Here is a 72,089-nt window from a genome sequence, read left to right on the forward strand (position 1 = left end):
TCTTTTTTGTTTTGTTCATATTATAAGCAGAATTTTAATCAACTTCCAGGGCCCATAGAAATATGGCAGGGTTGAAGGAGAAGCACACATATTTAGGACTACAAACTATAAAGTTCTGTGAACATGAACACATTAAGAGAGTGATAAAACAGAGAGGTAGACCTCCAATATAATACAATCTCTTATTGTTATTTTCATCTACACAAAGGATTATTACAATGAAAAGCTGCTCACTAAACATACAATATTTCCTGAGCTGGTGATGATTTTTGCCAACTACCCATGCAGCCACCTACGTATATTAAATCACTTTTAATGCATGCCCATGAAGCTGCTAGCTAGGATTCTTTCTCACAGACATGTGTATAAACACCAGACATACCAGCTCTTCCCCAGATCAGAAAGGGTTATAAAATACAGGGAGAATTCACAGAGAGATAAGAGCAGATGGTTATGTGGAATAAATCTTCAAAGAAGAATCTATTTTCACCTCTCAGAAAGAAAACATTGAACTTCACCTCACTCTGCTTGTAACAGATTTTCATAACATGTTTTCTGTATGGGCTAGCATGGGATGCAAAATGCAGGAACCCTTTGTTAAGGTTGTTGTAGCAGAAAAAAAAAAGTAGATATAATTTTGTAAGACATACATGCTGAAGTTACCATCTTATAGAAAAGGTAGTTTCATTTTTGTGACAAATGAAGATGCTCACTTATAATAACATACATCACAGACTCATGCTATCAAAACCAAAGCCCTTTGTTTTATACCCTCACAAATTCAAATGCTACCAACAGACACAAAAACGGCAGAACAACACCTAACACAAAGAACAGTTTCCATATCCTTCAACGCAGGTGACTTTCACCTTTTCTTCATTCACAAAGCAACCAGAATCTCTCACACACATCATTTGAAGACCTTGCTTCAGTTCATCCTGTTTATCTTGATGTTTACCAAGCACATGACTCTGTCACATCTGCCAGTCTCTAAGCAAGTTTAGCTGTTAATTTTCTAGGCTAAATTTTTAGTTTGGCTGGGAGGCAGCTAGACAAGCATAATTTGGAGGTTGGTAACTAGACTAGAACAGGACAGCAGTGTTTCCTGCTCTTCTGTAACTGGGAAGAAGCAGATTTGTAGTACTTTTGAAACTACATAAGTGATTTAGAACCATACAACCAATCTATTTATTTGTTTATGAAAATTGATGCTTAGAAACATCTGGAGATAATTCTTTCAAAGCTATCCAGTCAGGAATTAAGTTCTGTTTGGCACCGTTAAATGCTGTTAAAAATTATAGTAGAACCTTTCTGTTTTAGTTTTCTGTAAGCACACTTTGATGCTCTGTGAATGAATGATGCTATATAAAGTGGGCCATTTGACAGATCCTTCCTTCAGGTGAGCCTGGCTGCCTTAAATGGGAAAGTTTCCAGAGAAACACCCTATTTGAGCCTGATTTGACACCTGCCTCAGGAGGATTTGTTCTAGTCCAAGCTGGGACCAGTAACAGAAACTTTTACTACAAAAAAGGCAAGGGTCTGTGACCTTCAGGCAGACCTATCTGCAGCTAAGCTACAGAAAGCATGGCCTCTGGCACTTTGAACTTCACAGTAGCTGTCCTCAGTCATGTCTGGAGGAAGAAGAGCTTATGATTTTTGATAAGAAAGTTATACCTATGCTTTGCTAAGATTTATCTCAATAAAACTGAAAGTCATGAGCTGGTTAGCACAAGATATAATCACCTCATTTACATTCTGCATACAACCTCTTGTATATGTATGTGTCTTAGATTTTAGTCCACTTTCCAGGTTAACCAGATCCCTGTGTGATACATGGGTGTCGCATCACTATTCTCCAAAGAAGCCTAGCTTCCAAGCCTTGTTTTACCTACCAACTTATGATCCTTTTCATAACAAAGCATCCTGAGCTTGTGACAGGAGCATCAGTGGACCCACAGGAGCAGGAGAAGCAGTAGAAACAGTATCAGTAGTGGGAGGAAGGCAGCTTAAAAGCTAACAACATCATCAGGAAACAAACCATGGAGAGAAGAGGTGATTGGCATGACAGAACATGGTAGGTTAGGGAAGGTAAAAAAACTGGAGAACAGAGAGAAGTCAGTAAGAGCTAAAGGGTAGACACTGTGTACTGTGGGGAGTTTCCAAGGGTCTTTATACTCAGTGCACAGATTTTTTTTTAGTACTAGCCACCACCAAGCCAAGGGGCCATGACAAAATGGTGCCTCAACACAGGCCATCACCTGCTACAGCTACATCTATGAATAGTCACGGGAGTATGTGGCCAAAAACCACTGAGACCTAGAGAAGGGAGCCTTAAATCTGAACATATAGAGCTGCAAGGTTCTGGCCTCTGGAGCTCAGAGCTTTTAGTTATCAGCACTCAGAACCATAAGACTGAGAATGTGTGTAGTCCATGCATCCAATCCGCCTGTTGGCACTCAGGGCCTACAAATATTACAAATGAGGGAGCTGGGAAAGTCACATTTTGTCTCTTCTTGATTTACATCCAAATTTTACCAATACTCCTTTAAGAGAAAGGTTGAATAGTAAAGGATACTAATAGTACTTGGAGGTTAAAAGAAAAAATTTGGAGCAAGAAACAATCCACAGACGAGCCAGGCGGTGGTGGCACACACCTTTAATCCTGGCTTTTGGGAAGCAGAAGCAGGTAGATCTCTGAGTTTGAGGTCAGCTTGATCTACAAAGTGAGTTCCAGGAGAGCCAGGGATGTTACATGGAGAACCACTGTCTTGAAAAAATAAGAAACAAAAACCGAACAACCAAACAAAAACAACAAGAAGAAATTGATCTGCATAATTAATGACCAGTGACTAATTTGAAGGATTAACAATAGACATTCCAGTGACACAAAAATAAAGCAACAAAAACATCTGTTTCTTTAACTCTAATAGGTAGACTATAACCCTGTGGAACAACATGTAGCTTACAGAATGAATATACTTTTAAACCAGCAAAACCTATGTGAAATTTGAAATGAAGCCACATATGTCATAAGACTAAACATGCTGTGACATTTTATTTATGTGAACAAAATAGTGATAATATATTTCTAGTATTAAAAGTTTAATTTTATATTCTCCCCTTTTAACCTAAAAACTAACATAATTACATAAAAAACTTAGAGATCATTCATAAAGTATCTGACACTTTCATTTTTCTCCTGCCAAGTGATATTTTAATTTTGAAATAACTGACAGTAAGACAGTGATCATATAAGAATTTCATACATGGTATTCTCTGAACAGTCTCTTGATCAAACAACGCTACATTGTCCTAAGAGACTGATGAGATCTAGCCCTCTAAGATGATGTATCAAGATGAGCAAGATGTCTCAAACAATGACTGGCTATTCATAATAGATGAATCCTGGTAGGGTCTACCAGTCCCCAAATATCCATAGGGAATTTCTAATAAAATTCCAGTGTTTTTCACTTCTCTGAAATCTGCAATCCATGAATATCTATTACCAGATTCCAGATCCAGCGGGATTCAGGTCCCAAAAGGAAGGTATGGAGTTAGCGAAGGGAGGAGACTGATACAGTCTGAGGGTGAATCAGGATGACTGCCTGTTTATTGAATATAGGCTGTACCTTATGTACTCTAAAATTGCATCATAGTTAGACCATAAGCAATATTGAAAACAGACTTAATGATTCCAGGGTGAAAGTGGTCATCAATATCATAGCATTTTTCTTGAATCAAAAAAGCAGTAAGTTTAGCAAAAATCTAAATGCCTATTGTCCTCTAAATTTCAGTAACTATATCGGGTGCCCTCTTACACTTCCTCCTGCATGGTCTCAGCTTCTGCGGTCAGGAAATGACAGACATTGAGTCCTGAGAAACAAACCCATAAGAGTGATTTTTCATTTTTCAAGGGATATGACATAGTGTTTGTATCATCTAGCACAACAAGCATTGAGCTGTTTTCTAATTGCATTCCTTTGTGCCTAGTCTTATCATATGGGCCTGTTCCTCTCATGAGCTTCCAAAAGGGAATACCCTGATATCTTACTATTTTTTCCATGATACAATATCATTCTGATTCCTTCCAAGTATACACCTGTATATGGAAGAGGGGGATCAAGCCAGTCTAACTTTATAACAGAATCTGCTCCCCATGGGACAAACCAGATCTTGTCATTCATCCAGTAAGCCATGAGTGATGGGCACTATTCTATACTTATTTATTGAACTCTTGCCTTTAATGGTCTCAGGTTCTGGATCTGGGTCCACTGTTTCCCTCAATTTTGTGTTTTCATCTCTGGAACTAGGTATGCCCAACTGCAAATCTTTAACTTTTCTATACTTGGTGTCATCAAGGTGGGGGCGGGGTGCAATGGGGAGTCCTGTGTGTAGAGTGGGCAGAGTTATCATGCTCTGTAGTTCCATGGTAGCAGGGATTTTTTTCCCAAAAAATTACTTGGTTTAAAGAGACTGCCATTGTATATGTTCTTGTCCCTCACCAAAGCTCAGGAAAAGTTCCCAAAGGAAAAGGTATGTGGAAACTCCCATAACACATAGTGAAATATCATTGAAAATGAAGGTTTAAAAGGTGGTGGAGAGTTGTGATCCACAGTGTAGAAGTGCTGGAAGTTTGTCAAGTCGCAGTGGTCATCATGCAGTCCACACCTATCTGTGAATTTTAAAATACCTAGGATTTGGAATCATCTAAAGTCCAAGCATAGATACTGCTATAATTTTTAAGATTTTTTTATAACTATGTGACTGTGTTGGCATGTGTTTGATCTGGGTCTGTATGAAAGACAGAAGAGGACCTTAGATCCCCTAGAACCAGTTTCCAGTGTTTGTGAGCTGCCAGAAGTGCCTGGAACAAACTCATGTCCCCTGGAAGAGCAGTAAACGCTCTTATCAGTTAAGCCACTTCTCTATCCCTGAAATGACTAGTATTTATATGATTTCATGAGCTCTGAAATGTAATCCCCTTTAAAAGTTTACTCCAATCTCAACTCTTTTTAAAGATTTCTATCTTCAATAGTCACCTAGTGCTGGAGCAATAGTAAGAGCTCAAAAAAAATCAATTTTAATAAAATATATTGCATTTCCTTTGAAGAAAAAAATCTACATTTTTCCTCCTCTAGCCTCTGCTTCATTCTCGGTGTCTCAATCTACTTACTTAGAAATACTCTATGCTTCTTATCCTTTGAATCTATCACTGTAACAAATATTAGTCACACAAGACAGGGCTTCTGGTGCCATGAAATATCAAAGAAAGCACATTATAGGAAATTAGAGGGACTGGCATGTTTGTAAAGAGAAAAAGGTTTTAAAAGACAGATATCCAGAGTGATATAGCTAGTTAAGTGTTTTTGCAATGGAAAGTGTTGACCTCTCTATTTTCCTACATTGGACTTCTTAAGGCAGAGGAAAGCTACCTGTCTCCAAACATACCCTCTCCACACACAAGTGAGAAATCACTGAGCTCTGCTACAGCCTTTGGTTTTTATGCAGCTCATTTTATGGGAGCACCTGTTCATGTAGATAAATGATGCCAAATTTGGATGCCAGCCCAAAAGACAGTGACTTCAGCATGGGAGCCAAGCGGGAGTTGGACCCACACACAGTTGACAAGTCCATCCAGCCTCTGTAATCAGGCCCTGAGAGTCTACATTTGCAGCAGCTGGTTAGACCTCTCACATGTCTGCCCACTCTGCTTACTGAGGAAGAAATGGGCATTTATAAAAACAACCCTGAGTTAGCATCCATGAATTATAATGACTTCTCTAGTCTATATTCCTTGCTTGGCAATTAAGGCGACTGTTTGAATGAACAAGGTCCTATGTAAATAAATTGAAGTGTGGCAGTTATCACAAGTATACACATCCAAAAGGCATTTTTGCTGTCTTCCATTGTTGCCAATTTTATAATGAAAGGAATAATTCTGAGTCAAAAACAGCCAACTCAGAGAAAGCTGGTCAAAACCAGATCAGGTGTTTCCTGTTATAATGTAAAAAAAAAAAATGGAGCACATTTCCATCAGTCCAAAGTAAAAGGAATCTATCTTAGTGTCAACCTGGGAGAGTAAATAGTATCTATAGAAACAATCTTTTTTTTTAAATTAGCTTCATTTCCATATATAAAATAGTGTTCAAAAATGATTGTGTATATTGACTCAAGCAAAGTAACAATTAGTATTTTAAAAGAGAGGAGCTGAAAATATGTGTATCTAATTCTAGTACCCTTGTTCTGAAATACTATTACTTCATTCAATTCCCCAAATAAGTGAATTAAATAACCTGTTGATTCTTGACTACCATCATAACAAAAGAGCAGACAAATTGGGCTTAGACTTAGAAAAAAAAATGTCCTATTCATTTAAGGGATCAGAAATCCAAAATCGGCCTCAGCATGCTGAGCTCAAAATGCCACCAGGCTGATCTCCATCTGGAAACTCCAGAGGGGACTGTGTTTTCTTGCCACCTCTTTCAATACCCCAAACCAGAAAGGATGTGTCAAATGTTTCTCACACTGCATCTGTCTTCAGTATTCGGGGATTTGTGTGAGTCCCTGAGTCCCATATGCATAATAAAGTATGCCCTCTTTACATCAAGCCAACTGATCAGCATCCTCACCTCTACCTTAACTTATCCTTAGTATGACAATTTTGGGGATTAGCAATTGATACTCCTAAGCATCAATTTGCTGGTTGAGGAAAACAGGGGTGTTTTCCTTCATTAGAGCATGAAAGAATTGAGGCTTCAATAGGCCAAGATGTTTGCCCAACTGTCCATAAGTGTAAATAGTAAGAATGTCTCTGTTTATGCTGATCATGTTCTGTGTGGTCCAGCTCCTTGGCAGGGAAGTAATAGGCTATTTAAGTAGAAATATTTAAGGTAATTTTAATCAGAGATTTATATAAGACATGAAGCATCTATAGAGAAGTTCTAAACAAAACCTAAGACTCCTAACAGGCTTGACTCCTTAAAATGGTAGAGATAGAGAAGTCAAACCTGTCCTAGAGGCAAGGAGAAAAACAATGGACCCATCTAAATGGGACAGCAAAAGCAAAGATCTAAAATTGAAAACAGCCAGCCTGGGGCAACCCTGCAGAGAAGAGGATAGTGAATCATGATCCTGTCCCCACTGTCCTCCTCCCTGAACTCTTCTGAACTCCCACATTCAACAGATTTGCAGAAACCAAGCTGGCTGCTTAATGAATCCACACAGGATAACAGTAGACAGCAGAAGCAAGCAGCCAAAGAGGGGATCTGAAAAACATCCCAGGACACCTGGAATCCCCCACATTGATTTACCAGCTTATCAATTTAATGCTTTTCATTAATGGTCATTTATTTCTAGTTTTTTTTTTTCTACAAAGCTTGGTTTAGGTATTAAATTTTATAAGCAATTAGTACTGAGGAGTTCAGAACATGCACCTACCTATTTCTACAGATTGACTTTATGCTTCAGGGTCTTATACTCACTGGTAATGAATTCTAATTAAACTTCAAATGTGCATTTTGAATAAATAGAGCAAAGCAGGTAGTTGGAGTGACAATAAATTATTAAACTTTAATAGGTAAAAATAACTTGTTAATATAGATATAAAACATATTTTATTATAACGGTACTTTTTTAATCATTCATGGACATGTTTTGAGAAGACAGTCTAGAAGACACTGGGTTTATTGGCTTTTGCCATAAATCGAGAAAGAGTGTCTCTCAGTGTCCTCCTCTCCATACTATAACTCTTCTGTAGCCTTTACTTTCAGTTGGTCTGTAGATTATATTATAAATAAAAGTCAACTGTTTTTAATGCTCAATTTTTTTTTATCTTTTCCCAGGACATCACCGTTATAGTCTTCAAGATTCACAGATTCATATTTACTTGTATCTTTTTGTTATTATTCTTTAACCTGTTTCTAATTTGTTATTACATGCCAGATTGTGAGGGAGCTTTGACTTGAATTGTTAATTTCAAAAGTAAATCTTAAAACATAAAGAGACTTTCAAAAGGCAAATCCATGTTTTCAGTTCTTCTAATGGCCATCATGGATACATGGGGAAAAAAAGAGATATCAGAGTTAGAGTGAGCATAGTAAGGAAAGGAATTATAAGTGAATGAGGTAGAGTATGTCCTTTGTTTTGTGTCATGTTTATAATAGAAATAAAAAGGGAAAGAAGGATACCAATTTGAGCCTGGATATAGGTAAGAACAACTGTGTTTTTAGAGTGAATCTATAGGCAAGGTAAAGCCTCAGGAAAAAACAGAAAATTTATTCTAAAGTTCAGGAGATATTCCATTAAGGCACTGAGGATGAAATGCAAATAATTTACAATCTGGAGACATTACTTGTTGTGGAATACTCCTTTACATTGTGTGAATATATGCCACTATGATTGATATAATAAACTAGCTGACTGGCCCATAGCTGAACAGGGTAAAGTTAGTCAGGAAAGCCAAACAGAATGGTGAGAAGAAAAAGGGCAGAGTCAGGAGTCAATAGCAAAGACACAGAGAGAAAGATGGGCATGCCTCACTGAGAAAAGATACCAAGGCACATGGCAGAGTGTATGTAAGAAATATAGGTTAATTTAAATGTAAGAGTTAGCTAGTAAGAAGCCTGAGCTATTGGCTGAGCATTTATAATTAGTATTACACCTCCATGTCAGTTATTTGGGAACTGACTGGCAGGAAAGTAATTTCCCCTTATAAAAGGCACCCAAACATTTGGCAATGACATCCACATAAAACCTGAAAGAGGCAGGCTTTGCTGACTGTCCATGGGAGAACTTGCCTTGGAAGAGGTAGGAATGGGGGGGTTGGGGGAAAAGGCTCAGGGGTGGGAAGAGGGAGGGCAGGGGATTCTGTGGTTGGTATGCAAAATGAATAGAAAATCTCTTAGTAAAAATAAATAAATAAAAATAAAACCTGAAAGAGTTTAAGAAAGGATTCTAATCACACAAAAGAACGGAGTCAAGCCTTGGTAACCACATTTTCCAGTAGGCTCTGTTTGCTGGTGGCAAGCAGAGGCATGGCCCCTTTAAGAGACGACTTCTTGGCTAGATGTTAGTGGCAAAATCACAGGACTTTTTTCAGAGGCCCTGCTGCTGAACACTTAAATGGGGTTTATGAGCAGTAGGTAGCACAGTACTTGCTAGCAGCATGGACCCAGAAACTTCCCAAAGTTAGGGTGGTAAACATGGCTCCCAGAGCTGGCAGTAAATGTACCTCCTCCATAAGACTAGCCTCTCAGAGAACCAAGTGGGAGAAGCCAGCACAGACACATATGGTCTAAGTTACACAGCAATTTAAATTTTGGTCATGCAGACAGAATAAGTTACAGATGCTCAGTAAAGGATAGATTCAAACAGAAAACCTCTAAATGATTACAGTGTATTTAGAATATACATGGGCTTTGGAGAGAAAAGTAAAGGTATAGCGAGTATATGTGTATGTGTGTGTGTGTGTGTGTGTGTGTGTGTGTGTGTGTGTGTGTAGTTTTACAAGAATAAAGTAAAGTCCTTTCAAAGGGAGTAAAGTAATAAAAAATACACCTCATAAATATGGAAAATACACAGTGAGTCTGGATACTGTGTGTTGTTGTTTTATCTTTGAATTTGGAGGCTGCTAAGAGACATTGTATTATGAAAACTGCTAGATTCAACCAACCGATATATTTTTTAAAATATCTTGACCTTGACTTCAAAATTTAAGGCAAATGATGTGTTACTTTAAAGAACTACCAGATATGTGATGTGTATTTTACCTGTTCAAACATAACCAAAAAAAAATCATCTTTGGCTGCCTTATGTTCAAAGCACAGTCTACACTTGTATTAAAGTAGATATGTATGTTACCTCTAAAAGTTTATGTATTTTCAGAAGAAAAGGACCAGACACCAAAGAAAACAGATGGTCCAGATGAACCAGCATCCAATACAGCTTCAAGGATGCTGGCTGAGATGGTCCAGCCTCACAGGCTACTCCAGCTGGGACTTCATGATTATCCTAACTTTCTCAAGGTTCCCACCCAAAGACAACAGTGCCCACAAACAACAGGAAGCAGTCTAGATGTTGACATCCACATTCCCAAAAGATTGGTTATGGATGTTTGTCATCATTTAAGGGCGGTTGGTTACAAATTGTTATTTGTCATAGTCAGGAAAAAAAAAAAAAGCTAAACACAGGAGTTAAATTCAAAGATCTCTTTCTAAAGGAGAAAACGGAGATGGGATATAGGAATGATAAGATAAAAGGGTAAATTATTGAATCTACTTTAATGAAGCAGGAATCCTAATTGGTCTTAACAAAAACCGAGAGCCAGATATAAGGTTAAAGCTGAAAAATCAGAGAGACAAAGGAATAAACCGCAGCCACCACTCACTTCACTGACTCCTCAGCAGAAAAAGACTGAGCTCCTCTCTCCTACTGGCTTATATTCCTTTCTCTGCCCAGCCATATTACTTCTTGTCTCAACCTCCCTAGTGCTGGGATTAAAGACATGAGATCCAAAATGCTGGGATCAAAGGCTCTGTTTCTCTTCTAGACAGCATCAATCTTGCATAGACCAGGGTGGCCTTGACCTTACAGAAATCCATCTGCCTCTGCCTCCCGAGTGCTGGTATTAAAGGTGTGTGCCACCACTCCCTGACCACTATGGCTAACTAGGGGTTGGCTTTGCCTTCTGATCTTCAGGCAAGCTTTATCTGTTAGATAATAAACAAATTGTCACCACATTTTAATGCTGTGGGATGTTCTGTATGTCCTGTGGGGGCCCGTTCTTGGGTTCCTCATGGCTTTGCCCAGCAGGTCCACATAGAAGATGATTAAGACCACAAGCTTGAGTGCAGGTGTCTGAGATGGTCTGCACTTGGCTGTGCTGGGGGATGGTCTGTATGTCAAGTTGCTCTGATTGATCAATAAATAAAACCTGATTGGCCATGGCTAGGCAAGTAGTATAGGCAGGACTAACAGGAGAAATAAAAGAACAGGAAGGCAGAAGGAGTTACTGCCAGCTGCCCGCCAGGACAAGCAGCATGTGAAAATGCCAGTAAGCCACGACCGGCATGGCAGGGACTAATTTAAGCTATAAGAACTGTTAGCAAGAAGCCTGACATGGCCATACAGTTTGAAGCAATATAAGTCTCTGTGTTTACTTGGTTGGGTCTGAGTGGCTGTGGGACTGGCAGGTAACAAAGATTTGTCCTGACTGTGGGCAAGACAGGAAAACTCTAGCTACACTCTAATCCAAAAAACAACTATTAATCTCAGGATATTTTGCATTGGTATGGATTTTGATTTATTGATGCAAATTTAAAGATAATTTTGTTGTACTCTATGCATGTTTCTGTTCTTGTTAAGGGTACTATGTTTATGTAGCTCATTTAAAAATGTAATAAATAATTGAGAAATACAGATTAATAGTCATCTATAATAGTCAAACTTAAAGTCAGGTATGTTTTCAAGGTCACAAACAGATATATTTAGATAGATAGATGGTCTTCGAATACTCCAAAGACCTACAGAATATGGCATGTAATATGTATAATAACCTAAGGCTTTCATGACAATAAGACATATCTGCTCCTGGAAGAACCAGTCTACTCCAGAAAAGATGATGGTCATTGAAGAAATTCCATATTGGAGTTTGCTTTCTTTGTAGCAAAAGCTAAGCATGTGGGCAAAGAAACTGCCCTTGCCTCAATTGATGACAGGGCACTGGACCAGCAGGATGCAAAAGAAAGTGAATGGACCAGCAGGATGCAAAAGAAAGTGAATGACAAACATTGCCAAGACAAGGTAGGACAGTCTTTTAAAGTTCCCTGCTTCTCAAAAATGTCTGTCAGTTATACCAGGCCTGTAGGCCGAAGTTGGATGCTCCAACATTACAAAGGAACTTTGGATGACTGTCCAGGAAGCCAGATGTCTCTGTCATTTTGGAAGTGGCTTCCACTGCATTTCCTGCATACCCAGGTACCATTTTACCCTCTGGGGTTGTAGTCAGAAGGTTTCTCCAGTCCTGCCCGGCCCTGCAGTTGGGACAAATCTCTCCTTCCTGCATCCTGCAGCTGCTTGATCCCAAGTAAACACACAGAGGCTTATATTATTTACAAACTGTATGACCTATGGGTGGGTCAGGCCTCTTGCTAGCTAGCTCTTATATCTTAAATTAACCCATTTCTATTAAGCTATGCATTGCCACATGGTGTCACGGCTTACCAGTACTTTTACATCTTGCTTCCCCTGGCATCAGCTCCCAGCTTTGCCCAGATGAGGTCTTTGATGAAGTTGATGACTAGGTAGTCATAGTTAAAGTTTTCCTTAGTTATCATAAAAGATAAATTAGGTATAAAACTTTAGAGTCACAAAGATAAAATAGATAATTCAATATTTTCTCTAATTTTGCCAAATACAAATGGACTAGAAATTGTAACTGTAATTCTTACTTGATAACTCTTTTTATTATATATAATTTTACTATGTTAAAGTTAAAACATTCCTTTTTAATTAGACAAAAAGGGGGAAATGTGGAATATTCCTTTACACTGTATAAATATATGTCATTATTACTAGTTTAATAAATAAGCTGACTAGCCAATGGTTGAATAGGATAAAATTAGGTGGGAAAGCCAAACTGTGAATGATGAGATGAAGAAGGGTGGAATCAGAGGAGTCACCAGGAAACAGAAGAAGCAAGACATGCTGGAGGACAGTTAAAGCCACCAGCCACATCACAATACATAGATTAACAGAAATTTGTTAATTTAAGTTATAAGAGCTAGTTAGTAATAATTCTAAGCTATAGGCTGAGAATTTATAATTTATATTAAATCTCTTGTGGTCATATAGGAGTGACTGCCAGGGCACAAAAAACTGCAAATATAAGTTGTAGTTACCTTTTGGTATTATAATTGAAAATGAGATAAAAGAATAGCCATCCATTCTTATTTCAAAGCTAGCACCAATATAAAATACACAGGTGGAAAGACTACCATGGAGCATCCGCCATGCTATAACCATGGAATCAGTCACTCTAAGCTCTTGCTAAAGGTGTAATCTGAACAAAGACTGATCCTGTCTGCTGATCTTATGTCTTTATTGACTGATCTATTATCAAAACTCAACCTGAAACTTACCACTTTCTGAAGACAAATTCTTTCATTTAGCTATGGATTTACAGTAATTTTTCCCCAAATATTTGTATTTAAGAAGAAAACCTGTTTTCTAGCTGAAGTGAGACTGAATTTTCCCTTACAAAGCTGAGTTTTGAAGTTGAAGTGTCTTGTCACTATTAACCAAGATGAATTTGGAAATCAACTGAATGTGGGATTCACCATCTCCCAACTTATGTCCAGCCCTTGAAAACTTACAGACCCTACTCAGGTTAGTCAAAGTAAGGAATCCTGAGATACCCAGAGGGTTTTATGGGGCATGGAGTGTGGTTTCTTATGCTCTTCATTCCAAGGTACAGTGTCTTGTAATGAGATGTGAAAGATGCCATATGCCATATCTTCTCAAATCAGGAAGGAAATGCTGCTTCTGAAGCAACAATTTGACTCTAATCGCTGGCTAGTATCATGGTGCAGCTCAAATTTGGAGTTTTGCAATGCACATGTATAATTAATTTGTTTCATAGTGGGAAACTGGATATTTTAAAAGAACAAAGGAGAATAAGCTTGAAAGCTAATTCATCAGAGGAGAAGATACTAGTGACTAGACACTTCTCTTGTGTGTATCTTCTCGCTCTCTCACTTCACTTAAGCACTAGAAGTAAAATCAAGAGTCTGGAAGGAGGACACCAATGCCAGCGAAAGAAGAACTGTAGAGTTAGAAAAGGAAAGCAAAGTTAATATTGGCCTTTGAGCAATGTATGAACAGATTCCAACAGATCTCTGCAATGTTAGAAAATTCAAGTTAAAATTCAATGTTAGAAAATTCAAGTTAAAATTCAAGTTAAAATGTCTCTAACACAGACAAAACAGAGCAACTGTTGGGGGAAAAGGTAGATAACCAAAAGATGGGCCAAAGGAATCAAGAGTTGGGAGGTAAATCTGACCCAAAAAGCATGTTAGAAATGTTGATCAAAAACTGTCTGTACTAGTTCTATCAATGAGCATAGGCTAGCATCTGAATCTTACTCCATGGCGATTATAATTTATATTTTATTAATATACAAGCTATGGATATAAAGGGCAGAAACTTCACTTTAAGTTATTTTCAGATATGTATGTATTATTTTCATATCTTGAACATTTTTGATAATTACTGTAAGATTGGCCCCAGTTGGAGTCACCTAGGACAGGAAGATGGATGAACCATGTGAGACGCAGCCCCTTGGGGGAAATGGGAACTAAACATTCTGCATATCTCAGGAGTCTGCTGACCCCTTATCTCAGCTGAACAGCTTGACTACTTCCTCCTGTGATCCTAATGCCCAGAAATACCCTCGTGATATTTTGCTTACAGCTGTCCCCTTTGCTTGTGACTGTTCCTTTTTCCTTAATGCTCTGCTCCACTTTCCTGCCCAACTTAAATCACCCTATAAAAACCCACTCAGCCCGGCAGTTTATGCCTTGAATGAAATTTTACCTCAGCGGGGCTCTGGTGGTCTCATTCGAGAGAGAGAGAGAGAGAGAGAGAGAGAGAGAGAGAGAGAGAGAGAGAGAGAGAAAGAGAGAGAGAGAGAGAGCCAAGACTGAGGTAAAGTGAGTCGACTGTATAACAGTACATTATTCTCATGGTGATCTGAATAGACTAATATAGGCTCCTCCCCTTTGGCAATCAGACGCTGATGGAAAAGGGGGAGGAAAGATTGTGGGAGTCAAAGGGAATAGAGGACACCAGGAGAACATGGCCCACCAAATCAAGTAAGCAGGACTCACATTGGCTCACGGAGACTGAAACTCCAAGCACTAGACCTGTATAAGTCAGAACCAAATTCTCTACATATATGTTATGGCAGTTAGCTTGGGGTTTCGGGACCCCAAAAGTGAGTGCAGGTGTATCCCAGAGACTCTTCCTCCTATTGAGTGGCCTTGTCCAGCCTCGGTATGAGGGCATTCACCTTGCCTTATTGTGTCTTGTTTTGTCCTGCTTGGCCGTCATCTCTTGGAGGCCAGCTCTTCTTGGGAGAGGAAAGAGAGTGAGAGTAGACCTAGGTGAGAGGGAAGATGAGGGAGCTGGGAGGAGTGACGGGTGCAGAAACTGTGGTCAGGGTGTATTATATGAGAGAAGAATCGATTTCCAACAAAAATTTAAAAATAAAAATAAATGAAATTTTAAAAAATTGACCAATAGTAACACTATTAAGGTTCTTTGGACTAGACTTGTAACGTTTGGCAATGTTACAGACAAAAGTTGGTCTTTGGAAGTGGGTGCACCATGAGTTTGTCCTTGTAATGTCTTTGCAAAACATCGCCAATACCTTTTCTCCTCATTAAAAGTGCACTGCAGGTTTGCAACTGATGATTTTAAGTTCATTTGCTTTCTATATGACCTATTTTCAATGAAATAGAACACATAAAATTTTTACACTATTAAAGAATATTTTCCCAACTGCCATTTCAAGATCGGTTCCTTCTAGAGTAGAGACTTTTCAGAAGTGTCCCAAAAGTTGTGGGAATTTGGAGTCTTTAACTCAACAGAATTCAGTTGTTTTACAGTTGATGACCATAGTAACTGCGTGGGCTCTGATCCATTCTATAACATCTGCAATGGAAATCCATGTTTACTTGTCTCTAATATGACTTGACTCCTCTCAAGTCAAAGACCCTATCCTCTACTTGGCCAACATCAGCTTTCTTGTTTAGTTTCCTCTCTGTATCTCTGATCTACAACTTTTTACAACCTCAGACGTGAAAAGGATGTAGTTCTATGCATGGTTCCCCTGGCTTAATAGAAAAATAATTGGCAAATGATAAATATTTGAATTCATGCAGATTTATAACAAAAGTATTTCCAATATTTAGATGAGTCATAGCTGAGAGTGACATAGACAAGCTAAGCTTTCTTTTTCTACCATTAAATTAAACACACACACATACACACACACACACACACATACACACACACACTCACAGTAGGAAATAAGTTTGGTTTCTGGTTGGGGTTGTAGCTTGATGGTAGAGTGCCCTGCAAAGTCATAGGTTTGTTCTCTATTACTCAACACCCCTCAACAAAAGGAAAAGAAAATACTATGGTTTACTATAGTTTTTAAGCTAATAACATAAAGAATTCTTATGTATTTATTTTCTTCATTTGCAACACAAGAACAAGTAACTAACATCTCTAAGCCATATCATATTCCCATTGGTCATATTAAAAGAAATTAAATCAAATAAACTTACTTAACAAAATTAAAATTAGAAAAATAAAACCTTTGAAAACAGTATTACATACCACTTCTTCTGAGCTAAAACATTCTGTGCTTGAGGGAAGCTCATTAGGATTTATGAAGTTCTAAAGAAAGATTTGTTAAGACTTGGGAAGTAAAAACTCAAGTCTCAGGAAATCCCTGAAGTAGGTAAACAAGGTCCCTCCCTTCCCAAGGTTATGTGGGTAGTAAAGACAGCTGGGGAGTGAAGACTACAACCTGGAGAGCTGCCTGGATGACTTGTTGAGAGTGTTAGGGTCCCGGCTTTCATAACGTATTACCCAAGGTGGAGTGGGCTCTTGATACTGCAGCTGCCCTTATGCTCTCCTCCCTTCTGTAAGGAACTCCTTTCTCATACTCCTGTGAGTAACCCCAGTAAACTCATTGGTGATGTCATTACTTCGGTCTGATGTCAGATTTCTACAGATTTTGTGTATGTTTCTCCAGGAACAGCCTCACATAACAAAAAAATAAGAGCTGAACAATGTAGAAGAATATGTAGAGAGATCTAACATTTAAGGAGGAGGATAACGATCCTCTTTTATATGTCGAAAGACAGATTCTTTGTTGTTAATGACAGTTGTAAAAACAGGAGCAGCAATGTTTTTCCCCCGGTCATGGTTTCTCAGAAACTGTCCTGGTAGTAGTACTGTGACCCTCCCCTTGCATGGTAATCACCTCAGTGACACTCACACACCAGAAATCACATTGGAGTTTTTGGAGAGTTTTCTGTTGATTGATGGCATTGACCTTGTTACCTGCTCAGAAAACCAGAAGTCTTAGTAGGAATTTCGAATTGTCTCTAGGAAGTAGTATTTGTCTACTCAAAGCATTTTAGCATAACAAAGCCATGCTATCTAGTTTTCCTGTCCCAGGATTAATGAGTGGTATCCTAAAAATGTAAATAAACTTAAAAGTAAAGAAACTCCTTGCTTTAGGGTCAGCATTTGAATAAAATCTTCAAAAACATGAGCACACACACTAACAAATAGCTTTTTTTTTACTTTATTAAAATACTGAGTTTATTTCACATGTATATTTGTCTCCCTACCATTTCCACATCTGACCACCACTATTACTATTTCCTATCATAACATTCCATACATACTTAAAACCAAGTAAAGGGTGGAGTTCCATCCTTGAAAACTAAACAGGCATTTTAGACAACACATTCTTGGCAATGGAACCTGGACAACATTTATCAAACACAGTAGGGAAAGTTCTCACTTTGCATTATAAAAAGGACAGCCAGATATATCAACTGTTACAGAAATTAAGTAAGACAGAATTATTTCAAACTGTTTAAACCATTTTCTTAAAGAGACTTCCTCCACTGCCAGAGATCTTGAATAGCCTCCTGGTCAGTCATCCGGAAGCAATTCTTCACATAATTAATGAACTTGGCTTCCACTTTGGGAAGAGAACCACCTTTTTCTATACTTGCTTACATTTTTGCCTTAATGTCTTCTACAGAACTAGGTCCTTTTGGTGTTTTAGGAGTCTTTTCCTGTTTTTTGAAAGACTCTTGACCCTTTGATCTTGGTGTTGATAGTTTTAAGTCTTTTCCATTTTGGTTTGATTTTTGTGCATTTTTGGCTGGGGTATCTCGTACAGATTTCTTCACTGGAACTTTTTCTTCAGCTTCCTCATCATCAAAATCATCATCATCATCTTCATCATCCTCATCTTCATCGTCATCCTCATCATCCTCGTCAAGTTTTACTTTTTTCTTTGGAACCTTGTTACCACCTCCAGGAGCAGATTGTTTTCCAGACATACTTAAAAGTTTTACATCCTCCTCATCTTCATCTTCTGACTCTGCATCTTCCTCTACAGCTACTAGGTGCTGTCCACTGATGTGCACAGGCCCTGAACCACATTTCAAACTTAAGACCACAGGTGGTGTAATTTCAAAGCCCCCAAGAGAAACTGTTGGTTGTACAGACATTTTCAAAGTTGCCAGTGTTACTTTAATTGGACTGCATTCATAGTTCATTGCTTCTGCCTCTACGATGTGCAATTCGTCTTTTGCCCCTGCCCCTAAACTAACTGTTCTTAGTGATAACTGGTGCTCATTCTCATCATTATCCACATTAAAGTGATAACCCTTGTCAGCTTTTAGTTCACAACCGAAAAGGTAGTTCTGAGGCCTGAGAGGGCTCATGTCCATGTCCATCGAGTCTTCCATGAGGTGGAGGCGCGCACTTTGGTGTGAGAGAAGTTGGACGGAGGGAACTGCCCACTGCTCTGCAGAACAGACATGCAGGATGGAATCACGCCAGGGAACAAATAGCTTTTGATAACACAACAGACATTAAAATACACCTAATCCCATTACTTCTCAATTTATTGTTTCCTATGTGTCCAGTCTATATAGTAAGCAGAGTACCTGAGATTGCTATCCCATCACCCTCCACCCAACACTTGGAAAGAACTTGGAGGTCTTTTCAGATTCCTGAATTTAACTTGCCCTGTGTAATACCTGCCTGATAGGGTTGACTTTTCTCAAATCAGTTTTTCAAACAAGTTATCTAATGTAAGCTCTTACAGAAAGACTCTCTACCAGAGCCCAATTTTCAAAGATCTCGGTTCCAGATAAATCTTTCTTACATGAAGTCTCAGGATGACATGGGGAGAAGAAAAGCTTTTGAGATAAAGATGCCAGATGGGGCACACCACATTTAATAATTGACTTCTTATTCACCCAGGCTCTCAAAGTTTATGGTCAAATTAGTGTTTCACAAATTAAACAAGGCTGACATTCCATCATGAGCTAATCTCAGATGATCATAATTATGAATGGTAAATCCAAAAGCCTATGTTGTTAGTCACTCTTGTTGCAACCATTGTATTTCTTTATATATACATCTTTTGTTTACGTTATGTCAAACTAAATGGACAGAATTTTCTCTACTCTTAGAATTCAGGAAAGTTCAAGCATATGCTATAAATATATGGAAAAAATGAAAATTACTGTGGCTGTTAGATTGAGAACAGATATCTTTTATATAATGTAGAACACACAAGGAGCAGTTAGATTTGATGCTGGCCTGTAGGCAAGCATTCTTTGAGCTATGTAACAGGTGGAAATAAAAAAGAGACTGTCTGTAGGTGTATTTATGGACACTTGGTGGCCTTAGTGTCTGAAGTGCTTTCAACTTAAGGGATTAGGAATTAGAAGATTTCCTGATGGACAGACATATAAGGAGAGGGCTGTGACTAAGTAATAAAGATGGCAAACTTCCAAAATGGCTGGCTTATTCCTCATCCTCCTGACCTCATGCAAGGTGGGTTTTAAGCCTAGCAGCTTAAAACAAAGTTGTTGCTGGCTGTCTTCCCTGCCAGGAGGGATCCTTGCTGATGGAATGGCTGGACAAGTTCAAGACTTAATCAGGACATGTTAACACAGGAGTTGTGTTCCAACCAGCCACCATGTCTGTCTTCAAACTGAGCAACTCTAAATTAGAGGAAGAAGACCTTTCAAATTCCTTTAAAAAAAACCTCAGCTCTCAAGGTTTCAGCTTCCTAAGTCCCCACTCTGCTTTATAGACGGTCTTTCTGCATGTTTGCTCTGTGTGTGTGTGTGTGTGTGTGTGTGTGTGTGTGTGTGTGTGTGTTTCTTCACCTCTCGAAAAAGTCTCTCTTTACTGGAGGATTATGCCTGCCCCTGGTAACAACCTCCTAATTCCTGCAACCAGCTCATGTTGGTTAATGTTTGCTGCATGCCACAGATTTACAGAATTTTCTGATCAATTAACAGGAGCAAGAGGTAGGCTTTCAAAAATGGGAAGCAGGAGGGTTTTTCTGTAGTGCAGCTTCTAAAGGCAATATGAATAGTTTCCCTGACTTAAACTGCTAGGCTGCATGAGCCAATCTAATTATGTGGCAACAGAAAGATGGCTCAGCAGTTGAGTGCTTGCTGCACCAACAAGAGGAGCAGAGTTCTGACCCAAGTGTCGAAATTACGAGTCTGGCATTCTGTGCATGGTTATAACCCGAGTTCCAAAAACACAGAGACAAGAGGAGCACAAGAGCTTAATGAATTCTAGCCTAGCACAGAAAATATTGAGTTCCAGTTTGGGGGGGGGGGAACTATGCCTCCAAGCAATAGGTAGAGAGTGATAATGGATACCTGAAGACCACTTCTGACCTCCATCAGGGGCACACAAGATATACACCTGCCTATATATGTGTCCATATACGCACACTGATACATACATACACATAAGTAAATTGGTATATTTTAAGGAAATTGTTATTATATGCAAGGGAGGAGGTAATAAGAAATCCTGTCTAGAGTTTGGAAATTTCACTGTGATGTTTTCATGACAGAGGAGGAGAAAGAAGAAGGATCAGAAAGTAATGAATTAATGCCATAGCAACATCAGCATTTACAGCAGATTTTAGTTTTCCAATTTTCTTCCTGTACATCTACTCTAGTCAGGCTTCTGTGCATAAAGAAATCCACATATAGCTGTCAGTTCTCCCCAGACTGAAGGGCCCGGTGTTTAATCTCAGTTGTGCGCTGATGGAGCATAATTTGGAAATTCAGAGAGATGTATGAAATGCATCTAAATTTAGAATCTGACACAATGGTGGTTGCTAGGAGCTCAAGAAGAAATCAAGGAACAAAGGGAGTGGCTTTTGAAGTGGTTGAACTCATTTACAGCAGCAGAAAGACTGTGCCTTGTGATGTGGCCTCTGGGCTGCCGTAGACTCTTAGGATGAATGGCTAAATGACTAGAGGGGCAGCTCAGCAAAAATGTCATAAAAGCTAGAATTCCAGGAGAGGCAGAGAGGTGACTTTCATGACAATGAGCTGGGACTCGAGTATAAAAAGCCTATTAACAATACCTGAATCTCGTGTCTAATTTCTTGCCTATGGGGTAAAAAATTGTCTCCTAGATTCACACAGTGATAAATGTAATGTGTTTTCCTTGATCTTGTCCTTTTTAAAATGCTGAAAGTGCAATTTCTCTCGCCACTCTCCTTTTTCCTCTAACTGTGCTCTTTCTATAATGGTGCCAAATTCATCCGTTTCCTGCAACTTGTTTTTGGTGTCTCTGCACAAAACTTGAGAAGGGCTAGGGGGTGAGAGGAGGAACTGGGAAATAATACCACGCTTGCCTTAAGTAGGGATCAGGATGATTGTGTGGACGTATTTAGTTGCTTAAGCCCTTCCTTGGCACCCTCGCTAATTCAGTCATCACAGTAGGCAGATCCGGGTGGAATCCCAAGGAATGTTCCAGTGATAACCAACAGCTGAGCCATCACACTTTGTCTGGAGTATATAATGCTCAAAAAGTTCTTCAGAAGACAGAAATATCATATCATATTGTCAGACATGAAACTGGGAAGGTGGCTTAGCAGCTCTGGAATAGGGGAGGAACTGGGAGTTTGGGTTTACCCTAGATAACAATCCTCTATTTCACTAGGATCAACACAAAACATACTCTCCATTGTCTTTTCATTGGGGTTCTAAAAAATGCCTCTATTTAAAATAATCTGAATAAACCCTAGAGAATGTTCCTTCCTTCCTTAAAAATAAGCTTAAAGTATATTTTAAGCCCACATGGGTTTCCAGCTAGGAAATCTTCTGAGCAAAATAATCTACTAGTTATCATCAGTCTGCTGTCCACGCTGCTTTTCCTCTTCTTCCCTATATTGTATCTGCAAGCAGCAAATCAGTAAGTGAGTCCTCTCTGAGTTTACACCCTGTGAACATGTGCTATGTCACTGAGTATCAGACAAAGAATCTGAGAAATCAGCCAGAGCTGGTGACACAGGCCTTCATCCCAGCTTCCTGGAAAACTGAGGCAGGAAAATTTCAAGGTCTACGTTGAAAATTTCAAAGCCTGTCTAGGTTACAGAGTAAGTTTAAGGTCAGCCTGAGTAACTTAGGGAGACCTTGCCTCAAAATTAAACGTTAACTAGGACTGGGGATAAATAACTCAGTGTTAAATTGCTTGTCTAGCACATAGGATGCACTAAATTCAACATCCAGTAGTATAGACACACTGTGTGAGTGCATGTACACACACACACACACACACACACACACACACACACACACACAACGTCAGCAAGAAAAGTTCCTTTTCAAAGTCAGCTGAGGAACTTGGCTTTGGATCAAGGCACTGTCAGTACTTTTAGCTCTGTGGCAGCTTCTAGACTATGTAACCTAAACTTTCTTGATATTGAGAATGAAAACAAAAACAAAAGCAAAGCAAAGCAAACACTGACACCCAAAAATCTTCTCACGAAACCTTGGGACCAAGGCTGCACACCACCCACTAGGAAAAAAAAAAAATCCCCAGAGCGATGTGTCTGTTCCGGGACAGGATAGCATCTAGGAAAGGCATTGAGGTTGCGTGAAGAACTCAAGAGTCTCTGAACTGTGCAGAGAGAGCTGAAAACCCTGGTTTACTCAAGCTGCATTTAAGGACTGAAATAGCTTCTCCCATGGCTTCCATCATAACACTCACACCTGTTTCGTTGGGTTGGTGATTTCTCCCCACTCCCCTGTTACTCTGTCTCCCTCTCAGTATTCTTTCACCTGCATTTGAACAGTCAATCCCCACCAAGCACCTGTCTTGGTTCATCGCCTGAGCCGTTTCCAGCTGAAAGCATCCATTTTTACAGTGTTAATCTTGAATTCCAGCCGAACTTCTGAGATCCAGCAATGGCAAGTGAAAGTCTTCTCCACAGATACACTTTTATCTGCAAATATTTCTCAAGCTGACGTGTTCCCCTCCCTTCACCACTGGAGTAGCTTAGCATGCTATGATCTCTCACTCAGCACTACTCCATAGACTCCCAAAGATTCTTTCACCAAGTATTTTGTTGTTGTTGTTGTTGTTATAACACTTCCTGATTGAAATAATCTGGAGGAGAATCAGTGGGTAGAAAACTATGTAAGAGAACAGTGACTTCAGGAGGGCTTATAGTCTGTGAAGGAGACATACATTAAACAAGCAAAGGAAGAGGAAAAATAGAGTTTCTGCTAAGAATTATGAGTACTATAAATATGTTGCTGTGGTGGAGAAGAATGTTAGAGTATAAATTTTGTGTTCAAAGATTTCAAAGGAGGTAGTTTTTTTGTGTGTTGTGAGTAGAAGGCTAAGAAAGAAATTGGGAAATTGGAAAAGGAGTGTTCCAGACTAGAGGGCAGAAAGGTTTAATCCTAAAACACTAGAGGGCCCATGCCGTAGTCTGTCAGAAGGCCAGCAAGGTTGAAGCACAATAAAATGTCAAGAGTGTCATGGCATGAGGGCACTAGTTGGCATTTGCAAAGTTCTTTTCTTGATGGAATTGTGTGAACTGTTTAAGTGGATTGTCACATTTCTCACTTATATTCTCTTGCCATTTTTATTCCTGCTTGGTGAATTAGAGGGCCAAGTCACAACGAAATCATGTCATTTGTCCATATAGTTATTGTGGTAGGCTGAGAGTTTAGTCCAGACAAGTTGATTCTTGGCCTGTATTACATTGCCATCTCTTTGCATTTACTTTAAGACAGCTTTGGAAGACACTTTATAAACATCATAAGAGGTTTGTATGGTGATATTTTATTTGTACTGAAACGTGATTTTATTTGTATGTTAATAAATAAAGTTGCCTGGGGGTCAGAGCTAATAACAAGTCATAACAGAAGCCAGGTGGTGTTGGTTCACACCTTTAATCCAGATCACATGACAGACAGATCTCTGTGTGTTCAAGGACACCACCAGCATGGAGACACACGCCTTTAATCTCAATACCAACCATAGGAGACCTGGAGGTCTGTATAGACGGGCAGTGACGAGGAGGTCATGTGTTTGGGTTTACAACCAATGAGAAGGCAGAACAGAAAGTCTATAAAAAGACAGACACACAGGAAGTAGCGCTCTTGCTAAGAGGAAGGACAGCAGCAGCAGCAAAGCATAAGCTCAGCTCTCAGCTACTGCTCTGACCTCTTGGGCTTTTAACTCTGCAATTGGCTCTGTGTTTCTTATTTAATAAGACTGTTCATCTACAGGTTTGGATTTTATTTTTGTTGAAAATGTAAAGTCACTGATGGCTCTTAAGAGGGGACACAATGCTCGCTTCCCATGACTCTCTAAAGTTTTCACTGGCTTATTTTTATTTTCACTTTTCTATCTTATTACACCAATCTGTAGGGTTTGTGCTAGTCAACCACATGTATTATCACCATCATATTTCAAAAATTCTAAAACATAAGCCCAGACAAGCCATGGCCTGCTGAGACCTCTTCAGTAGCTCTCTGCAGCCTTCATGGGAAGGTCCAACCTCATCTGCCTGGGACACACAGCACTCCAAAGATGTGTCCTTGCCTTCCCTGTCTTGTTCAAGCCAGGTTTACTTCCTCTGACCCAACCCCACCAAATGTGCCCTTCATCCTCTCCCTAAAACAGGGAAGAGAAGATTACAGATGTGCAGAACTTTCGCTAAAACCTGGGGTTGGGGATTTAGCTCAGTGGTAGAGCCCTTGCCTAGCAAGTACAATGCCCTGGGTTCGGTCCTCAGCTCTGAAAAAAAATTGTTTAAAAAGAGTTCATTTCCTGTTCTTTCTACTGTTGAGTACATTTTCCTGTCTTGACAGCACTTCCTTATAGCTACCATTCCAGACCCCTCCCCTTACTGCTTTACAGAGCTTATTTCATCTGCTACTTACTTAAAAGAAAGTATCAACTGCTGAGTCACTCCTAAACCCTGACCACTCACAGACTAAGAAGCCACCTTCCCCTCTCTGCTGTTCATAGATGTCCCATGACTCACCACATTCATTTCAATTTTTTATTACTTGTAATTTGACCAATAAAATAAGAGACATTTGAAGGGGTTAGTTTTATTCTTACAATGCCTGAAATGTCATAATAAAAGCTTGTACAAATGATAGAAGATAAATAATTGTCATAATTCAAAACTTAAGCCAAATAGTAATCAATGGTAAACAGGGGCTGCATGAATTATTATTTCAGGGACCGTATACTATTTCAAATGACAGTGTACAAACCTATTCTACTATTTAAGTTTCTCCAGACAAAACCAAACTATTATTATCTGAATCAATTAGTAATTTATATTTAAACCCTCTTTCATGTATATAAAGTTTGGATCATGAAGTCCATAATCTGGAAATCTGAGGAAAAATGGTGATATGTATAATGTTAGTATAGAGTTCTTTAATGCCAAGACATCTTGGAGTGACTGTGAAGATGTTGTGACATATGTGACCCCACGTGTAGAGATTAGGTGGTGGGGGACATAGGGGCAGTATACTAAGGTACAGAACCCAACTGAAGCCCAAGTTTTCTAAATCAAGATAGTGTAACTCATTTAAGGCTAACCTGGAGAGATGTTATAGAATCTTCTAAAAATATTTACTTGGAAAAAAAGGGCTCCAACGATGTACTATAAGTTAAGGCATTAATTTTTAGTTTCAACTCTGCTACAAAGCCAAGTTCAGACTTCTGAAACCACTTGAATTTTTAATGAATCCATCTTCCTACAAAGGCTTAAAATCTTGGAGCTTTTATCTGAGTCTGAAGCAAATGCTGCTTTGGTCTTGAGAATATTCATGTATTCCAGACATTTTTGTCATTCCCTAGCCCAGAAAACCCAAATATTATTACCTTTATCCTCTCAGCATAAAGTGAATTTTAGATAATTCATTTCTAGGCCAGAGTTAAGAGCTTAATATGTATTTGTGATGTGGTTTTGTGCTGTGACCGTGAAAGATTGTGGCATTCCGGTTTGTGATTAACTTTTAACTTCATGTTCTAGAGAGAGATTTCAGAAGGGAATAGCCATTGGTCAGTTTTATAGAAAAACATCCTTGAAAAATGTTTATGTATTTAAGCCATTTGATTTAAACAAAAATGGGAATATAAAGTTAACAGTGAAAACATAGTAATTAAGTCATTTTCAATGGTTATTGACCCATTCATTACAGAATTATGCATTTTGCCTGAAGATTTTTTTTAATTTTCAGTAAGATAAATATGTTTGATTTTTTAGTTTCAAGGAAGATCATCAAGCAGCAGTAAAAATGATAACGGAAGATCTTTGCCTGTCAGCCCTCGCCAACATTGCTTCAGCTTCCATCCTAAGGATGTTGGGGATGCAGACAACACCTTCCAGTCTGGACATATATGTGTCTCAGTGTCACTGGCTTTGGGGCAGGATCTCATGCATAGTTACATTACTTGGAGCAATTGTACTGAATCACACTCCACAATCAGCTACTCTACTAAAACTCCATTGAACAATCCTTTGTTCCAGAATATGCCCTGAACTGGTGTCACACTAAAAATTACCGAGATAATCGGGGAAGCACAGGAAGAGCAGCCCAGATGGAACATGGAGAAACAGAGGCGCTATAAGAATGATGCAATTCAGCAATCTGGAAAATAATCAGTGTTGATCTAAAATTGGTTTGGCCCAGAGAAGTTCTACTCCATGACTTCAACCCTGGTCAGGAGGGACTGTCCACTTATTCAGAGGCTACCTGGAAGTCCGTACCCTTACATATTCTCAGAGAAAACTACCAATCGCCCATGCTCAACACCTGCATCTTCCCTACCCTCAACTCCCTGAGGTAAACCTGTCCCAAGCTCAACCACCATTCCCACAGAGAACGTTGCTTTTCATTGTTCTAATTAAAGACAATTTGCTTTTGTTGATGTTGGAGTTGTTTGTTTTTTCCCAGTCATCACAGTCCATTCCCGATCTAACAATTAAAAAGATGCTAAAATCCAAAGAATCTATTCCAAGCAAACAAAGAAACATACTAACACAATGTTGATTTCTGACCCAACATATAAAGTTTTAGAAAATGGAAGGTTGGGTGTCAATATAGATCAAGGTAATGAGAAGATAAGTGGGGGATAATGCTAGGAAATTTGAAAGGTAACTAACTTGCCACATACTATGCCGTTAAATTTATATTTTTCTTCAGTGATTTGTGTCATCATTGCTGCCTTGAAAACAAACAGATAAAGAAAAAAATAAGTAGCATGGTCAGATACATACTTGACCTGTGTCATGCTGAGGATATTTCTGAAGTAAATTTCTGAGGGCAGAGGAGAAAACTAACACAACTGTTGTAGGTTTGTTTATTTTTTAAGAAGATCAAGGAGAGACTAATTATTGATGAATATGGAAAGAATAGATTTCTTGAAAATCAAGGATGAGGTGATAATAATTGACATAAATGCTACCTAATTAGTGATTTAAAAAGAAAAATACCTTGAATGACATATTAGTTTCTGACCTAAGCAAGAAATGAGTGGTGACTTTAAAAAGTCATCAACATAAGAACAAAAGTGGAGATTGCATGAAGACTATACTTTCAGGGATCAGATACTGTCTGTTACTAGAGAAGTTTCTGTGACTGTGCAGAGTATCTGAGACCACAAGGGTGAAAGGTAGTATACTCTCCTGAGTGTGAAGCTGGTTCTTGAGCTTGCTTTTCTTCAGCTGTTTTTTGACATTGTTGATCATTCTTCTCTTTCTTTGGGAGAGGGAGAGAGAGAGGGAAGGCAATTTGAGTGGGAAAAAAAAAAGATGGTGTTTTTTCATATGTAAATTTTATTTATTATCATTGTGAATGTGTATGTATGAAGTGTGTGCACAGGGATGATAGAATACAACTTTGTGAGCTCAGTTCTCTCCTTCTACCTTTATATGGGTTTTCAGAATCTAATTCAGAACATTAGGTTTATACCGTTTATAGTGCAAGTGTTCCTACCCACTGAACCATCTTGCTGGATCCTAAAGATCATTTTTTTTAATGGAAGACAAACACTTTCGCTGTGTACAAACTGTTTTTGGGATAACTATAGACCTACTAAGTATAAATATGCATGAATATTAAGAAGAAAAGATCTATAATCAGGATGGAAATCTGTATTGAAGACGTGTTTCTACATCAAATATAAAAGTGAGAGTTGAAATTATAAATGTAGATGATACTGTTCCACAAAATCTAGAGTGAAAAAGTACACAGATTTTAATAAAATCTAATTTTTCCTTTCATAGAGAGGAAAATGCTAAAATGCTTTTAGGATTGGGTATAAATCATCATTGATGAACTCAAAGTCATCTTGATTTTCTCCTATGCTTTTTAGTTTTGTGTTTAATGTTATGCATATGACACATTATGAGTTAATTTTTGTGATGGAATAGTGGCTGTTTTTAAATACCTTCCTTAATTTATAGACACCCAGCTGTTCTAGCTCTGTTTGTTGAAGAGTATCTTGGTCCATTGTTTCATGTTCCCTCATTTGCCAATATTTATTTCTTTTAAAAATTTTTGTTCTGCAAAATATCAAAAGAATAAAAACACAAATTAAAGATTGGGGAAATGTTTGCAAAAGAATTCACACAAACAATTGTTACCTCAAATATGCAAAGGACTCTTAAATTTTAGTAATATGAAAACATACAACTTGATTACAAATGGGCCAAACACTTCCATAGATATCTCCCCAGAAAGGAAATAAAGATGAAAAGTGAGATGATAAATACTTCTTGTGACATATCACTGGAAAAGGAAAAATAAAATAAAGAGATACTGTTATAGACTATTATACTGCACACAAACCAGAGCACTTATTTTGCAAAATTCTGAGGGAAATGTGAAGGAGCCAGAATTTCCATTCATTGCTGGTAGAAATGTATGTTGGAAGATAGTTCAAACTTTCTTATAAAATTAAACATGTTCTTTTACAATCACCAGATCCAATTCTTTCTATTTATCCAAAGTGACTGAAAGCTGAGATTTGAACACAAATGTTTATAGCAGGTTTATTTACAATTGTCAAAATTTTAAACAACTATGTCTGTTAGTCCGCAAATGGATTGACTACAGTAAATACAGTCAATGGTTTATTATTCAACACTAGAAAGAAATTATCTAAAGCCAGAAAAGACATGTAGGAAATTTAAATTTATATTAACTAGAAGTCAGTACAAAATGACCATACAGAGATGGGATTGGTCTAAAACTCCTGTAACCCCAGCAGTCAGTGAGCTGGGGGAAAAGTGACATTCTAAAGAAGGTAAAAGTTGAAATATTTAAAAAGTATTGGTTGTTACACGAGGAAGGATAAGTCAGAGCACACATATGTTTAGGGTAGTGAAATTATCCTATGTGTCACTGTGATACATCAATGGCACCAATGGTGAGCTCTGATGTGAACTCTAAAGTCTAAAAGATTCATCAGTAGTGACACTTTCATCATTCTGATGAAGGATATTTATAATAAGAAGTTATTAGTAATGATAGAAGCTAACCCAGGTAGTTGGAGGGATATGTAAGAAACCTCTAACTTTCACTCAGTTGCTATGGTAGCCTAAAATTTCATTAAATGATGAAGACTATAAAGGAAGAAACAAGAAGAGATGAAAATGAAGAAATGGACATTAAAAGCCAGAGAGACAGATCAGATGGTAAACTGTTATAAGCAGGAAGACATGAGCCCAATACCCAGAACCCACATTAAACACACACACACACACACACACACACACACACACACACACACACACACACACACACATAGAGGTATTTTGAGAACTCCAATATCTGGAAATCAAGAAAAAGAACAACACATGACTGACAAGATGTTCAAGTAGGGACCAAAAAAGAACATGTTCACAAAGGATTCAAGTAATGAGATCATTTGAAATTCTTAAGTGTTCCGGGGTTAAATAACTCAAGCAGTTCAAAGCATACATTTATTGTAAGTATATCGTCAGCTACTACCATAATACTACCTTTGCAAAGAATGTGACCTTATTTATCAATAATCATGAACTTAAAAGTAGGTAAATAAAAAATGAGACATTAAATGTTATATGACAGAATAATAAACAAAAATCAAATATATAGTTCTGCGTTATAGGATTTTAAATTAGAAATTTCTGAAAAGTTGTAAGCCATAAAATGGTATGATATATGTGCAAATAATAATTGAACACTGTATTATACAAAGTAAATGTAACACAAGTCAAATGTTGATTTGAATTTAAATAGATAATGCATATTGAAAGGAAAACTTATATAGAAGATATAAAATATATAATGTATACATAGTACAATATAGCCTTATAAGATATTACCAGATCCCCAAGCATTATGGAGTTCCTCATTCAACAGATGGTTCACTAGAAATAAAACTAATGATGCTGTTAAAAATTTAGCAGTACAGCCCACAAACCTGATCTGAAAGTCACCTAGAAAACACTGTACCTAATGAAAAAAAAAAGAAAAAATTATATATTGGGCGGACATGATTCACTTTTCCAAAGTGGCACACAGAGTCACAAAAGGAATTGCCGTATATGCCAAAGAATTTCTTTCACAAAAACTTCATCCTATTCTCAGGTTCCCAGAGAATGTCTCAAATACAGAAACAATAACTCATAAGTAAGACTATATTCCACAGTACAAGGAAAGTCAGTGCTCCTATAAATAACAGAATGCCACAAATCTTAAAAATTAGATAATAAACAACTAAAAAATATTTAAGTGCCCAACTGTGTCAGAAGAGCTTCCTGGAATTTCATTTTTTCTTCTACAATTTATGAGTCATTTTTTTTATTTCTATGCTTAGTGGCTTATACTGAAATATTTTAAAATGAAAGAGATCTGTCTCAGCAAAAATTAGAATATAGTTTTTCAGTAAAAAATCTACAAAAGTATATACATATGATGCATGTGCTCCAAGAAGATTACTGTCTCCTCCAAACTTTATCTTGGAATAGATGGAAGCACACTACAAAAGGGGGCGTGACTGGAGCAATCTGTGCACCTGAGTCAAAGAGGTCACATGGCTCTGGACCACTGCCCCCTGACATGCACTTCTGACCAGCCTCGAGTGCTATTTCCAAGAGAAACACCGATATTATACTTTTCTAGGCCATGAACATATATTAAAAGCAAAAATACAATCTGCCATAAACTGCTTATTAAAGTCCCTAGTTCATTCCAGGAAAAGTGAATTATGGCTAGTTTCTGACCCAGTGCTTTAATTTACAGCCTGATCTATTTAAGAATATCTTACTTCAAATACAATTTGTATTGCCTATTACTTAGCCATATAATTCATCTACATATTCATGCTTTTTGACTTTTTGTTAATCTATTAATATTTTTGCGTCAGTAGAATTTAAGAATTAGTTTTATACGTATGTTTTTTTAACTTTTCATTATGAAAAAGTTTCTGAGAGTATTATAGGCCTCATGTTGCCACCAATAAATTTAAACATGGCCTCATTTTGTGTTTATATATTCCCCTATACATGTATCTATCAAAATTGCTATTCCCATTCCCTGTGAGTTACTTTAAAAAATCCAAAAAAAAAAAAAATGATTCTACTGGTTGCCTATAAGTATTTCAGGACACATCTCCACATGACAAAGGCTATATTTAACATAAGTATAATATTATCATCACTAAAATGAAGTTTAATTTCCCTTTTACCTATCCTCATGTGATGGATGCCTTATCAAACTACATTTTGATCTAACATTTGCACTTGAGACTGAAATTTCTCCAAAAATGGTCCTAGATGAATACTAGAACTTGGGATATCTTCATTATACTAAGCATAAAATATGTCTTCTAATAGTTATGTATCCCATACTTTGAGCCCTTTGTTGCTTAATCGTACATGATAAATGTGTTATCATCCAGAGATGCTTTTGTTTCTAATGTATTCCAATGTCACCCAACAAAATACTCTTCACGGTTTCAGTTCTCTGAGGTTTATAGGAATTTACCCTTTAGTAGAGCTTGCATTTGAAAGACTGCTATAAAAAATGTAAGAAAGTGTCTCTTTGCCGAATATTTAAACTTTATGAGTCAATCAATATGAGTGAGTATCCACAGGCAATTGCAGTGTGTTTACTCTGCACTTGTTACTTGCAGTGTATTTATTGATATCAATTTGATCAATAATGATAGGAATGTCATTCTCAATAGCTACATCTTTATTTATTTTGTTTCCCACTTGTTCTGTCAATGCCCCCTAGTGTGGTAACTATGATAACCATCCTAGCCCTTTCTCTGAAAAAGTAGAGCTGCAGTGACAGGTAGACCTCTGTCAATCACCTCCAGATGTTCATCTCTGAGTTATTTACAACTAACAAATGATCTGCATGGGGATGTTGAGTCCTTATTCTAACCTGGAAAAGGCACTACAAATCATATCATTCTAGAATTTTCCTCAGAGTAAGCTACAACTTCTATAGAAAATGAGTCAGATCCCTGCAATCTCCATTAATCTGAGAGCACTCCCAAACAAACGTGGTGACCCAGCCCTGTGTCTGCTTCCAGAAACCCCGAACTGTGGCTGTTGATGCTAGGAGTCGCCAAAGCAAACAAATACATGTAACTACAGGAGTGGTACCTGGAACTCCATCATCTGCCACGTAGCTACTAATGGGGACCACTGTCTGTGTGGTAGAAGGCAGGGGGAACCTGGGAAGCCTCTAAATGAATAATTCAACTTCTCAGCCTCATAGATGCTGAACTGCAATAGTGTCCTTCTCAGTAGAAAAGATGCTGCTGTGAATGAAAGAAGTTCCAACCTTGAAGAAATTGGACTATAAAAACAATTAAGTTAGGAGGTCATTTACAATATCCTAGAAGAAAAAATTATCTTCTTTGGAAACTAAGAGCAGTTAATCAGTAGCTGAATGGTAAATTGTGAGTGAAAGGATGATCTATTGCCTAGACACAAAAAGCTACAGTCAAAAATAGCAAAAAAAGCTGAGAATCAGGCCCAGGACTAAAATTTTATAGTATCCAAAACCCAGGAAAATTTAAGTTCATAGCCAAACAAGGCAATTGTGTCAAGGCTGGAACACAATTAAGAAAGAAAAGAAACGCTCAATTGTTGAGTCTTGGGCTTCACTGACACTTTTGAGCTGGGAAAGTTCATGTATCATCCCTTAAGTGAGGAAAATTCGAAGGCATGCCTACTGAAGAACTGCCGTTCTCCTCTCAGGTCACTAGAATAATGAAGAGGTTTGGACCACAACTTAGTTGGGTACACTTAAGCCTGGTGATACAGCAGTCCCTCATAGAGCTTAAGACCTAGACAGCAGGAAGTGAGACAACAGATCCAATAAAGAGCAATTATTGACTTGGGAGAACTTTCACTGGGTACAGGGTTCAACATAGTGTCTAGAATTCCAATCACTGTGGCAAAAAGGACTAGCAAGAACAGCTCTTAGGAACAAGGAAAGAGAAATTACTCACATTGAATAAAAAATGCCAATATTTCCTTGATAGATGATCAGAGAAGGCTAAAAGAAATTGGAAGAATTAGTTGGGCTGGGATAACTACAAATTTTAAGGGAAAACAATAAATCCCAGAAAATGATTGTGGGCAAGCCAGAGGAATGTATTATTTACACAGGTGTAAATGAATGGGCTAGTAAAGGAGACATTAGCTTCACTAACAAAATAGTAGAAGCTCTCCTTTGCAAGCAAAGACTCCTGGTAGGAGATGCCATTACTCACCTGGGCTCCCAGATGGGTGCTAGGATAGTAGGACAGGTGATTATTCACTAGAAGTAAGATGTCAAAAATAATCACAATTAATGCACAAAGATTCCTTTTCTTTTGTCTCTGGATCTCTAATTACATATAAGTTACTTTTCTATTGTACCACTTTGATTTTAAATATCCTTTCTTTATTAAACAATGCTTATTACTTCTGCTTGTTTTCTGGCCTTTACCTCAACTTATCAGTGCCTCATCTGTAGCCTGAAGTTTCTCTGTCCTGCCTCTCCCCGAGGTCCCACAGCCGCGTATAAAATAATCACTCAGAGGCTTCTATCAGTTACTAACTGTATGAGCTATGGCTTCAGCTCCTTCCTAGCTAGCTCTTTCATCTTAAATTAACCCATTCCCACTAATCTGTATGTTGCCACATGGCCATGGCATTACACATCTGCGGGCACCTTGTTGCTCCTTAGGCAGCAGCTGTCATCTCTCTCGACTCCACCCTTCTTGTCTTCCGTTTGAATGTACCACCTAACCTTATCCTGCCCTACCATAAGCCAATGCAGCTTTAGTTATTATCCAGTGGGAGCCACACACATTCACAGCATACAGAAAGACACCCTACAACACTCATCAACATTGGCTGTTATGCTGTTAACCATATTAATGAGATTTAATTTTGATGTTTCATTTTTTCTTTTTTCTTTTAGCTACTGCTTTGCTATTGAAGTTCTCAATTTTCTTTTTTTAATGTCTTTAAGAATATTCAGAGAATTATTTTAAGTAATACACCTGATAACACTGTGATCCAGTTCCTTGTGGATTCATTTTCACTCTGTTTTCCTTTTATCCCCATTTTCTTGTTTTCTCACTGTGCACTGATTTCTGTTGCTAATGTGCATCATTTGAAGTTATTTTGAATAATATGAGACCTAGGGTGATATCATGTTCCTCCAGAGAGCATGCTAATTTGCCTTTTGCTATGGGTAGAACACTAGCAATCCTGGATCACCTATACATTATTATAATGATTAATAATATTGAATCTCAACTTCAGTGCATGGAAGATAAGACTTTTTTTCTGGGCACTCTTTGTGTCTTGGGAATATATCTAATGCATAAAGTACTTACGAACACTCACTTAGTTACTGAATTGCATCTTTTGTTTCTCCAGTAACAAGACACCAGCATAAGCTCTTTGAGGCTTCTCAGTCATCACCCACCTTTTAAGGAACCAGTAACCACTGATTTTCTGTACCTGTTCATCTAGGGCTGGACCTTGCATAATTTCCTTATCCATGCTGGCCTGTCAACTAGAGTTGTCAATTTTCATGTCTCTTTAGGAAACCATATTGTTGAGATTTCCTAGGTAGGAAAAACCCTGTCATAAATAGAAGATATTGTCTCACTGTAGACATCCTGGTCCTCTGACTTTTACAATCTTTCCACTCCCTTTCCTCAGCTTTCTCTGAGAACTGGGTGGAAAGGGTTTGCTGGAGATTTATCAACTGGGATTAGGCATTCCCATGGTCACTTGTTCTCTGCATATCAACCAGTCGTGAATTTCTGTAGTAGCCAACCATCTACTGCAAAAAGAAGCTTCTTTAATTGTGGGTGAGAGCTGCAGTAAACTGTGGGCATAATGAGATGTATTTATAACACAGAAATGATATTGGTATAGGAAAATCGCATTAGACTGGCTCTCCTCTAGGGTCTATGACCTCTTCAGCCGTGGATAATTGGCCATGTTTGCAGTAGCAAGCATGAATTCCCTCCTAATAAATAAGACTTAGGCCCCATTAAATAGCTTTTGGTTAACCCCAAGTTTAAAAGTGTTACTCTTGAACTGCTAGGGTTATCTTGCTGATAGGACTTTTGATTGCTTTTCTCCCTGGGCAGCTCATACAGAACCTTCTGCTACTAAGAAATAGTTCTCAGGGCAGAAACTTTCAGATAGTTTCCAGCTCAATTCCTTCAAGTCCTGTGTAAGAAGTGTGTGTGTAGAGGGGAGGGGATCTGCTTTCACTAATATGGTCTTAGCTTCAAGTTCTGGAGGTAATCAAGGACAACCACAATAGCCTAGATTGTTCTTATACCACTTTGATCAACAGCTATAAGGGAGGTTCCCCATGTTTGGCTCAGGGTTTTCTTTTGTCAGAATGTCTATGGCTCTTGGAAAGAACATTGTCACTTTGTGTGACATGATGCCATTTGTGTGTGTGTGTGTGTGTGTATTTGTAAGTAAACATAAAATAATGTCTCCCCACAGTTTCCCCAAAGATCCTTAGCATTATTTATCTTCTTCTTCCTCCCCCTAAATCTCCCTCTGCCTTTGTATTAGCTTTGCCCATTCTCCCTAAATGCCCCTCCCTGTTTTCTCATTTCCTTCTTCATAGAATACTGTGGCACCTGATACTGGGGTTTAAGTTTTGATGAATTTTTTAAGAATACTTACTTATTGGATTTTAGTGTTCATTTACCATTCTGAGCACTTTAATTCATTAAATTTTGAAATATTGCTTTTGTAAAATGTATAATCAATATGCTTATCTCTATATTTTCTTAAAAAATAAATTGATAGACTATTTTGATTTTTAACTGTACAATATCAATGAATTGTAATCATTTTACTATAAGATTTTGATCATTAAGGGCATAAAATCTTCTCTTTACATACTGAACAAAAACTAATAACAACTTTTGCAAAAAAATTATTTCACATCTTAACTATAAGCTAGTAAAATGGAAATTTTCTGAGTACCCTAACACTGTTAAAGAATATTATACTTACTTTTGAGTTATTGGTGGATCATTTGTGGCCTGGAATAGAACCTCTGCAGTAACATAAATGGGAACTTTGGCTAGTTTTTGTCAAGCTATGGAGGTGATTTTGAAATATTTGGAGTTTTTTTGTCCTGATAATTCAGAAATCTTGATCAAGGCTTTAAGGAAATATTGGTTTTGATTCTCTATGGCAGTGGTTCTCAACCTTCCTAATGTTGCTACCCTTTAATACAGTTCCTCATGGTGTGGTGACCCCAACCATAAAATTATTTCATTGCTACTTCATAACTGTAACTTTGCCACTGTTATGAATTGTAATGCAAATATCTGATACATTTGCTCTGTGAATAAGTCATTCAAACACAATGGAATCGTGACCCATGGGTTGAGAACCACTGCTCTAAGGCATATACACAACAGTAAAGATACTGAATATAAACTAAGGTGAGCATTTTTCTGAAATACTTTCAAGGCCATCAACATTGAGAAGTATATGGCTAAAAGTAAACTTGATAATTTCTTTAGCTAATCATGAAAATATATATGCTTTATAATTTTTTACTTGGCTTCCTCAACTTTATGTATGTTGAGTACATAGCTAGACCAAATAGTGTAGACATTTTAGGTACACTTCAATAATCTCTTAGATCAAAACCAGCTTGTCAAAAATAACATCTGATGATTCCCAAATTATAACGGAAGTCACTTTAAATCACTGATGACTCAGAGAAGAATGTTTTTAAGTAGGAAGGGAAAGATGAAAAGTCTATTCCAATTTACCCACCATAGATGGAGAAGACTGACAGACCAGAGAAGGGAAGAACATTAACTTGGGCTCTGTCTACTACCAGAGAACAGTTCTGCTCTATAAGCACCAACTCACTTCTGGAGCTAATACGACCTCTTCCACCATTGTAACTGGAAGTTTTTCTGGTCTTGCCATCCCCATGGTCCCACAGCCCACTTATAAAATAGTCACTCAGAAGCTTATATTAATTATAACTGATTGGCCATTAGCTTAGGCTTATTACTGACTAGCCCTTACACATAAATTAACCCATAATTATTATTTATGTTTAGCCATGTGGCTTAGTACCTTTTCTCAGCTCTGTTTTGACATCTTGCTTCCTCTGTGTCTGGCTGGTGACTTGTGATTCTGTCCTTATTCTTCCCTGCATTCTCCTCATCTGCTCACCCCAACTATACTTCCTGCCTAACTACTGGCCAATCATCATTTTATTTATCAAGCAATCAGAGCAACACATATTCACAGCATACAGAACATCCCATAGCACACTATACTCATAATAACCTGTGATGAAGAGAATGCTTTGTTCAAAATATTCAACCTTATCTCTAACTTAAGCTACATAGAAAATGAGTTAAGCAACAGAATGGTATAAAGGCTAAAAAAAAATATGAGCAAAATGAAAATTAAAGCAACCACACAAAGCCATGTTAGTAGGCAAAATAATCCCCATGGAAAAATTATGCTGTATCAAAATTTAAAGTCCTAAGAAAATGGAAAGTAGCTTTGTAATGCACTTTCTAGTGGTAAAAGTATAGAAGGAGGGCATATTTTTCTGTTTGAGGAATGAAAACCACACAATTTAAGGGAATAAACTTAACTAAAGCTAGAATTGAGCACTCAGAGAAAATAGCCAATGATGACCCTCAGCAACCCTCCTATGTTGTGCCAATTTCACTTGAGTAAGTCCTCCATTGAAGTCAAAATGAAAGCAAATCAATAAATAAAATTCTCCATATCGTGAAAACATTTTCCATGAGGCCCCTCTTCATCATCCCTGGTTGTCTCTAACAAAGTGCCTACCCTTATGTCAAGCACAGAAGGTAGCTTGATAACATATAGACATCAGGAATTTATGTGAAGGTGTGATATATACCACAAATTCCCTCAACCATGACCTTAGGCAATCTTTCATAAATACTGCATGAGGTAGAATTATATTCATTTGAATAAAGAGGAAAACCTAACCTTATCAGATCAAGTTAAGGTATATTTATCAAGTACAAAACCATGAGCAAGGCAATGAAGAGTAGTTCCTCCATGTCATCAAGGACCCAAGCATTTTGTCTTCCTACTTAATTGTCAAAGTTTCCCCACATACCTCTTGTATCATATTAAAAAAGAATGAGAAAATAAAATATAAAGGAAGAAAGAGCTTCATATCTTTTCATAAGAACTCCAAATCTCACTTATTAAAATTCCTCTTCCATGACATGAAGTGCATAACCTACATGGCCTACCATAAGAAACAAGGAAGCCTCAGAAGGTGTGCATTTTAAATAAACTGTCTTGTTACCTCAAAGTAAAACCCTCTTAATAAGAAACAAGGGAAGAGTGGATATACGTTGGCAGACAGCCATATCTCGCCCTTATATATAGTTTCTTACACTCATGCTGTTCGAGTAAATGGAATTCTGGAAGATGCGGTTATATTTTATCCACAACATGAAATTCACTTATGTTCTCTTGTCATTTAAAGACAACCATGTATTTCATGTACAGATAAACAAAGAATGAATCACACAAAAATCTAGGTCTAGGGCTTGGTCAATCAACCTGTGCCCAGGACTATTATAAGGAAAAAGATGTCTATAGAGCAATAGCTTTTCTCAGAAGCAAGCATAGATTTACATAAACTCATTTCAAGATGAAAGTGTGCTAAGATGTTCAGTAAATAATGTATTTATCACAAAAAAGTGTCATAAAATCACATTTGTATCAGGTACATATAAAATGTTGTGGTAGATACAAAACAGGAACAGATCCAGGCTTTAAATATAGTATATTTGCCAAGAGAGGTCATTCTTATATACAACTTGATTAATACAAATTATGTCAAAAATTTATAAAGTTACAGGAATTCCCATGACATTTATATGTACTTGATGGTGGTAGAGATAGAAAAATGGAATTGTGGATGGAATAAGCAGAACAAAGGAGTAAAGAGTTGGAATCCTACCTAGGCTGACAATATGGGTATGCTAAACTCAAGCCTCATGACCTCCCATAAACAAAATGTGCCATGGAGTGTCATAAAAAGGTTGGAAGGAATAATGTGTAAAAATTACCTAGGTAAAAATATAAAAATGACCACAATGTAGTAAAAAGATTTCATGTGCAGTACCTCCTAGTACTGTAGTTCCCACAACATACAAATGAAACCGAGTGAGGGCTTTGTGAAACTAGAAGCTATATAGTTGATTCTGTATGAATAGGAAAGGAGGAGGAACATGGCAAAGAAACACTCTAAATTTGCCAGTCAGAAACAGAGAATGAATGCTCTGAGATAGAGCTGATGGGCAATTATTTGAAATGTTGCTGAAAATTTATTTTTATGTTCATTTCCAATAACAAAATCTATAGATATGCTTCACAAAGTAGCACACAAGCAAAATTTCAATAAAGATTGAATGTGGAGGCCATAAACCTGAAATAAAAATTCACATTCTTGTGTGAGACCAAAAGAGAAAACATTAAAATTAGACCTGTATTTTTAAAATTAATCCCATAACAAATTTAATATATATATATATACTTATATATGATTTATATAATCATATGTATTATATATATAAAGTCTGATTTTACTTTCATTATGTATGTGTGTGTGCACTTGCATTTATGTGCAGGGGGCTACAGAGGTCAGAAGAGGGCATCAGATTCCTTGGAGCGGGAGTCATTGCTAGTGGCCATAAGCCACTCACCATGGGTAGTTAGAACTGAAATTGGGTCCCCCAGAAGAGCAAGAAGTTCTCTTAATCACTGAGCCATTTATCCAATTCCTAAACCTATTTTATTAGTACTTTTTAGAAAGACGGTCAAAGGATTGAGAGGTACAAAGCTTTCAGGTAAATCTCCAGCAGCTCCTCTCTTACAAGCATCACTCTATGGTTCCTTTGGTGCTTAAAAGACATAAATGAAAAGTCACCTCTTTAGTTTCTAGTAAAAATGTTTAAGAAAAAAAATTTAAGCCCAGTGACATAGCTGACTTCCTCTCTGGAGGCTTTTGTACTTTTTATAGTCTAAGATCTCTCATCTTTATGAAAGCTCGGGTGTGCATTTGTTCCACAGATTTCAAGAAATATTTAACATTTTGAGAGAAAATAAAATAGTGATTATCTGCCATAATACAGTAGAGCACGTATATTTGCATCTTAAGTTAAGCATGAAAAGAAACAACTTTCTTTACAAAATCAATATTTTTATTTTGTTAACTAATGTGGAAAATTAGACAATAATTTCTGAGCGAGAGCTTCAGGATATCCTTGATAATCTACACAAACCTTCTGAATATGAATATTTGTTAAAGTGTAGCTACAATTCTTTACACTAAACTGAATTAAACAGGTCACTTCTCATATCTGAAACTATGTTATGAATAATTTTACTAACTGGCCTAGTTTGAAGTTCATATTTGGTCCTTTTTTTTTTTTTTTTTGGTTTCTCGAGACAGGGTTTCTCTGTGTAGTTTTGCGCCTTTCCTGGAACTCACTTGGTAGCCCAGGCTGGCCTCGAACTCACAGAGATCCGCCTGGCTCTGCCACCCGTGTGCTGGGATTAAAGGCGTGCGCCACCACCGCCCGGCAAAAATTCTTTTTTTGTTTTGTTTTGCTTTGTTTTTATTTCTGTCACAGGGCTTCTCTGTGTAGCTTTGGGCCCTTCCTGGAACTCACTTTGGAGACCAGGCTGGCCTCGAACTCACAGAGATCCGCCTGGCTCTGCCTCCCGAGTGCTGGGATTAAAGGCGTGCGCCACCACCGCCCCTATTTTTTGAAAATTTAAAATATGAATAATGCATTTATATTATTTCCTCCTCCTTCCTCAAACTCCTCCTATGTTCCATTATACCTTGCCATATGCACTACCTCTTAAACTTTAATTATACATATTTACAATTAAAGAATATAGGAATATATATTCTGCTGAGTTCATTTAGTGTTGCGCATATGTATATCTGATTAAGCCTGACCCTTTTGTATTGAAAAACTAGTTAGGGTGTGCATTCCTGGAGAAGGCTGATTCTCTCTCCTTTTCTCAGAAGTTGTTCATTACATGTAGCTCTGCATTTTGTGTGGAGCCTTCTGAGATTTCCCCCATTTAAATTGGCATGCCAACTGTTTTCGTTATTGTTTGGGTCTTGTTTACAAGCTATTGTTGAGAATTCATGGGTACAGCCCGCCTGACATATATAGAAAACACTATCTTGCAGTTGATTCCCTGGTTCTCTCGCTCTTACAATCTTCCTGTCCCTTCTTTCTGTCATAGCCCCTGAGTTGACTCTAATGGTTGTGTTGTGAAAGTATCAACTGAGGTTGGGTAGCCCACAGTCAGTTGTGCTCTGCATTTAATCAGCTGTGAATTACTGTAATGGTCTCTCTCTCTGCTGCTAAAAATAAAAAAGCTCCTTGAGGAGGGATGAGAGTGACACTTATTCACAGGTACAAGACTAGGTATTTAGAATACAGTCAGAAATTATACTGCTTTTGGAAAGTGGTAGTAATAGGTTCTCTTTGATTGCTTTTCTTCCTTGGGAATTTGTTTAGCAACTTTTGATATTATGAGAGCTAGTTCTCAAGGAGGAAACTTACAGCTCATTCATACATACAGTCACATTCAGCTCATTTTCTCTAAGTTCTGTGTCCAAAGTGTGTGTGTGTGTGTGTGTGTGTGTGTGTGTGTGTGTGTGTTCAGTAATAGGGACTAATCTTCGGTCTCTGGTAATTAATCAAGAGCAATGACAATAACCTATATTGCTTTGAAATTTTAATAAGTATAAACTATTTAAAATCAAATTAGAATAAAATATAGGTATCTCTAAAAAACTGAAAACTCTACTATGACCAACATGTTGAAATAGTCTTTCAAATTCAATGCAGACTTCAGATAAGGCCGTATTCATATGTCTTGAAAAGGTAAATGATTTTAATAGGTTTTGTAAAGTATGTTGATAACTTCTCAATCTACTCTTCTTTCTTATAATTTATATGTTATCATCAAATTTATATAATGAGATAGACTTTTAAATAACTTCCAGAGAACAGTTAGTAGGCATTAACATCCTTAGGAATACAAATATAATTTCAACAAAAATATGTCTTTTTTATAAAGAAAAACTCAATAATGGATCACAAAAAAATCTTCAAAAGTGAAAATAAAAATCAGCATCAATATCAATCTTTAATTAAAACTGCTCTTCAGTTACCCTGCATGAGTGACTAATTGAATATTATCTGTAAAAGTATCATTATATATCAATTACTATTAACTTGATCAAGTTCATATTTTATGGACCACATTTATCCATAGAGACATATGAAAAGTAATGTGCTTTAAAAAGTCAATTTTTAATCATGCAACTTCTTGGAAGAGGGAGCAGAAATAATTTAAGAGCTAAAAGATGAGGAGGGAAGCTATGACATGCTCTGGGCATGACATGACTCTTGCATTCATCAACCACAGCAGCCTTGTTACCTTCGTGAGATCTGGACAAGATCAAGCTAGTCAAACTATCTGTGTAGAAGGAGGAGGAGCCACAGAAATCCCACCCTTATGGAAGGAGCTATACGCTGTTAATAACTGCTGAGAGAAAGACAACCATTTTTCTTTGATAATGAAGCTTTGATAGGTTGTCCATACTCCAGTGGATAACCAAACACCCCTCCACATATGAGCAACACTAATTGGATTCAGGTTTATTAATAACAATAAAAAGAGGATATGAAATTACGGTGAAGACAGGGGAAAACTAGAAAGAGTTAGTGCTGGACAGGTATAATAAATGTACATTATATAAATATATAAACATTTTAATAATTTATTTTTAATATATATTTTATTAGTTCTTTGCGATCTTGGTATAAACATTTATTGACCATATTTATGCTGCTTACCAAACTCCTTCTAGATCCATACTGCCTTACCCACTGTGGTGGTTTGAAAGAAAATGGCACACAAAGAGAGTGGCACTATTAGGAGATGTGGCCTTGTTGGAGGAAGGGTATCCCTGTAGGGGTGGACTTTGATATCTCTCGCTCAAGCTTCCTTCAGTATGATAGTCAATCAACTTTATGCTGCCTTCTGATCTGATCAAGATGTAGCACTCTCAGTTCCAGCACCACCTCTGCCTGCAAGGTTCCATATTGCTCATCATGATGATAATGGACTGAACCTGTAAAACTATAAGCAAGACATTCCAATTAAATATTTTCTTTATAAGAGTTGCTATGGTCATATTGTCTCCTCACAGCAATAAAAACCCTAACTAAAACACCCACCTACCGAACACTGTATCCAACAAGTGTTGGGGGGGGTGCCAATTTATGTTGCTCTAATATTATTTGGTGTGTGACCTTCCACTAAAGCATAGTTGAACTACCAGAAGCTACACCTTTACAGAAAACTACTTTTCTTATTCCTGAAGCTATCAATTAGCACTAACTGCTGGGCTAGAATTGACTAGCTAAAGATTTCTGTTAATTGCCAACTATTATAAAAAGAACCTTCTCTGATGATGACTGAAATCCTTACTGATCTATTGGTGTTCTAGTTTGCTTCCAACTGGGTGATAAAACACCATGACCAGAAGCAACTTGGGGAAGAAAAGGTTTATCTGGCTTTCACACCTTTCTCACAGTCCTTCTTGAAGAGAAGTTAAAATAGGAACTCAAGTATGGAACCTGGAAGCAGGAACTAAAAAAGTAAAGGAAATAAAGGAGCATAGATTGCTGGCTTAATCCTCATGTCTTGCTCATATATGATATATATATATATATATATATATATATATATATATATATATTATTCAGGATCAACTTCCAAGGGATGACAATGATGGCAGTGGTCTAGGCCCTCCCATATCCATCATTAATCAAAGAAATACCCCCACAGACTTGCTTATAGGAAAACTAAATGGAAATGTTTCCAACTGATCAATTCTTCAACTGATCTCCCTCATTTGTTATTTTTTGTTAGTCTATGGCTTTTGGAGGAAGCATTATTTTTCTAGTGGTGTAACTTGTTTAAAAAGAATATATATATATATATATATATATATATATATATATATATATATATATATGTGTGTGTGTGTGTGTGTGTGTGTGTGTGTGTATGTGTGTGTGATAAAAAAATATGTATACATATATATTTCTATGCAAACTTAAAATAATTGTTTTTTATGACTTTTCAAACACCCTTAGTGTTTTATTTATAAATCCTCCCTTTCCCTCTGTATTATCCTCCCTGTTCCTTTCCAATTTAAAGTCTCTCCCAACCCATTTTTCCCATTTCCCCTCCTATGTCCTACTATCCCCCTCTTTAGAGCTCCTCCTCCTTCTACATAACTTCAGGTTACACTTTCACATCTAAATAGTCAAAATAATGATCCGTAAATCAGAGCTAACCGGCAGCATTTGTCTTTCTGGGTCTGAGTTACCTCTTTTGGTGTAATATCTTTAGTTTCATCCATTTTCCTTCAAGTTTTATGATTTCATTTTTCTTTATAGATAACTAATATTTCATTGGGGAGTATACCACATTTCATTATCCATTCATCAGTCCAAGGACATTGGTTTGTTTTCCTAGCTATTGTGAATAGAGTAACAACGAACAAGGCTGAGCAAGTCTGCGGGGATATCGAGTGCTTTGAGATATGTCAAGAAGTTGTAGAGCTGGATCATATGGGAGATTTACATTTAACTTTCTGAGAATTTGCCTCACTGATTTCCACAGTGAGTGTGTCCATTTGCCATCCTGTCAACAGTGAATGAGGGCTCCTCTTTCCCTGCATTCTCACCAACCTTTGTTGTCAATTGTTTTCTTGATCTCGGCCATTATGGCTGGGATAAAATGAAACTCCAATGTGCTTTTACTTTGTATTTTACTAATTTATTAGGATGATGGACACTTTTCAAGATATATCTTAGTCAACTTTATTTCTTCTTTTGAGAATTATGTTAAAAATCATAACTTGTTTCTTTAATTGGGTTGTTGTTTCTTTTTTTTTTATTTTTTGTTTCTTGAGTGAATTTTGTATCCTGGATATTAATCCCTTATCTGATGTCTTGTTTACAAAGTTCACCCTCACTCTGCATACTTCTTTTTTCACTTGGCTGATTATTTCTTTTATATATGAATGTTGCTTTGGACAGCATTTGTCAAGAAAATCAGAACACCTGTGACTCATATGGCCAGCATGACAGGAACATGTTGGTGCATCATTTGTTCAAGATTTTCAAAATACAGTTCTCTTAAGGAAATTTTTTTCCAGTAACTTAGCTCATTGGATTAATGTTTTTATCATTTACTACATCTGAGACTTGGTGCTAGACTATGCTTCCTATAGAATGGTAATGTTCACAGTCAAGGAATCTGGCCCTGAATTTTCCCCATGAGTCGTCAGTTGCAGAAGGAACTTCCACTAGTAATTGTTTGACAGCGTCTTTTTCAATTTTTTCCTGGGATGAGTGCTTTAAGTACTTATTTTGATTTGATTGCCTAATCATCCACAATACTTTTATTAAATCTCCTTTCTGCATTTGACAAGGGGATTTTCTAAGAAATGGCTATGATATACGATTATTATAATTCTAAAAATTGAAAGTTGGTCTTATCCACTTGTCACAATGATAATATTCTAAATGGCAACAATGTATTTTTTCTCCTTCGACATTTTATATAATTAATCTTTTCATCAGTTGGCACAAGTCTTTTTATGTGTCTCAGGGTTAGTTAAATATTAGTTAAATATTAAAGGTTGAAATGGCAGTTTAGTTACTATGAGAAAATTCAAAAATAAAAAGTAAATGTCTACTTTTGATATTTGATGCAATATCTGCAGTCACTATTCACCTTGAAACACAGTATTTGTAGAGAAAAACGGAATTACTTACAGATTCTTAATTCTTATTTAGTATATCATTAACTGAAACTAAGAGAAATTCTAATATAAATATTTTTTCACACAGGAAAAAGGATTTTTTCCTTCAGAAATAACCCTGATGACATAAAAACACCTAAGGAATGTGACGCCTTTTTCCCAAGGACCTGCACTTAAAGAGTGGTGAGGACTTATGTCCTATCTAGCATGGAAATGAAAAAGGTATTTAGGAAGAGGCCCTGGCTTGTTTGGATGCATGATGATCAACTTCTATCCAGAGCAACCTAACTCAACAATTCTTCCTGTTGCTTTTGCATCATGCAACAAGAAGACCCGAGTTTCCACGTGTTCATCATGGAGGCAGTAGATTTCTAAGAAGGGTCTTAATTAAAGCAGTGCAGTAGAAGCTGGCTGGGGACTTCTGTGATCCCAGAGGCTCCTTGGAACCAGTCACATCTTAGCATTCTTCAGCCTCTTTCTAGCATTCAGCAGTTCTAACTAGTTGATAACATGGCTATCTACACATATAGACTAGTTCCTTTCAGCACCACATGTATATTTTCAACACTCAGGAAAACTTGAATACTTATCACTGCCATCTATATGGGATCAGACCAAGATACCTAATTCACCCTATAAGAGGAGAAAATACAAGAAAGCAGTAAATGGATCCCAAAACTCCCTTGTCCAAGGAACGAGGTTCAATAAATCAAAGCCTTATTTCAAGTCAGTTTGGGAGCTCAAAGACTTGGGGATCAAAATGGGTTTGAAGATATTTCTAATATCAAAAACCAATTAAGATTCAAAATTTTGGTCTATAATGTCTTGCTTTCATCCAATCTGCCCTAAATTGGTTTAAAAACATTACATTATGAGATAGTTGTATTTCATTTTTAACTTTTTTTTTTTTTAAAAAAAAAATCTGGGTATAAGTTTTTACCTGAGAGTATGTTTCTGTACCACATGTATGCAGTAGCCAGAGTGTCAAGAAGATAATGTTGGATCTCATGGAACTGGAGTTACAGAAAGTTGTGAGCTGCTATGTGAGTGCTGGGAATTGAACCCCGGTCTTCTGGAAGCATAACTAGCACTCTTAACTTCTAAGTCTTCTCTCCAGCCTTAAGACAGTTGTATTTTGTTTTTGCCCATTTGAGTTGCACTTTGAGAAGGTTAAAAACATCTCTATAATATCCCTATAAAATTAAATGTGATTTTTTTATAGAAACTTTATTTTGTATATAATATAGAGTTCACAAGTTATATTTATATTAGGTATGCTACATATAAAATAACTTTTCAGATTTATTTATTTTATGTTCTTTGTATAAGTGTTTGCTTGCATATATTGTGTGTACCATGTGGGTGTCTGGTGCCCACAGGGGTCAGAAGAGGTTGTTAGATTCCCTGGAACTGGGTTTAAAGGTGGGTTCTTGGAACCAAACTTGAGCTCTCAAAAAGAGCTCTCAATAAGTGCTCTTAAGCACTAAGCCATCTCTCAAGATCATATAAAATCTTGATAAATATGTAAGCTCTAGAAAACTAGCATCAGACATTTTTAAATGCTTCTGATATCCATTTAAACTTCCATTTTCATCCAAGAAAAGATGAAACGAAATCACTTTCTGAGAGGTAGTAGTAGATTTTACAATGCCTACCATCACCAAGCTTTAGTACTGATAATGGAATTTGAAGGTGTGGTGCTGGAAATAATAGTATATTTTGTTCTGTTCCTCTGACTGATGTTCCTTAAAAGTGGGAAACTGATTAATAAAGAATTTTACAATAACTATTAAATGCCACTTCTTAAAGCCGTAGACACTCACAAGCAACACCGTGACTAGAAGCATTAGACATATAAGTTAACACAGCTGTTTAGTAAGATCCTATTGTAGTTCATAACTACCAAAAATAAGTATTTAAATCTAATGTAAGTTTTTGTCCACTTTGTTACTTCCCTCATCCATGCTTTGCTTCCCAGCCAAGCCAGAACCACGTTTGAGTCTGCCTGTCAACATTAAATTGTGGCATGAAAAAAAGAAATTATTTTCTGTGTGCCTAAGACAAGATGGGCCACCTCTTCGAGGATAATTCTATCTGTGCATAGAAACCATGTGCCTTATGCCACCATTTTCACATTAAGTAGGTCATCAGTACATAGCTGTTGATAATGAATGGATCCAAATTCAGTTACTTGATTTTCAGCTACATGAGAGATACAGTTACATATTTTGATGGCATGGAATTTCTACTGTGTTTGACAATGACTAGTGGCTAGATTTTCTTACATGAATTTGAGTATTTCTTCTTACATGAAATCCAAGTTTATTTTATAAATAAATAAAAAACCTTACAAAATGACAGTGCAGAGTTAAATGCCCCAGACTTCTGGCCCCACTGGAAATTTCATGTTTTATTTTTTATCCTTTGAAGATTGTGAAGATTTCATCAAGCAGGTTTGGAATTTTCTCCTCCCCATCATGTTTCAGGAGCAACTCACGTTATTTAAGCAGGAACAGTGATGATATGCAAAGGACTCATATCTAGGATAGGAGACTCAACACATATCTTTACACTTCTTAATGAAAGCATCCATGGGTATTATAAATTCATTCCACTTATAATATTTTGAACCCTAGTTTTGACATTTTGTTGTTTAAAATTAACTTGTGTAGAAAGGTGAATCTGAGCAATAGATTGCCTGACTGTCATGAGGTTCCAGAGCCAAGAGCTGCACAGCGAGGTACTGAGACATAAGTAGAAAGAAAGAAAAAGAAATAATCACCCACTCATAGCTTGTAACAGGCACAACTCCGTTGGCTTAGGATTTGTAAAATGAATAACTGCTACAAAAGAGAATTGGACTGATGAATCCAGCATCTGAGAATATTTGACACACCTGGGAAGGCAGCCATGTTAAAGATGAAAACAGACCCCTCTGCTTCCAGCTCCACTGACCAGCAGCAGAATAAGTCACAGAAGGTGACTCAGAAGTGCACTTATTCCCCTAGGACATTGTTGCCACACAGGTGCCATTTCTCTGGTGATGTTTAGAGGTTTAGAGCTTCTCTCTCCTAATACTTGAACTCCGGATTTTTAAAAAATCGTTTTCCTGTAAGGCAAAGCCTAATTTGGATACATACAACATTTGGTTAACGTAAGCATAACATGAAGAAAAGGAACAAAATCTGTGCAGTGAAAATTTGTGACATCATTTCAGCAAAAACATCTGGGAACTGAATTTTGAGGTTTGAGGTCTGAGAGACAAATTTATAATCTGGTATAAAGCCTCGACATAGGAAATGACCAATAGGCCACAGTTAATAGGAGCCCGGTGAAGCTGTTTACCTGTTGCGGGGAGGGATGAGAACAAAGTGAAAATAATAGAAATACGGGGAGAGACTGAATGAGGCTTATTTCAATATTTTGAGCCCAAATGGTGGCCTCCAACCATCGTCTGAGCCTTCATTAGCAACTGTCCCTGAACCCTGAAATAAATGGCAATGCCTTTGTCTTACCACCAACCTTACAAAGTATGAAAAGAGCTTAGATAATGACATCTATGATTCAAACAGTACATTGAAACACATTAGTAGCCTCTTAGGTGGCTTAACAGAGTCCTTTGAATCTAATAGATTTCTAGGAGAATGTCAGCACAGAAAACAATGGTCACAGTAAAAAAAGAGTTCTTGGCAAAGGTAACAATGATAGCACATATTGAAAAAGATAGATAAGTTATAAGTAAAATTAATTTAAAATATTCTGTTAACTACATATCAAATTATATTCACATTTACTTTTAGACATGTTTTATTTAAGATACTCTGATTTCATGTAAACTCATACACAAGAAGTCAAAACTGAAAATAGGCAGTCCCGGCAGCTCAATGGAAGAGCCCTTGCCTATTATGTGTGAGGCTTTAGGTATAATGTCCCATACTTGAAAACAAGTAAATAAAAATATGAACTATCCATACAAAATTTACTTTTACATTTTTAGGTAGCTTTTCACTTGGACTAACAGAAATTGCTATATGAACTATGATGTACCTGCATACAATTTAATTTTAAAAGGTTTAATATAAACAAATTTGACTATACACACACACACACACACACACACACACACACACACACAATCCTTTTATAAGGTTATGTAAAAACAACTGTTGAAAGGAAACAAGTTGAAAGGAAACATTTGCAAGCTATATCTTGGAAAAGGACTAATTTCCCTAATGTAACTTTTAGAATATTTTAAAGAAGATAAAGGACATGAACAGATAAGTTATCTCAAATTCCGGGCATGTTCATTATAAATATATGAAAAGATGCATTCTCTTTACTATAAGATAACTACAAATTAAGTCTGTAAGGGTAGTTCATCCCTCACTGATCATATAGATAAGTTTTAAAAGTAGAACTGTTGATGAGGCTATGGTGAAGCAGGTAGTCATAAATTGCTACTTATATTTCTTACCTGGACAATATTTATGGAAATAAGTACAATAACATCTAACTTATCAGAGTGGGATGCAGTAATATTTTATTTGTGCAGAAATGTGGTGATATTTTATTTGTGCTTTAATAAAGTTTGCCTGGAGATCAGAGGAAATAGCAAGCCATCTTTTTTTCCTTTTATTTTATTTTACAATACCATTCAGTTCTACATATCAGCCACGGATTCCCTTGTTCTCCCCCTTCCTGCTCCCCTCCCCTCCCCCCACCCCACCCTCCATTCCCACCTCCTCCAGGGCAAAGCCTCCCCAGAGGACTGAAATCAACCTGGTAGACTCAGTCCAGGCAGGTCCATCCCCTCCTCCCAGACTGAGCCCAGCGTCCCTGCATAAGCCCCAGGTTTCAAACAGCCAAATCATGCAATGAGCACAGGACCCAGTACCACTGCCTAGATGCCTCCCAAACAGATCAAGTCAATCAACTGTCTCACCTATTCAGAGGACCTGATCCAGCTGGGGGCCCCTCAGCCTTTGGTTCATAGTTCATGTGTTTCCATTCATTTGGCTATTTGTCCCTGTGCTTTATCCAACCTTGGTTTCAACAATTCTCGCTCATATAAACCCTCCTCTTTCTCGCTAATTAGACTCCTGGAGCTCCACCTGGGGCCTATCCGTGGATTTCTGCATCCAGATTCCTCAGTCCTTGGATGGGGTTTCTGGCACAACTATTAGGGTGTTTGGCCATCCCATCACCAGAGTAGGTCAGTCCCGGCTGTCTCTCGACCATTGCCAGCAGTCTATTGTGGGAGTATCTTTGTGGATTTCTGTGGGCCTCTCTAGCACTTTGTTTCTTCCTTTTCTCATGTGGTCTCCTATTCCTTGTTCTCCGTCTCTGTTCTTGATCCAGCTGGGATCTCCTGCTCCCACGGGCTCTCTTTCCCTCGACCCTCGCCCTTCATTACTCCCACTCATGTCCAGGTTGTTCATGTAGATCTCAGCCATTTCTCCATCATGGGGCAATCCCCGTGTCTTTCTTGGGGTCCTGTTTTCCAGGTAGCCTCTCTGGTGATGTGAGTAGCAGTCCAGGCATCCTTATTCCACCTCTAGTATCCTCCTATGAGTGAGTACACACCATATTTGTCTTTCTGAGTCTGGGTTACCTCACTCAGGATGATTTTTTTCTAGATCCATCCATTTGCCAAAACCTGGAAGCAAGCCATTTTAAGTAAACACAGAAGTCAGACAGTGGTAGCCCAAGCCCTGAAGTGATAACTTAGCAGGCAAGGTCTTTATGTGTTCAAAGTCATACTAGGGGATGGAGCCAAGCAATGTGACACAGGCCTTTAATCCTAGTACCAACCATAGAGACCTGGAGGTCTGTACAGACAGTGACAAGGAAGTGAGGTAGCTGGGCTAAGATAGCCAATGAGAAGGCAGAACAGAAAGACAATAAAGGCGAGGGTAAGACAGGAAGTAGCTCACATTTGGAAGCTGCAGAGATGGTGAGGTAAGGTTAGCGGTGGCTTTCCCTATTTCCCTGATCTCTCTAAGGCTATCACCCCTATATTTGGCTCCATGTTTTTTTTATTTCATAAGACTGTTTAGAAATTCATCTACAGTGGGAAGTTAAGGCAAAACTCACAAACAAATATTTCCTCTCAATTAAAAAGTTGTAGTTAGTTGGTTTATGATGCGTCTCTCTCTCTCTCTCTCTCTCTCTCTCTCTCTCTCTCTCTCTCTCTCTGTGTGTGTGTGTGTGTGTGTGTGTGTGTGTGTGTGTGTGTGTGTGTATGTGTAACTTTTTTTAATGTGGCAAGGCAGTAATCCCATTTCTAAGAAGTTACTCTAAAGATACAACAGGAAAAAAACACACAAATAAAGTTCTTTATTACTGCATTCATTGGAACCTCTATATAGCCTTCCATAGGCCTGTGGTTGAAAATGGCATGTTACAGCAAGCTAGTGAGGCAGTATGTATTTTGCTAAGTAAATAATACGACTTTAAATTAATGTAGAGTGATATATAGAGAAGACAGTGTTAAATAAAGTCCTGTCAACAGATTATCCTCAAAACACTATCTTTTTTTTTAAGGAACAAAAGAAAAAATAGAAAAGTATAGAAAAGAGAACCTAAAGACTAGTGAGGCAGAGCTGGAGTGACAGGAATATAAGAAAAAGTAAAGAGGCATCCATAAAGTGGACCCTTCTCACAGGATCTTTGGAGAATGTTAATATTCCAATTGCTCAAGAAAACTATTTTTTTAAAAAAAAAATCACCTTGCCTAGGGAAATGTACACCACAATAATTAACCAAAACAAACTCCACCTGAGAATATAAACTGCACTCTATGGCAGAGAGAAAGAAACTTTCAAACTTAATATCTATTGTCTGAATTGTATTTTACTAAGTGAAATATAAAACCTGCAGCTGTTCATGAAGCATAGTATGATAACTTAATGCCTGTATACAACACGTGTGGTGAGTGATTTGGATTGCTAACTTGATTGGATTAAGAAACACCTAGGGTGTTGGTGAGGCATCTCTTTGGGGATGTCTTTGTTTCCAGAAGAAACTAATTAAGGAGAAAATCCTATACAATGAATGTGAATGCCATTGTCCATGTGCTAGGAACTCCAATGGGGAAAAAAGGTGTATGTGTGCCTGTGCCTGTGTGTGTGTGTGTGTGTGTGTGTGTGTGTGTGTGTGTGTGTGTGTGTGTTGTTGTTGTTGTTGTTGTTGTTAAAAAAATCACAGCAAATTCTGGAAGAATCTCCGATATGAACAAGGAAACGTACGCCCCTGTGCCACAACCTAGAATTGCTCTCATTGCTTCCCTGATATAGCGGACTATACTTTCAAATCATGAGCCAAAATAAACCATTACTCCCTTAAACTACTGATTTCTTTGTATGTGCCTGTGTATATGTGTTTGCATGTACACATGAAGGTAGAGGCCAGAGGTCAACATCAGGTGTCTTTCTCAGTCCCTTTCCACCTTGTTTGTAGCTACACTAGCTGGTCAGCACTCCCCAAGTATTCTCCTGTTTCAACCTCCACAGTTCTGGGATAACAGGTCCCAGTTGTCATTCATGCCTTTTTCACTTCTGTTCTGTGGGATTAAACTCAGCTTCTCAGGTTTGTGTGTCAAGTACTTTACTAACAGAGCCATTTCCTCAGCCTTTTGAAGTTGATTTTCGTGAGGTATTTGTAGTGATCAAAGCATAGTAATTCATACTTCTGTTTCATAAAACTAAAACAAAAATAAATAAAACTGCACAGGGTACACAAAAATCATTAATAGTGAAAATGAGCAGTTTCGGGTTAGTTTGCTTTGGGAAATCTACCTCTTTGTGGGTCTTCCAAAGTTTTGTTCCACTAGCAGCCAAGCACAAGATCTCAAGCCTATTCTATAACAAGTTTGCCTACCTCACCACTTAAAAACTACTGCAACATTTTAAAGTCATGCAACTCTTGTCTAATATCATTATAATAGAAAATAATTTGCTCAGTCTTGGGACAAATCAAGATAGAATTTAATTTCTGAAATTGACTGAGAAGTTTTTATCATATTTGATTTGATTTACAAATTTAGAAATGATGCATTATGCAATGAATATTTAGCAAATTCGGGTAATGTTTTATTTACAAAGGTAAAACTATGAGTTGCTCAATAAAAAACAATGAAACTTTAATATATATAAAAGAATGTCAACTATAGCTTATAATTAAAGAAATTCTTTGTAGTTTCTGATACTGGAATTTTAAAAATAGTTGTTCTAGACATCAATGGGAGATAATGAACTTTAGTCCTAAAAAACTAGTAAAAAGGAAATGTTTTAGAAAATTTAAAATAAAAGTAATTGCTTATATTTCTACCTACTAAAAACATTTGATTTGATATATACATATGCATCAATTCTATACATTAAGTTTCTAGACAACAATGCCCCTACAGGCATTACAAGGTAGGTGTGTAGCTAAGGGTGTTATGAGGTAGGGAATTTCTTAAATGGTATGTGTTTCTCAATACTTGACTGGTGTTGGATGTTTCTGTCTAACTAATTAGTCTTTATCCACTAAAATTCCACAGAAAGCAATGTTAGTTGGCAAAAACTTAGACAAAAGCCCCCACAAATACTGTCTTTTCTCAGTGTCATTCTCATAACATTCTCTTGTGTTAAACCTTTCTGTTCTAGAACACTAATATCCATGATTGCACTGGGAGAAATTCCTGAGGCTATACAAATAATAATTATAGCCAAGTAAGAGCAAATGTACATACATTTACTTCCTGAGACTCTAGAAGTCTTAAAATGCCCCGTCTTAAATGAGTGGACACCCAAGTTATTTGGAGTCTCTCCAAAACTCAGGAGACTCTTTGCATCACCTTTGTTTCATCCTTATCATATCTACAAAGTCTTTATTGACCAGTGAGACAACAAATTCACAGGTGCCAGGATGTGAAAAACAGACAATATTACAAGATCATATCTCTACATGCCATTATCACAGGTGATTCACTGAAAAAGGCGTTGGATCAGTTTGTCCTCTGGAGAAAGCCTCTGATGCAGCAAGATCACACAGATAAACTGCAGATCTGGATGTAACCAATAAGGTCCAGCCTCAGTGGAAGCACAAGCAGAAAGATATCCTTTCCTGGGGGTATATCTGTGGACACTCAGGACTTTCAGCATTCAGTCTTCAAAGATAAATTCCCATTTTGCTTAACATGTAACACACTCTATCTATTCTCCTGAAATATTGCTTCCTCTTCTATATAAAATATAGACTTAAAAAATAAAACTATGTGGCTTGAAATTGTAGAAGAGAAAATTTGGGAAGAAGGGGATCAAAGGAAAGAGAAATGGGAAAAGGAAAGGGTCATGGAATGCAGTAAGACCAAATTATACCATAAATGTTTGAGGATGTCATAACGTTGTAAATAGAGTATATACTAAAAGATAAATACAAATGCCCATGGACTAGTGTGACTTCACATGGAAAATACATTTAGATATAAATGGGTCTTTTCCCAAGGAAATCCATGAACTGAAACCCCCTTAATAAGAATGGTAGCTTTACCATTGAGCATAACCATTAAATCCAACACCATTCAAAAGTACAGTAATCTCACTTATAACCACTCCATTAAAGATTGTGAAAGCAGAATTATTAAAATTAAGGTAGAAGTTGCCTCCTAATGAAAATTAAATGACAATGAAAATTTCACTGTTTAAAATATATATATTCTACCAAAAATTTTAATGTTTCAGATGAAAACCTGAGAAAATTATTCTTTTTTTTATTTATTCCTCTCCCATATATTACATTCTGACCACATTTTCACCTCCCTCCTCTCCTCCCAGTACCTCCTACCTTCCCTCTCACCCAGATGTACTTCTCCTAACAACAAAGTAATCAGAACTCTTTCCCACTCAAAAGTGGTTGTGAAAGGGTGTTTTGTATAATTGTCTCTCACAGATTTAGACTTTGAATACTAGTTGTTTTTCTTTGGTTTCAGCCCAGTTCTAGATACAGAGTTTGTGGCCTCAATTAGACCACACATTCTAATTTTGTAGACACCTCAAAGTCAAGTTTGCAGCCAGTAAGAGACAAAATGTCTTGCAATAAAAAAAAATATTAAGTTTAAGCTTCCCAGTCTCGGGTGTTTTAATGTCTATAATTCATGTCGCATGTCAGAATTGCTATGATGAGGACAGTAAGGTAGATTTATCTGTTGGGAATCAAAAATATCTTCAATGTTAGTATCACAGCTATAATTTTGCCAGTATTACAGCAATTAGTGACCTGCTCAAGTCGATATTTGAATACAAAAAGGCCACAGTCACTGGTCTCTTGTCCTCACTGACTGGAAAAAATGGCTCCATTTTGAAGCTTCAAATCAGAATGGCTTTGCATTCTGTGCAAAGGCTAAACCTTTCTTTGCAAAACTGTCACCTCACTTTTATTTCCATAATGAGGTCAGCATGAAAACACACATCAGCGTAATTTCAAACTCCCAAATATTTTCACACCTATTTAGGCTTAAACTTCAATGAATTATTACTTTTTAAAGCCACTTTTTGATAAGCTTAAAAGTTATTTGTTATGTTATTTTTGTTTTCTAATATAACAAGGTCTGATGGCTTAATTTAATTAAGCAAATCTTATATTTAATATGCAGGCTGTATTTTCTCTAAAGAAACTCCTGGTTTTCAATTTTTCAACCTCTGAGGGAAGGTGGTTCTGCACTCAGGTCTTTTACCACTAACAACTTTCACCATATAATTAAAATGTTTGCATTTGTTAACAGGCAAATTATTTGATTAAGGCAAACCTCCCTTTCTGTCATAATAAGGATATATATTATAGTATTTGTTTAAAGAAAGGGCGATTAAAAGTGAAGTAGCCTTGAAGACTTGAAGATGGAGTCTATTAGGAATAAACATTGGCAATCAGATATCAAGCATCAGCAATGACAGTTTCTAGACACGTAGCACTGCAGAATGTGTGACAGTGAAAGGTTATCTCAAACCAGCTCTGTGAGACACAATATGATGGCAAAAATAAAAGGAGTAGAAAGGTCATTTATTAAGATGAATGATCATCAGGTACACGGTGATCTGATGAGATAAGAGGTTGCCTCTTGAGGATGACTCTCCAGCTTCCAGCTTTCTAGCCAGGGAAATTGGGTGGATGGAATGTTCCTTCTTAGCACAGAAAACTTGAAATAAGATAAAAATATGGCAAGGTGGGCAAAAAATGATATAGTCAGTCTCTTAAAGTTAACGTACCTTAGAGACACCCAGGAGGAAAGACAGCATATAAATGGATATATATGCCAAGAATTCTGGGAAGTAGTCCCCTCTACAGATACATCTTGGAATTATTAGTTCTTAAGTCATACTTGCAGTTCAGCAGTGAACTCCCTCAAGATGACCAGAGCATTATGGCCAACCAGGGACTGTTGGGTAGCATCAGTTTTTGAGTCTAGATGGGGGAATGAGAGAAAGAAAATTCCACATGAAACTGAAAAAGAACTCCATTAAAAAGAGAAAGAGATGGAAATTAGAGGGAACTTGGTTTTACACAGTTAAAAATAATGCTTTCCCATGCAATAGGAATAGTCAACAGTGTTTAGAATAGTCTGTCATTAATGAAACAAGGGAAAAAATTCAGGAGAATGAACTGACTTTTATGTACTCATTATTAATCTTTTCTGATGCTTTAAATTTTCCCGATTTTGACATACAAAACAATGCACTCCATTTCATCTGTCTAGAATAACTTTTTCTTATTTCTTGTTAGATAGAAGGCAATTCATTTGTTTTAAGATTAAAAACAAAACTTCTGGAACTTCCAGCTTAAGAACCCCTAGGCTCTATTAACATAATCCTCTTTTGAAACTTATCATGTTATTTCATCTTGTTCCCTGAGGACATACACTTTGCCTTATTCATTCTCTCCATTAGTCTCCATCTAATAAAAGTGAATTTACTCTCAGAGTTGAGCCAACTTCAAAGCAGATGGTTCACATTAAGAATGATCTAGATTTCGATGACCTGCTGAGAACTCTACTGAACCAGAGGGAACATTTAATCCATCTTACTGTACCCCACACCCCAAGTTTAAGAAATACATTTCTATCCAAGGATGAAAGAAATGTACAAAATTATAGACAGATCTTGAGATTATCACAGAGAAAATGAAATTGTAGGAAATAAATATAGCTTGATAAATTTTCAATATTAAAAATTAAATATAAACCATTCCTATATACATAGGCATATAATACAACACAGTATATTATACATTTATTTTGAAATATATATAAAATAAACTTTTGTTTCTTATGGAAATATATGCAATATCAGTAAGTATTAATTTTATTTTTAAAAATAGGATTAAGTAGGAATGCATAAAAAGTCAAATAGAATTACATTATTCTTAACATTTTATTTATTTTGCCTGATATAATAAATCAAGTGTAATAAAATATAGCTGCTTATGTACATAATGATTTTCTATGTTTTTTAAATTTCCACACCATTTCCCCAACTATCATTTGTAGATGGAAGCATTTGCTTTTCTAAGTTTCTACTCACAAATTCTATCTTCTACATATGAATAGTAAAAAGTAACCATAAAACAAAAATTAATACTTTTTCAGTTTAGGTTCTAGTGACTGAGTAAACTAGACTTTAAGAAACACCCACATAGAATGGTTTCCTTATAAATAAAGTGTTTCATCCTAGACATTGAAGAACAAAGAAAAGGCTATCAAGAGAATAGCATTGATAGTTCTAGTGTCATAGAGTCTGAAGGTATTTCCAAAACTCTCTCTCTCTCTCTCTTTCTCTCTCTCTCTCTCTCTCTCTCTCTCTCTCTCTCTCTCTCTCTCTCTCTCTCTCCACACACACACATACACACACAAATACACACAAGGTTTCACAGAGAAGCCATAATTCCGTTTCCTGTCTAGTTTCTACAAAGTGTAAATATATGAAGACCTAGTTATCCAAGTGCTCAAGTATAGGAGCTTAACTCTTTAGCATAGACAGTTTTGCTTTTCTAATTGGAATAGCAATCACCCACCCTAAAGAGGAATGACTTTCTATTTGCCAACACAATTATGTCTCATTGTTCTTTTGTTAAAAATAAATAAATAAATGAATGAGTCCCCAGCTACATACTCATGTAAAGGGTTATAATATTAATAGAAATTACAGTAGTATATTTGATAATTTGATATGACAAATATGCTCAGACTGTATATATTTTACTCTTTATACTCCATGATATACTTGTGTTTATCCTAGTTAGGATTTTTATTGCTATGGAAAGACACCACGACTCTGGCAGCTCCTATAAAGAAAACATTTGATTGGGGTGGCTTACAGTCTCAGAGGCTCAGTCTGTCGTCATCATGATGGAGAGAATGGCAGCATGTGGGCAGACATGGTGCTGGCTACATCTTAACCAGAAGGCTGCAAGAAGACTTTGACTGACTGTCACACTGACTGTAGCTTGAGAAAAGACCTCAAAGCCCCACCCCCCAGTCACACACTTCCTCCAACAAAGCCACACCTACTCCAAAAAGGCCACACTTCTTAATAGTGCCACTTCCTTTGGGGACCATTTTCTTTCAAACCATCACATTGTTTTATGAGAACTTTTTTTTTTTTTTAGAAAATGGCAAAAATTCAGAAATAATGCCAGATACTTTAAATAAAATATAAAGTAAGAGTTGTAGTTAATCACAGTTGTCAACTTGATGACATCTAGAATCTCCTGGGAAACAGGACTCTGGGTGTGGCTGTGAGGGACTGTCTTGGTTAGGTTAATTGGAGTAGAAGCACTAACCCCTGTGGTGACACATGGTTTAGTCTGGGATCCTGGATTACATAAAATGGAGAAAGTGAGGTAAGTATGAGAATATATCATGACCCCCTGCTTTTTGACAGTTGTTGGAATGTGACCAAAAGCCTCAGCTCTTGGAAACAGTGACATCCCTGACATGATAGGTAGTAGTATTGAATTGGAGTCAAAATAAATCATTTCAGTTGCCTTTGTTAGGATACTTTATCACAGCTATAGGCAACAAAGCTAAGACTTAAATAAGAAATGAATCCAGCCCTACAATTGCTTTCCAAAGTGTAACCATAATAAATAGTTTTCCAAACAGCCCTAGTATCATTTTTAAAATACCAAGTAACATTGAGATAAATAAAATTGACTACAACAACAAAAATAGAGGCCATCATTATAGATATTGGGGATATTTAATAAGAGGAGCACACCAGCAAGATGATGAACTGCTAAAGGCTGTATTCATTCATCGTGACCTTTATTCAGGATCCAACACATGTTGGAAGGAAAGAACCAACTCCTGAAAAGCTGCCTTCTGACTTCCAAGTTTGCCAGGTCATTCACATGTGTGTGTGTGCATATGCAGATACAGACCACAAACATCCTGAATAAATACATACATACACAGATTTAGCAAAATGAAAAAATAAAATATCGACAATGTTGTTTTATTAGATTAAACATGATCCTTAAAAATCACAAAAGAATATATATGTATATATATACATATATATATAAAACTCAATAATGTCAATTGTCTATATAATCTATTGATTTGTGGATACAAATCTGCATATATTAAAGAAAATTTATATTATTAAAAGCTTTTAAATAAAAGCTGATGTACTAGTCACTTCATCTTAATATTTTAGGAAAAAAGTAATATTGTTTTCAAATCTTGCAAAAGTTGAAATCATGTTTTGTTTTGCTTTTTAATCTAGTCAGAATAAACCATGCCAAAATCTGACAAGACTTTCAACAGAAATAAAATTTAATTATTATAGGTACTTACTATTACTTGTAAGTATCTATAATGATCATAAGAATTCATATATGAACAAATACCCAACAGAATACACAGATAGATGTATGATTCATATATTAAATACATCAAAATACATGTAATTTATGCCAGCCTATGAATATTACATGGTGGTCTATTTTCCAGACATATCTAACAATAATGTAGAAACAGATCTCCACCCGGCGTATGCCCAGTGTTTAATTGAAGGCAGAAAGCTAGGCATCTCTCCCTTGTATGTCTCCTTTCCTATATGAACTATGCATGAGATTCCTGCTCAACTCCAAACACATCAATCACTTAAGTAATGTCATCTAAAATGGGTAACACGAGTCTAAGTAGTCCTAGACTTGCCCAACATCATCAACACACCAAGGTAAGAGAAACTAAGACATCTTCAAGTCTCAGCAACAATGAGTCTTGCAAGAATACCACCTCATGTTGAAACTGCCTCTTTGAGCAGCAGCAGCCATCTCAAGATGGACTCTAATTGCCCCCTCAAGAGATAATGCCTTCTCAAAGACCCCATAGAACCACACATTAAATACTGATCAAACATGCCATGGTCTGTTTGATTATTTTTCTTTATCCCCCTCTGATGCCTGCATCAACCTTCTTTTATTTAAATCTGAAGCTTCTGTTAGTATTACTGGAGACAGTGTTGAGGACACTTGGTCTATGTGTCTTCTCAGCAGCAATACACCTGATAAAGTCCCTTGCTTGCCTTCACTGTTATTGGTCTCACCATTGACTTTTTGCAGCCATGACCTAGACATGGTTTGAGGCCTGGACTTCCCAAGAACAGGCCCCAAAATCCTCAAACAACTGAGAAGAAATATGTTGCCCAAACATTATACTTCAAAAATCATAGAAGAGACTCTGTATAATAACAAAATATTGTACACTTCACTCCTGAAGCATGATGCTCTTACTACTTGTTTTTTAATGGAGGTGAACCCCCTTTCTGCTTTTGTATTTGTGAGTATGCATGTGTGTCCGTGTGTAGGTTTGTACACATGACCGCATGTGCCTGCAGAGGGCAGAAAAGGGTATTGTATCCCCTGGGGCTGAAGTTACAAGTGAATGAGAGCTCTCCATTGTGGGTGCTAAGAACCGAACTCAGGTCCTCTGCAAGAGCAGCAAGTGCTCCTTACTGCTGGGCCATCTCTGGAGCCCTTCTTACTTTCTTCTTTCCTTTTTTTGTTTTTATATCTAAACCATAGTTTCTCCTCCCTCTTCTCCTCCAAGTCCCTCACCCTAACCTTTCCTCACCTCAAGTTCTCTTTAGAAAAGGTCAGACCTCCCATGGATATCAACCAGCCATGGTATACCAAGTTGCAGTGAGACTAGGCACCTCCTCTCCTATTAAGGCTGGATGATGCAATCCAATAGGAAGAAAAAGTCCCAAAAGCCAGCAACAGAGTCAGAGACAGCCCCTGCTCCCACTGTCAGGTGTTCCACAAGAAGACCAAGCTACACAACTGTAATATATATGCAGAGAGGTCAGTCCCATACAGGTTCTCTGGTTGTCTGTAAAGTCTCTGTGAGCCCCCACGGGCCTAGGTTAGTTGATTCTGTAAGTTTTCTTGTGGTGTGCTGGACCTGTAAAATAATGCAAATAGATCCATGTCTACCACCTGAAGTGGATGAAAGACCTCAACATAAAAACTGATAAAACTCTGAAATGATAAACACATAAAAACTCTGAACATGATAGAAGAGAAAGTGGGGAACAGCCTTGAATGTATTGGCACAGGAGACAACTTTCTGAATAGAACACCAATAGTACAGGCAGCACGAAAATCAACAATTAATAAATGAGACCTCATAAAATTGAAAAGCTTCTGTAAGGCAAAAGACACCACCAAAAGGACAAAACTGCAGCCTACAAAATGAGAAAATATCTTCCCCACTTCTAACATAAGACTGAACTCCAAAATACATAAATAACCCAAGAAATTAGACACAAACAAAGCAAAGAATTCAATTAAAAATGGGGTACAGATCTGAATAGAGAATTCTCAACACAGGAATCTCAAGTGGCCAAGAAGCACTTAGAGAAATGTTCAACATCCTTAGCCATCAGGGAAAGGCAAATCAAATGACTCTGAAATACTATCTTATACCTGTCAGATCAAAAAAAGTGACAGCTCATGTTGAAAAAGATGTTGAGTAACGGGAAGACTCATCTTTTGCTGGTGGGAAACTTGTACAGCCACTTTGGAAATCAATATTGCAGTTCCTCAGAAAACTGGAAATTGATGTACCTCAAAATCCAGCTATGCCACTTGGGCATATACCCAAAGAACGTTCTACCATACCACAAGGACACTTACTTGACTATGTTCAAAGCAGCTTTATTCATAATAGTCAGAAACTGGAAAAAATCTAGATGTCTCTCAACCAAAGAATGGATAAAGAAAATGTGGCACATTTATACAATGGTGTGTTACTCAGCTATTAAAAACAATGACATGAAATTTGTTGGCAAATGGATGGAACTAGAAAAGAGCATCCTAAGTGAGGTAACCCAATGTTGTGGGATATTTGATCACACTGTGAAACTCTGAGACTGTTAATAGTGTGTACCATAAATCAGGGGGTGGAGCCAGCAACTAGCTGACCAGAATTAGCCATAGAGAAGCCAGCAATTTGGATAGAGGAAATGCACAGAAAGAAAAGGAGGGGGACTTGAGTTTGGTGACTCATTTTGTTTTGATTTGGGGACAAGTGAAGAGATGTGTCTCTTGCTGAGTCCTGGCCAAAAAGCAAGGTCAGCTGGTTGCTTCTTGGTTTCTCTGATCTAACAGGTTTTCACCTCCACATCTGACTTCTGAATCTTTGTTGGCAAATAGAATGACGGAGACTTAGGTTAAACCTACATATCACAGTCATGGAAGAACTGGGTCCACTGCCTGAGTGCTAGCTAGGTGTTGACTGCAGGGCCATGGGTCTGCAGATGATAATTAAAATACCAATAGATTCATGTGCATCTACTAAGCTGACAGAAAAACGTCAACCCAGACCCAGAAAAACAAGTACGTTATGTACTAACTTATAAGTGGGTGCTAACCATAAAGTAAAAGATAGCTATGCTACAAGCTACAGACCCAGAGAGACTATGAGACAAGGATGGCTTAAGCAGGCAGACATGAATCTCACTGTGAAGGAGAAATAAAATAAACATCACCTTTGAAGTGAATTGGGGAGTGGACATGGGAACAGGAGGATCAGGTCGAGAAAGGAAGGAGAGAGAGACAACTGGAATAGGGGAGCAACTCTGGGACGAGCTAGAAACTAGTACAATGGAAACTCCCAAGAATCTATGAGGGAGACCTTAGCTAAGATTCCTAGCAATGGGAAATAAGGAGCCTGAACCAGCCATCTTCTATAACCAAGCAAGACTTCCAGTAGAGGGATTGGGACACCAACCCAGTCAGCCACAAAACCTTCAACTTACAATTTGTCCTGCCTACAAGATGTGCTGGGGTAAACATGGTACAGAAATTGTGGAAGTAGCCCACCAATGACTGATCCAGCTTGAGAACCACACCATGAGAGAGAGAGAGAGAGCTCACCCCTGACACTGCCTAGAGGGCCAGGATCCAGAGGAGAGATATCCCAGAGATCTAGGATAGAACCAAACATGACTGGGAAAAAAAGTCAATTAAATGATTCCTAACACTATTCTGCTATACTAATAGATTGGCGCCTAGTCTAAGTGTCATCAGAGAGGCTTCATCCAGCAACTGATGGAAGCAGATTTCACAGACCCACACGCAAACATTATTTAGAGCTTGAGGAATCCTGCTGTCACTACTTTTGATTAACATTAATGTGTACAAAGGAAATAAAAGATGTGGGTAGGGAGATGGCTCAGTCAGTGGGTATAGTATTATGTAACTATAATCACACTTATAATCTCAGTTCTGGGTAACAAGCTCAGCAGAGACAAGCAGATTCTGAGGGCTCATCAGCCAGCCAAGCTAGCTGAAACAGGGAACTCCAGATTCAGTGAGAAATCCTGTTTGGAAGAGGAGGAGGAGGAGGAGGAGGAGGAGGAGGAGGAGGAGGAGGACAAAAACAGCTATGGAGAACCATAGAAGAAATTTTTCACCCACCCTCACATATATGCAGAGACATGTACAAATCCCTCAATGTGTAAAGATGTGTACAAACAAATAATAATATTTTAATGTCCATAGCTCCTGACCCTGTTGAAGACCATGTCGATACCAGAGGTCTGGGCTGCTACCTGGGGCCATGTTGGTGTCTGATGGCCATGCTGCCATTGGGGCCATGCTGATCCTTTGGCCTGTGCTTCCACCTGAACTCAGGATGATATCTGAGCCTGGGCTGCTGCCTAGGACTCTGTCTGGGTCTGTGGTCCTACCACAGCCAGTGTCTGTATTGATGTTCATGGCCCATGTTGCCACCTAAGGCCACACAGGTGGGTGTCCAGGGGGTTGTGCCACAGCCAAGGCCATGCTGGTCTGAGTGCCCTGCACTATCATCTAGGGCCATTGTGTCATCTGAGCCAGGGCTGTTACCAAGGGTCATGTCTATGTCTGTGGTCCTACGGGAGCCAGGGTCTGAGCTGATGATGTTCTTGGCTCCCATTATCACCAAAGGCCTTGTGGATGCCTGGCATCTGGTCAGAAGAGATTCTTCTCCTTTTTGTGTTTTTGTTTGTTTTGTTTTTCTTTGCTTTACTTTGCTTTGTTTGATTTTTGGTTTAACTTTTAAATTTTGTTTTATTTGGGAATGAGGTAGCAAGGACAGATGGTGGATGTAGGGAGATGGGAGATGGGTGGGATTGGGATGCATGATGTGAAATCCTCAAAAAAAATCAATAAAAGTTACAAAATAGATAAATAAAAGACAAATGAGAGAAGGAGATGAGGAGGGACTGTTCATGGATTAGAAAATTACATGTTTGCGGGGCGGTGGTAGTGCATGCCTTAAATCCCAGCACTCAGAAGGCAGAGACAGGTGGATCTCTGTGAGTTTGAGGCCAGCCTGGTCTACAGAGCGAGTTCCAGGAAAGGCTCAAAGCTACACAGAGAAACCCTGTCTCAAAAAGCCAAAAAAAAAGAAAGAAAGAAAAAAGAAAAGAAAAGAAAATTACATGGTTATAAAGGAAATTCTCATTTATAACTTACAATGTAGCATAAAACTAATCCAAACTTAAGGTTGATTGTGTGTGTGTGTGTGTGTGTGTGTGTGTGTGTGTATGAGAGAAAGGAAAGAGAACAGAGACAGAGAGAACCAACAGATTAAAAATTTATATAGAACTATTAAATATGTGACATGTCTAAGCAAATGGTGGAAAACAACATTTTTTTAAATTATCATTTTCAAATTTGAAAACTTAATATAGCATTTAGTGAGAGAGAAAATAGCTAAATATAATGGAATAGAATAAAAGCCTAGGAGTAGATCACACATGTGTACTTTCCTGACTTACAAAGTAAATTTTATTGGAATGAAAGTTGGAGAAGAATGTTATTTTTGATGAGTGAACATTCAAATATCCACATAGGGAAATACAATAAGATGAGTTATAAGAACCTCTACCGCCTATCTTTCTTTTAATTTCAAATGGATCCTAGACCACAAATGTGAAAAGGAAATGTTCAATTCTCCCTGAACACAGGTGACAGTGACACTGACCAGCAAAACAAGTAGGCTAACCACAGATCTTCATTTCTCCCTCCTCTCTTCCAAATCCAGTACCCCAGTCTCCCCCAGCTCTGTAGCAGACTACATGCGGCAGATTCCCCTCTTTCTGCTTCCATCTCCAATGGATCACACAGATCTTTCCCTCCAAGCTTCCTGGCCCTCACTCATCACTTTATCCCAGCCTCCAGCAGGAATTCCCTGGGAACTCACAGGCCACTCTGACCAAAGAAGCATGTAGACTAACTGCAGATCTTCCCCCTCTCCTCTCTTCCATATAAACACTGGTATTACATCGATGTTTCTGCAGACATTTGCTTTAGGAAGTAATTTGCTCCAGAGAACCTAAAGCAAATGTCTGCCGCAACACTGGTGTAAGAACAGGCAGAGCAGCTTTTTCTATGGTAGCCTCAAAACAGAAACAATTTTAAAGCATGCTTACAAAACAGTAAGCAATAGAATCAAACTGGGTGTAATCACAAGGCTGTAAAACAACAGTAAAAGAATGCACATCTGATCTTCAAAAGACCTGATTAAATCTCAAGAATATTAAGTCAAACAGAACTGAACAGAACTGAACTGCACCTGACATGAAGTTTAAGAGCAGACTGTAGTAGGAACTTTTTCTGTATCCTGTCCCGCCCAAAGCTGCTCAGACCCCAATAAACACACAGAGGCTTAAATTAATTACAAACTGTGTGGCCATTAGCCCAGGCTTATTACTGACTAGCTCTTACACTTAAATTAACCTATAATTCTTATTTTGTTTAGCCACATGGCTTGGTACCTTTTCTCAGTTCTGCCTTGTCATCTTGCTTCCCCTGTGTCTGGCTGGCAACTCCTGACTCTGCTCTTGTCTCTTCCAGAATTCTCCTTGTCTGCTTATCCCACCTAAACTTCCTGCCTGGCTACTGGCCAATAAGCATTTTATTTATCAACAAATCAGAGCAACACATATTCACAGCATACAGAACAAAATCCCACAGCAGCAGCAAATTGAATCTGTAGTATAAGAATGTGAGTGAAGGTTAGCCCTCTCGGGTATGAGAGGTTTTCATAGCATGATAGAAATATCCCATATCTTTCTTCGGTGTAGCTACAAAAGTAACTACATATGCAAAACAGTTGTGAGCTGCACGCCAAACACAACATACTTCACTATGTCTAAACACATTTTTAAAAGTTATATTAAAACTCCCTTAAGGAGTTTTTCTACAAGATGCAAAACTTGACCACGAAAGGTCTAGGCCTCCAGGTGGTTCCTTTGAAACAGAAGCAGCTTCTGTGAGCTGAATTACAATGCAGCACTGAATCTCCCTGGCTCTGCATTGTCTTGTAGCAGCACAATCCCGGACACTGAAAATGCACATTCTGAAATATTTCTTCAGCAATTCTCTATGCTGGGAAAGTTCCAAACAGTAATTCATAATGAAGAAAAATCTCTTCCTGAGAACAAAAGGTATGGGCTGCCAGCATTGCCCCTATTCATGAGGATAATCTTGCCCAGGCTCACAATTTTTATCATGCCAGCTAAAGGCATTATTGGGTATCATATATTTTAAAACGTTGCTGTTTTATTTCTTTGTGAACTGAATAAAAGATTCCTTTAAATATGTTAAGGGCTGAAGTAGAGAAGTATAAGAAAAGCAGCAGAGGCCACTCTGCCAGAGGGCTATAGGGACACCAGCCTGGGTTCAGCTCTGTATTCCTTTCAAGCTCATGCACACCCAAGAAAAATTCTGAGCAGTTACAGCTAGAAGTCCTGTACTACTGATAAGAAAATGAAAACTAAATGGAAGAGGTAAAATTAGTTCAAGTACCTCCAATATTAATTCCTTCTTACATACAGCCCTTTGTAAGGGATAGTCTCAGACCTCACAAAGCAGGAACTTTAAGCTACCAGGGCAGCTGATGAGCAACAATTTGATCCTAGACAAGGAATACCACTAACATGCTCCTGACTTTGTCATTATTAAGGCAGGCGTTTGAATCTTAGTGTTCAGGATTTAGGTGAACTCGAATCTTCTGCTCTGAAGATAATACAAATTGAATCTCTACATGAGCTCTGCTGAGGTGTTCTCTGATGCTAAGGAACTGGGATTCACAGCCCAGTTTCAGCATAAGGAAGAAAGAGGAAGCAGACCTCAGACACCCTCCTAAGAGAATGCTACAGGCCAAAGGTCTTGAGAAAATGTTCTTTGGATCCTCTATGATAGACAATCATATTTTCTCCTTTGGTCCAGTCAATGATTCTTCATTCAACAGAAACTGAGTCTTGTAAGACCATACCCTCTTATCCTATTATTTATTTTGTATAGGAAACTATGTGATAAAATAAGGACTTTATCCTAATTAATTGTTTTCATAACTCTAGTTTTACCATCCTAGTTTGCACACTAATGCTGATACAGTTTCAGAGACAATATGTAAAGCTGACTCCTGGTCTTAATGTTTAGACCACTGAGATTTCTGGTTCCTATGGCAAATGTAGAGTGTTCTGTGGCAGATAACCTACACATCACACAGTGTTTTGCCACACTGCCTCATAGATGGGACTAGAATGTGACCCCAAGAAGCTGGTATGCTTAGTAGAGTCATTGATGCATTCTTATAAATTCAGCCAGAAAAGCCCACTAACTTCTCTTTAAGATTTATTTTTATTTTTAATTATGTGCATATTTGCATGATAGATAAATGCATGTCAGGGGGATACCTGCAGAGTTCACAGGATGGTGTGGGATCCCATGCACTAAGAGTTAAGGTGTTTGGGAATAGCTCACCTGGATGCTAAAAATCAACCAAACTCCAAACTTGGGTCCTCTGCAAGAGAAGTATGGTTGTGCTAACTACTGAACCATCTTTCCTGCCTCAAGCTCACTGGTCTGTAAAGAAAAAGGTTGAGGTATTTCAAGACAAGAAGAGAATCATGGAGAAAAATTCTCTGTTCAACCAGGCATACCAAACATCACAATTAGTAGCAGCATGTTAAATTATCCTTAATCATTAAAATTAACTTATATTATGCATTCTTCCTATTTTGTATCTTTCAAATTATTTCAGCTTCAATTAGGACAATTGAAATTTTCTTGCAAGTCATCACCTCTGTAAAAAGGAAGATTATCGCTGAGCCCATTATGTTTGTTTCCCTTTTAAGAACGTATTTCATTTGTTAGGCAAATATTAACTTGATGGGTAAATGTCATATATAATTCTTATTTTACTCTTCACTTTGGAAGGGTTTTTATGGGCTTTCCTGATATTGTTGTTACTTTCCTCTTAATATGAATTCATACTCCAATAATTTGGAAACTGAAGTGTTTATTTCTCTCTTCTCATGTAGCTTTGGGGATGCTACTCCCCACATAGACATACTAGCTAAATTACATATTTCCAGATACTCATATTTTCTAAATAGGAAAATTCCAAATCTCACAAACAAGTGAAAATCACATTCAAATTAATGTTTTTCAAAGCATGGTTGCCAATCCATTTGCTTCTCAATATTCGTTACAATATAAACACATCAGGCCCCATTTCAAAACTACTGAACACACATTAGTGGAAGGATCAGGCACCATTTCCTTTAATAAGCCTCACAGGTGAATTCTTCATATACTCAAGTGCAGAATGCTGCTGGAGACACATTTCTGGATTGCACAGCTTGAATTTTATATAAATTGCTTCATTTTTAAACACTCGCATTAACTGCATAATGCATAGAGTGGGGACTTTTTAAAAAGATGAGTCTAGTTGGTAAGAAGTTCAGAAGATCATCACAGTGGAACAAGAACTGGTTATATTAGTACACTTTGGTAACATGGTGCGGGTCTGTCTGAACTCGGACAGAGAAAGAAAAATGAGAGAACTAGGCCAAAGGCTAGGGTGATTAGTATTCTCATCACCTTGGCAGATAATAGCTTCGAGGGCATTATGAGAATGAAAGATCAAAGTCACAAAGCCTCTGTGCACAGGCTCCATTCCTGGTTGCTCTGGAAATAAGATCTTCCTCCCTCCAAGATGGCATCAGGATGAAAAGCATGTGTAGATAAGGTAAGGGCTAGTGAGAGGGACCATGCTAGCTCTCCAGGCTGTTCGAGAAATGTTTGCTAACATTGAGGCTGAAACGGAGGTTTCCTGGAGAAGAATATAAGCCATGTACAACAAGGCTTATGGAGCTTGTGAGCCCAAAATGGACTGGCCTGTCCAGGTATCACTTCATTCTTATTTCTAGGGGCTGTCACAGGACTGAAGTGACACACAGACTGAAGTTTTGAGTGACTTGAGAGTGTCTGCAGGAGCCTTTGACTCTGGGATTCTTTCTTGACCTGAGCAACCAAACCGCTACTTCTGCACTTCATTTCAGCACTATACAGTTGTGTTGTGTGCCCCGCGTGATTAACTCGTTGACTTCTCTATTTGGAATGATGAAGAAATTAAAGACCCACTTCTTGCAAGAGCCGTATCTCCCCCTTTCTCTGCCTCCCATAGGGGATTCAGCAGCCCAGAAAGACAATGTTTCAAGGTTGAGCCCACTGTTTGACAATTATCTCCAGAGTTAGGAGCTCTGGGCAAGGTTCTAAGTTCTGTTCTGTCCATTCAGGCCAGTAACCTTTATCTCCATGCTTTATTTTATGTGCATATTTTTTAACCCTCCTCACTCAAGAAAAAAAAAAAAGCATGCACACTTCAAAAATATAATGAAAATGAAAAACAACTGGCCTTTTCCTAACCTCTCACTGTCTGGATTCCTCTCTTCTAACTGTTTTAAATATTTTTCCAATGACTATTTGGTTATAGATCAGGTTTATACTCCTAGTTCTTGAATTACCAGTTTATGGCATTAATGTATTTGTATTGTATGTGGAAAGGATTTAGATCTCCATTTATGGGCTCTTTTTAATGCCAAGACTCTCTCTAGCTCTCCTGTTATGCCTTGGGTGCCCTTGCATAAGGAGCCTTGAATTCAATTACTCGACAAAATAAAG

The 72,089-nt window shown here is 37.6% G+C and overlaps 1 protein-coding gene and 1 non-coding gene across 2 annotated transcripts; one reads left to right on the top strand and one right to left on the bottom strand.

Moving 5' to 3' along the window:
- Positions 1 to 17,543: 17,543 nt before the first annotated feature.
- On the bottom strand, positions 17,544 to 18,600 carry LOC114684708 (nucleophosmin-like). The gene has a single exon (XM_037210576.1). It carries the CDS (start codon positions 18,558 to 18,560, stop codon positions 17,817 to 17,819), a length of 744 nt encoding a protein of 247 aa, XP_037066471.1. The 5' UTR covers positions 18,561 to 18,600; the 3' UTR covers positions 17,544 to 17,816.
- Positions 18,601 to 27,713: 9,113 nt separating this feature from the next.
- On the top strand, positions 27,714 to 27,929 carry LOC114684814. Its single transcript, XR_003733409.1, has one exon. It is a non-coding gene; the product is annotated as a small nucleolar RNA U3 (small nucleolar RNA).
- Positions 27,930 to 72,089: the final 44,160 nt, after the last annotated feature.

Source organism: Peromyscus leucopus, chromosome 14 (assembly GCF_004664715.2).
Source record: "Peromyscus leucopus breed LL Stock chromosome 14, UCI_PerLeu_2.1, whole genome shotgun sequence".
Taxonomy (NCBI): domain Eukaryota; kingdom Metazoa; phylum Chordata; class Mammalia; order Rodentia; family Cricetidae; genus Peromyscus; species Peromyscus leucopus.

What these genes read in the sequence shown, in the direction of transcription:
- LOC114684708 (XM_037210576.1), bottom strand. Translation starts at nt 18,560, where the DNA reads ATGGAAGACTCGATGGACATGGACATGAGCCCTCTCAGGCCTCAGAAC.